Source organism: Sceloporus occidentalis, unplaced genomic scaffold (genome assembly GCF_023333645.1).
Source record: "Sceloporus occidentalis isolate IW3139 unplaced genomic scaffold, rSceOcc1.0.p SCAF_313, whole genome shotgun sequence".
Taxonomy (NCBI): Eukaryota; Metazoa; Chordata; class Lepidosauria; order Squamata; family Phrynosomatidae; genus Sceloporus; species Sceloporus occidentalis.
The window spans coordinates 380,340-441,584 of record NW_028317293.1 but is presented as its reverse complement, the minus strand read 5'-3'; the positions used below and the strand labels follow the sequence as shown (position 1 = coordinate 441,584).

Here is a 61,245-nt window from a genome sequence, read left to right as displayed (position 1 = left end):
AAACTGTTGGGGGGGAAATGCAGAAATAACACAAAATGAGATAAAACAATGAATTTGATCCGGTTGAGGCCATTGATCTATGCGAAGGGGCTTTTATCCACCGATACCCCAACCGCCATATTTTAGTAAAATATTTACCATTTCCCCCCTTTTTTAAGGGTCCTGAAACTTGGGGTGCGTATTAGACCCGGGTACAAGTTGTGAAGAGTTAACCCCATGTGCACCTGCTGCCGAAATCCAAGTGCAATGAGCACCGGCCACCAGCCCTGACTCCCCCTTCTGCACATTCATTAACCCATTTAGTGCCGTGAAAAATGGCAGAGAAAAAAATGGATATAATTTGTGATTAAAATAAATGCGAGACGGGGAAGATCCGGCTGAAAAAGATAAAACAGCTCAAAAAAGGTTCAGCCCCGATGGGTTAAAAGGATAAAACAGCCTTCACTCTAAGGGGTTAATAAGGAGAAAAGACTAAATGAACAAAAAAAACAACAGCACTCTAAGCCGCACACTACACAATCAGCCACGCACTCACCGCACTCATACATGGACCTCTATCACCCAACCTCCTACCCGGAGCTGGCATTCATGAGTTAAAATAGCAGATATGGCAGCGCCCCCTAGTGGCGATATGGGAAGTGCGCAGCCTCAGGAGTTTCCTGATACCAGATAGGGGGGCAAACAGATAATGCCCCCAGTGTGGCTGAACTCAATGTGTAATTATTTTTAACACCAGCTTCAGGAGGCGTGAGGCAGCAATCAGCTTCATGAGACGTTGGATTGTGCGCTTTAGGATGAGTGTGCAAGTATGTGTGTATGTGTGTATGTGTAAGTATGTGTGTATGTGCATGTATGTGTGTATGTGCAAGTATGTGTGTATGTGTATGTATGTGTGTATGTGTAAGTATGTGTATATGTGCATGTATGTGTGTATGTGTGTATGTGCAAGTATGTGTATGTGTGTATGTGCAAGTATGTGTATGTGTGTGTGCAAGTATGTGTGTATATGTGTATGTGTGTATGTGTAAGTGTGTGCAAGTATGTGTATGTGTGTATGTGTAAGTATGTGTGTATGTGCAAGTATGTGTGTATGTGTATGTGTGTATGTGCAAGTATATGTGTATGTGTGTATGTGCAAGTATGTGTGTATGTGTATGTATGTGTGTATGTGTAAGTATGTGTATATGTGCATGTATGTGTGTATGTGTAAGTATGTGTGTGTGTGCAAGTATGTGTGTATGTATGTGTATGTGTGTATGTGTAAGTGTGTGCAAGTATGTGTGTATGTGCAAGTATGTGTGTATGTGTAAGTATGTGTGTATGTGTAAGTGTGTGCAAGTATGTGTGTGTGTATGTGTAAGTATGTGTGTCTGTGCGTGTATGTGTGTATGTGTAAGTATGTGTGTATGTGCAAGTATGTGTGTATGTGTAAGTATGTGTGTATGTGTAAGTATGTGCAAGTATGTGTGTATGTGTATGTGTGTATGTGCAAGTATATGTGTATGTGTGTATGTGCAAGTATGTGTGTATGTGTATGTTTGTGTGTATGTGCAAGTATGTGTGTGTGTATGTGTAAGTATGTGTCAGTGGAAGAGTGAATGATTGTGTGTTGGTGTGTAACTGTGTGTTGAAATCATTATGTGTGAGTGTGGGGAAAACCAGATTTATATCCCGGGAAATACCCCGGTTATGTCGTACTGGAACACATGCGTGATGTCAAACACGCTGGATGGAATGTACACATGTAGGTCTCCCTCTCTAGTTTTCATATTATTCGCATCAATATTTTGTTACAGATTTAAAATAAGGGAAAATATTTTGCCCCCCCACCAAATCGTATTATTTATTATTTTAACCCATAATATCCCAACAGAATTTGCAACATAAATGAGCAAAAATATACAGAGTAACAGCGCCACCTAGTGGCAACCGACTGATCTAACAGCCTCACAAAAACTCTACTTATATATATATAAATATATATTTTTAATAAAAACATTTGAAATGAGGGACTGCGGGTACATTCTGGTCACCCACTCGATACTAATATTTTTCTATGGATTAAAACTGCAATAAAAATAATAAAAAACTGCATAAAAGTCCCAGGGGAGCCAGTTCTAAAAATCTCATCATCCCTGTAATCTCTTACAGAGGAGGGGCAGCTCACATACCACTAGGCAGGTAGATCTACTACAGGATGGGGGGCTCAGAGGCCCCTAGAGTAATTGCCCCTGTGCCCCTTGGCTAATCCAGACTCTTCATAACCGGGGCTGATTTTCTAAAACAATACATTCCAGGTCACCTGATGTTGGGCGTCACTCAGGATGAGGATTCCCACTCGCTTTACCAATGTCCCATCCACACTCAGGTCTGATCTCCATCTGGGCTTCCGGGAAAATCTGCCGATGTCCTTCAAATGCGACCCTTGCCAGGCTGGCCCCTCACTGTATTCGCCTCTACCACTTCTGCTGGGAGGCTGTTCCACTTATCCACCACCATCCCAGTAAAGTAAAACTTCCCTCCATTCCATCTCAGTCTCTGACCCTCTAGTGTCGGATTCCGGTCTCTACGCCTCCTTTGAAATAAACTTCCCTCCTGTCCTTTGTTAAATGTTTCTTTCCCATCCCCTCTCTCTCACTCTCTCTTGTCTACCCTGTCTCTCTCTCTCTCTCTCTCTCCCATCCCCTCTGTCTCTTCTTTCCCCTTTTTCCTTTCTCCCTGTCTCCCTCTTCCAACCACCCCCCTCTCTTCTCTCCCATCCGTCTCTCTCTCCCCCCCCCTCCTCTCCCCGAAGCCGGAGATATTGAATTATTTCTGTGCTCTGATACGAAGTAGATTTTGGATCACTACTGAGATATTTTTCTTCTCCGTCACTTTAAGGCCGCAGTGAGGGCCGTAAACGCGCGGAATTCACCGCAGGAGGAACACAGACAGGTCGCGGCCGGGTTTTGACGTATAGAAGATTTTATTTATATTCATTTATAACACAAACCATACGGCCGACGTTACGACAAAGCCCTGAGATTCACACACACCCGAACAGGCCTCCTGCCCCCCGAACGCAGCGCGCACGCTCGCCAAACATTCATTCCGCCTCCAGTAATAAGCGCTAAAAAATACACAGAACGTTACCCCGAAAGAGACCGCCTCACACGTACCACATACAGCAGAATTCTTACGCTCCAAAACAGCTGAGTATTTCCCCCCAAAAAGTTTTAACCCTTTTTGTGATGGAGCGCAGCTCGTTGATGAGCGGCGGGGGTGCATTAAGTGCTCCAGCACTGCAGGAGTTAACTGCCATTAAATAAGGTGACTACAGAGAGGCGAGCAGCGGTCTGGGGTTCGGTGAGAATATTACGCAGGGTGATTACAGGATATCACGCGGCGGGTATGAGGCCGGAAGCTTCTCTACGTAGTACACGGTTCTCGCGCATGCATTGTCTTTTTATAAGCTGAAGTCGAACGTCAGATCGCATTTCCCCATCCGCTGCTTGTAAATCAGGTCGAATTTGTCGTTCATCGACACGGTGAATATATCCTTCCAGAGTCCCACCCGGCCTGCGAAAAGAAAAATATCGCGCGTTGGTGAGAAGGACCACAGGGGACAAAGAGCGAAAGGTGTGGAGGTTACATGCGCGGCGGGGTCTGCGGGATACAAATAATCAGGAAAGATGGAGGGATCTCAATATGTCTGGCTTGGGGTAGAGAAGAGAGAGAGGGGATGGGAGAGAGAGAGAGAGAGAGAGAGATATGGGGAAAGAAAAGAGAGCGGGGAGAAATGAAAGAGAGGGGATTGGAGAGAGAGAGACAGAGTGGAGAAGATAAAGAGAGGGGATGGGGAGAGACATTTAACTACATAAATGGGTTTAACAAAGGACGGGAGGGAATTTATTTCAAAGGAGGAGAAAAATTACAACACTAGAGGGTCAGAGACTGAGATGGAATGCAAGAAAGTTTTACTTTACTGAGAGGCTGGTGGATAAGTGGAAGAGCCTCCCAGCAGAGGTGGTAGAGGGTAATACAGTGAGGGTATTAAACATGCATGGGATAGACATACGGATCCTGAATCTAAGACGAGACCAATGCCTGGTTAAGGTTTGAGTCGTTACAGCAGGAGAAACGGGCGACTAGACGGGGGCCGGATTGGGCCGATCTGCCGGGAGGGGGGGTTCTATGATTCTCCTGAAGCTTTTCCGTGATATATTTATATTTTTCTGCAGACGGGATAAACACGCTGCACTCCGCCGTCTGCACAGATATTATTGATCGGGTTACCATGCGCTTTTACTGGACGTTATAAACCTTCCCAGCACGGGAATCCTTCTCATTAATAATAAATACCCCCCCCCCGCTTATATTTTAGCCCCAAATTGATGAAAATGAAACACGAAACGCACGTCCGGATCAGTCCAAACACTCAATGAAAATTGTACTTTTATGGCGAGCCTTGGACAGCGACAAACCGGATTTTATGTCAAAAATTAGTGATCTTTAAAGGTTAAAGGGCAACTGGGGCGAAATCTTTTTTCTTCAGCCGTCTGGCAGTCAAAGAGTGAAAATATATATATATGCAGGACCCCTGGTTCCCCAAGGCGAGTCAGATAGTCAGGAGGTCACAGTATTTGCCCCTTACCCCGGCCCACCGGTAGCGCCTCCGCGTTGCAGCACTGGTCAATGAGCTGGTGGCAGTGCTCCACCGTCGACTCCAGCTGTGCTTTGTCATAGGAGACCCCCAGAAACCTCACCAGCTGCTCCACCATCGTCCCCAGATCCTGCAAAGACACCAAGACGAGCTCAACGTCGGAGGGCCGGACGCGGCGGGGGTAACATTACAACCAGCGTACTTATCTTACACACTCTAGAAATAAATGGGATTTGGACGCATAATACTTAGGGGAGAAAAGAGAGGGGATTGAAGAGAGAGAGAGACGGGGAGAGACAACAGAGAGGGGATGGGAGAGATAGAGAGATGGGGAGAGAAGGGATGGTAGAGAGAGAGAGAGGGGGGGGGTGGGAGAGATGGGGAGAGAAGAGAGAGAAGGGATGGCAAAGAGAGAGAAAAGAGGGGATGGCAGCGAGAGAGAAAGAGATAAGGAGAGAAGAGAGAATGGGGATGCGGGAGAGATGAGGGGAGAAGGGAGGGGATGGGAAGGAGAGAGACAGAGAGAGAAAAGAGAGAGGGGATGGGAGAAAGAAAGAGATGGGGAGAGAAAAGAGTGGATGGGGGAGAGAGTTATATGGGGAGAGACAAGAGAGAGAGGGGATGGGAGAGAGAGAGGGGTTGTGTGGGGTTAGGTTACACGCAGTCTACAGTTTTTTTATATTTATTTATATTAAAAATGTTTTTATTTATTAAAGAGTTTATTGCGCATAAACTGTTGTTTTTCGAAGTAGAGAAGTAAAGCTAAGAATTCCGTCCAGAGTTGGCTCGACTTGAGAAGACAAACGTTCTCCGCGTCTCTCGGAACCGCGTTTACGTTTCTATACGGTTCCCGAGCGTTCCGTTATAGAGACGGCAGGACCTGCCCCCCTCACCTTATGCATATCTTCATACTTCAGGAAAAGGACGTTGGAGTCCATGTGATGGTCCCAGAACTCCAGCACGTGTTCAAACCACGAACCGTAGCCTACTGCGGACAAAATTATTTCATTATTAGTATTTTGTTTTGCATTTTTTTTACATTTTAAGACACAGCAGGAAGACCAAAGTGGTTTTCTTACACTTGTCGTTCATGAACCTCCGGCAGAACTCCTGGAAAGTTCCTCTGTAACTCATAGTCCTCAAGGAGCGATGGAACTGATAGTAAGAAACAACTAAATCTTTGGGGTTCCGGGCCATATATATCACCTAAAAACATAAATAAAAAACAAACATAAATAAAAAAAACAGATTTACCACTTATAAGGGCTATTTCTGTCGAAACAATAAACAAAAGGTTACCTTGGACTTCCCGTTGTGCAAATCCGACGGCAGGAATCGGTACGGGAGGTGACTCTTTATAAGTCGGGGAGAGGTCAGCTCCTAAATAATAATAATAATCAGAAATATTGGTATAAATGTTCTGTAAATGATTTAGTTCTGCGCATGCTGAGAACATTAGTGATGATCGAGCCACCGGAACTATTTATATTAGGAAGTTATATCCATTTGTTGTGAAATACATGAGATTTTAAAGTATATCCAAAAGAAGCAGCAAGTAATAACCTCAGGAGGCATCTCCTCCTTCCAGAGACACTGGTGAACCACAACCTTCTCCAAAGGTATCAGAAATATTATTATATAATGCCCCCGAGAGCAGATCGGCTCCAGAAGATGGAGCTCTACCAGGAGCCACCAAGAGCAGATCTACTCCAGAAGATGGAGCTCTCCCAGGAGCCACCAAAGTGCACATGTGCTCCAGAAGATGGAGGTCTATTAGGAGCCCCAGCAAGCAGATGTCCTCCAGAAGATGGAGGTCTACAGGAGCCACCAAAGTGCATATGTGCTCCAGAAGATGGAGATCTACCAGGAGTCTCCACAGTGCAGATGCACTCTAGAATATGGAGGTCTACCAGGAGCCCCAGAGAGCAGATGTCATCAAGAAGATGAAGGTCTACCGAGAGCCCCAAAGGGCAGGTGTACTCTAGTACATGGAGGTCTACCAGGAGCCCCCAATGTGCAGATGTTCTCTAGAAGATGGAGATCTACCAGGAGCTTGCAAAGTGTGCATGTGATCCAGAAGATGGAAGCCCAACCAGAAGCCTCCAAAATGCAGATGTGCTCCAGAAGATGGAGGTCTACAAAGAGCTCCAGAGAGCAGATGTGCTCCAGAACAGGGATGTCTACCAGGAACCCAAAAAAGCAGATGTGCTAAAGTAGGTGGATGTTTACCAGGGGCCCTCAAAGAGCAGATGTCCTCCAGAAGATGGAAGTTTACCAGAAAGCCCCATCCTATGGCTGAATAGACAAGTCCATCCCTGCCATTCCATTAGCTATTCACTTACCTTAATAATATCCAGACCGGGCTGTGGATATTCTAGTACCGGGAGCTGCTCGTCAATGTTCATGAGACCAATTTCGTCTGGGTCTGCTCCCTGGCTGACTAGATACACCACTTCTTGCAGCAAACTCGTGCCTGTCGAGACATGGACCCGCATTACACTTCAGAACATGCCTGTTTCTAGCTACATATAAAGCTTTCTAAGGTGGTTTTGTAAATTGCATTTTTTATAAGAATGTTGCATTTTTTTGGGGGGGGGTACAGCGCTACGGAATATGATGGCACCATATAAAAGAATGATAAATAATAATAAGTCCCGGAAGCTTATGCAACGCTGCGTCTCTTTCTAGGCTAGTCAAGTAAAAGGCATCAACTCCGGTGAGATTGAGTTTACAAAACTTGAAATTGAGGGACCAAGAGACTGATTGGCAGGAAATGATTAGAGCATTAATCCAATAAACGGATGGAATTTCATGGACATTATTGATTTACTGAAAGGATTGCTGGGAACATCTAAAAAAAGCACAAACATTTTCTGTATTGTCCTAATATTGTTTTGGTTTTTTTTTATACTATTCTTTGTTGTACTTTTAGTTGTACTTTTAGTAGAAAATGTAAAACTGATTTACTTAAAAATACAATATGAAGCCAATTTCAGTGGCCAGGTGCATCCTGGGAAGCATTTTCCTTTTAGACATAAAGAAACTGAAACTAGCGGAAAAAAAAATAATAAAAAAAATGAAACAGAGTAACCACGGAACATGGACAGAATTTTAAGTTCTATTGTTTAATGCCAGGTCCAAACCATCATAACCCAACACCTAACCAATATCACCTAAATCCACATACTAAACCAGAATTTCAGTTACATTTTTGTTAACTTAAATCTAGAATTGCTTATTATTTTCCTTCACAAAACAATATAAAATGAATGCTATTTTTATCCACTAAAATAAAAAAATAATATAAAATAATAATAATAATGTAACAGTTTTATAGAAACTCAAAGATTCTAAACAAAGTAACTACATCACGTAAAAATTCATTTAATTATATACTATATTAAATTATATTATATAAAATGTAATTTAAAGTTGGCTTCCTGGTACATTATGGGGATTTATGCCAAAGCAATTAACTTTAACAGGGAAATCAGATTTTTTTTTAATTCTCAGAACTCCAAATTCTAATTCCATTAATGTGAGATTCTGGGGGACAATAATACCCCTGTTTGTTATAATTTAGGGTTAGCAAATATTTTTCTGGCCAAAAACATTTTTTTGCAAATTTTTAGCATTTTTTTAAAATTCAATTTAACACCTTGGCTTTGTGGTAACGATAATACTTTCAGAAAACATAAAAAATGTGAAATAATTGAAACGATTGTCATTATTTCTGTGTGCCCAGGTCTGCATTAATATTTACATACATTATTATTATTATTATTATTATTATTATTTTATTATTTTTATTGTTATTGTTTAGAATAATAATATACCATATGCTTGGATTCCATTCCAGCAGCACAGTGGTTAACACAAAATGCCCTGCTTGTTATTCACATGACGTCACTGTCTGGGGAGCCTGGTTGGTGGGTGATTACGTAATCCATATACCTCCACACCCAATTACCCCCCCTCCCATGTTTCCATTCTGCTACATTTCATCTCTTTCTAAATCCAGATCAAATCACAGCTAATTCCCCCCAAATAAAGGCCAGACAATTCTTAACAATCGGTGCATGATGCGCACATTCTAAATATCTACATACATCACATATGATGCTAATATACATGCACATGTATATGAAGGGCACATATGCTGCAGATATGTACAGCACAGACATATATACATCACACACACATGTATATACACAGACAGACACCTGCGCAGTCACTGAGTAATAAACAGGGGCAGATTTACCTGATTTGGGGTAGGTGACAATCCAGACATCACTGTTCCTGACTGAGAAATTAGAGATCTCCTCCATTTTGCCCCTGCAGAAGGGGGGCAGTCTGAGACCATTGAACTCAAAGTATTTGCTCTCAAACTCCCCCGGGGTGCTGGGGGTCTCTGCTTCACTCTCTGCCATACTCAGGGGGCGGGAGGCAGAAGGATAAGGCTACAGGGTAGGGCCAGTGTGTGTGCTGGGAGTAGGGGTGATTGGGGGCAGATAAGGAGGCTGAAGGTATTTTAGGAGTCCGGGTGCCGGTTAGGAGTCTCCGGGCAGGTTATGAGGCTGAGTGCAGGAGGTGAGGCAGCATGAGTCTGAGTGCGAGTGCAACGATCTGGCTGCTACTGATGCTGAGTGCAGGGATCTGGCTGCTACTGATGCTGAGTGCAGGGATCTGGCTGCTACTGATGCTGAGTGCAGGGATCTGGCTGTCACTGATGCTGAGTGCAGGGATCTGGCTGTCACTGATGCTGAGTGCAGGGATCTGGCTGTCACTGATGCTGAGTGCAGGGATCTGGCTGTCACTGATGCTGAGTGCAGGGATCTGGCTCGGTCCTCCGGCTGAGTATAAGGACCCGGCTGAGTCCTGATGCTGAGAGCAGGGAACTGGGTGATGTAATGTGGTCCTGAGGATGCAGCAGAGGCGTCATCGCGCACCTAGCATCAGGGATGCACCACGCATGCGCACTCCCTCCCTCGCTCCATATTGTCCATCATTAACAGAGTCTGCCCCGAAGGAGGCAAATCGCTATAGATCACACACAGCACTCCATGGCCACATCGACTGCTGGTTGGTGGGCTATATTATCAACAATGTTGTGGTTGTTTACATAACATATGGATTGTTTACCCAAAATTTTTACATTGTTATTTCACATTAAACATTTTTTTAAATTTTCAGTTCCATTAGCAGAAAACTTTGGAATGTTAGAAAAAATAAGCAGAGTTTGTGTTGAGGGGGGTTTGTAAAAAAAAACAACAAAAAACAGGGTCAGTCCCAGCCAAAAATCATCCCAAGACACCTCCATCTAACGCCCCTGTATGTAAATTAGGCAGCCCATATGAACACTGATGCCAAGCCAGCCCTGAATTCCCTCTGGTGCCCTCCTCAGGGCAAAAGGACAGAGGGCAAAAAGAGAGATGTGGCTTTCTGTCTCCCCACAATCACCCCTTTTTTATTTCACCTAATTATATCACTATTCATTTTACCCTCCACACAATTACCCCAGAATGATTCTTACATTGGCTGTCATTGGAAAAAATTACAGGGGGTATCACACTACCAAGTGCCCCCTGCTTGCCTAATGAGATGTTTTCTGTTACCCCAGGTCTGGCCCCTTTGTTTACTCAGTGAGCCCCACTTTGTTCCTAGGGACTTTTTAGGGACTGTGAAATGCAACTCCCATCATGCTTATTGATTTGCCTTACAAGGGAGGGCTGGGAGGGGGCAATTTCCCTAAAGGCTGCAGTGATTGAAAAATGTAAGTCCCACTATGTTTTATTCCTAGTTCATACTGCCTGTAGGGAGACAAAAGAATAGCTCAGTTTCAATCACCCAGCTGGACTCTCTGACTAATAAAAGTCTATGGAGGGACGGACTTCATTAGCATTGCCATAAAGCATCAGCTCAGTGTGGTGTTTGAGCCGGGAAAGTCACACAAAACCTCACATGACCGACAGCAACGGCGGCTCCAGGTTTGCAGATACAGGGAGTTTATTGGAACAAACAGTAAATTAAAGATTGGGGTCACGTCCTGAAGCTTGTTTGATTGTTTTCTCTGCAATTGTCTGTATAACCCCCAGTGGAACACGGGATTTACATGACAACTGAATCCTTTCTGTGCTCCCTTCCTTCTCTTTAAAACATGTAAGCTGCACATGAATGGATTTGCACTTTGACCCTGTTGTCGATTAATTAGAAATTAAGATGCTTTATTATTTGTGGCCGCTTGGCTGGATTTGCCCCCGGGCCTGAATTTTGCCAGCCCTCCAGCAACTGCTGTTACCCTCCATAATAACTAAAAGGGTTAACCTGCTGCGAAACACAACTCCTCCCACAACTCCCAAATCCTCCCATTGCCTGGCTCTGACTGCCCATCTGGCACTGAAAGAGTGGAATGCATAGATAGGCGTCCCCAAATATAATATATAATATGTTATATATAATATTACATATTATATATTACATATTATATATATTATATTATATATAATATGTAATATATAATAAGTTATATATTACATATTATATATATAATATACTATATAATATGTAATATATATTATATATATGTTACATATTATATATTATATTATATATATAATATGATATATATAACATTTATAATATAATGATTTATAAACCAAGAAACATAACACTTCTGATCTCATGTCCTTAATGAACAAGATTCATTAAGGAGGAACATGTGCCCCACTCCCCCATATTTTCTGAAGGTGCCCTTCGTATACCTCCCAAGTGTCCCGTTTCTCAGGACTGTCTTGATTTTCAGGCACTGTCTCCGGTAGCTGCCTCACTTTCCCGCTTTTGATAAAATAATTAAAATTTTATGACGCACAAATAGCCGATTTGGGTTCTAATAATTTTATTGAAGTCATTATGTAATAGAAGGAGTCCGGCCAAAGTTCAGAATTACCCGATACTAATCTTTCTTAGTAAGAGTAATCCAGAGTCAGGCCACATGACGGTCCGGATTCATGGGAGTGGGCATCCCAGATGCAGATTACCTGAACTGGGATGGGGCAAAAAAACTATTTTCTTAGCAGATCCAGGCCCGGGCCGGTGCCGGCTGATCTAGAATTGAAGAATGTTTCCTAAACAAAGGAACAAACACAATGTTACAAGAAATAGAATCACCGGCGCAGGAAGAACGCGACGCCATCGAACATTCTACTGAATCGGCCACACGTTATAAAGAGCCGGCCAACTCCAACCATAAAGATTCTCCTGCCAGAAGCACACGCCTGGCAGACCTGGTCAGGGTGAAGACCAAGTCAAGATACTCCTGCGCTGGAGACCACCTGTCCATCCCAGGTCATATGTCAGAGGTCCTGTTTTTTGGGCCGTAACCCTCCCACTGTCTAAGCAGGGACAGTTAGCAGGTATGTTGGTTTGTGTGTACAGCACATGTAGCGTGTGTAAGGTATGTGTGTACAGCATGTGTAGCGTGTGTATAGCACGTGTAGCGTGTGTAAGGTATGTGTAGATAGCATGTGTAGCGTGTGTAAGGTATGTGTGTGTAGCACATGTAGTGTGTGTAAGGTATGTGTGTATAGCGTGTGTAAGGTATGTGTGTATAGCATGTGTGGCGTGTGTAAGGTATGTGTGTGTAGCACATGTAGCGTGTGTAATGTATGTGTGCATCGTGTTACGCTGAGGGATGAGACAGCTGTTTCTGGATTTGGAACTTTGTCCCAGACCTCCCGATATTTCTTATAGTTAAAGATACGCAGCAGTTAAAAAAACAAGAGTAAAGTTCATCACGCCAGAAAACGCTGGTTATTACCCCATTCTGATAACATAAAATTATCGCGGTGATACCCGGCAGTAACACCCAACACGCAAAGAGACCGAGAAAAACACAAGTTACTGGGAGAGATAGCAGGAAGAACAGAGCCGAGACTTCTGTGACCTGTCAGCAACACACCAAGAAGCTGCAGACCTCATATGTGATGCAACATCCATCACAATTACCTCATCGGGGGCTTCAACGGAACTGAACCCCAAGATTGTTTAATGTGATGTACTGACTTAGTAATTATGGCTCTAATATCAGTCGTTATGGAAACTGACTGGTTAGTAGTCTACAGGTGGCTGATGGGTTCAGGGTATAGTCTATAGGTGGCTGATGGGTTCGGGGTATAGTCTATAGGTGGCTGATGGGTTCGGGGTATAGTCTATAGGTGGCTGATGGGTTCAGTGTATAGTCTATAGGTGGCTGATGGGTTCAGTGTATAGTCTATAGGTGGCTGATGTGTTCACTGTATAGTCTATAGGTGGCTGATGGGTTCACTGTATAGTCTATAGGTGGTTGATGGGTTCACTGTATAGTCTATAGGTGGATGATGGGTTCAGGGTATAGTCTATAGGTGGCTGATGGGTTCACTGTATAGTCTATAGGTGGTTGATGGGTTCACTGTATAGTCTATAGGTGGTTGATGGGTTCACTGTATAGTCTATAGGTGGCTGATGGGTTCAGGGTATATAATAAGGGCGGCTGATGGGTTCAGTGCTCTATCTATTATTTGCCCCAGCAGGGATGTGTCTGCCCCCCAGAGTGCAGTATGAATGATGCTTTGCACTGTTTTGGTGACAGGAGGCAGTGACGTCACTGCAGGATGCCCTAGCAGGCAGAGTTGGGAGCTGGTCTCTGCTCCCGCTCTGTGATTGGCTCACCGGAGTCACACGTTACATGCCGGTTGGGCGGGTCCTGACAGTCCAGTTGTCGGCCCTTTAAATCCCCGGAGAGCTCTGTCTGCCGGGACTCCGCAGTCTGACCGCCCGGGCTCTCCGTCTCTCCGCCGCCGGGATGTTTGATCTGGATCGGACCTGGAACCTGTCCTTCGCCGGCTGCGGCTTCCTGGGGGTTTATCATGTCGGGGTGTCCAGCTGCCTGCAGGAGAAGGCCCCTCACCTCATCACAGGGGCCACCAGGATCTATGGGGCATCAGCAGGGGCCCTCAACGCTGCTGCCCTGGTGTGTGGCTGCTGCCTGGGTAAGTTGCCTCCTATGCCGCAGCCTGGGCACGATTACCCCTCTGTGCAGGAGCCCCCGCCTCTACCCGTTAATGATTTATAGGGACCCCCATAATATGTATCTCAATGTGACCCCCACCCCAGGCAGGGATCATTTTATTGCCACAGGCTCAGTGACTCTGATCAGCACCCTTTCACTGCCATAGACTGATCAATACAAGTGCAGAGCCAGGAGATTCCTGGAAAGCCCTAACCCCCCCCCCCCCTAAAATAACTGATAGGGTTAGAGAAGGATTTAACCTAAATCCAAGGAAGAACCATTGTGCAGCGCTGCGGAATATGATGGCGCTATAGAAAGCGACAAGTAGTAATGCACAGATCTGGGGTTACACAGTCTGACTCCTTCAACCCCCTCCTGCTGTGATCATATATTAGACCCCCAGTCAGTGTTTTTGCTCCCAGTATGTTATGGTTGATATCCCTGCTTGAATGCAGGTGACTCAATTAAGTGTAACTTTAAATAATGTCAAGGTTTCCATGACAACCGGTATTAGAGCCATTTGGGTGACACATTTGGCGAGTCGCTACATAGAATCTTCTTAAAGGGTTATAATTTAAAGAGTCGGGGGCCGCACATTTAGAAACTCCCCGGTTATGGTGATTTTTGGCTTATTGTGTGAAAAATCTAAAAGTAAACATTTGCAACGTAATTCCTGTAATGCACTAAATGTGTAAAGCGGCACATTGCATAAATTAATATTTCATTAAAAAAAATGTATAAAATTTACCGCCGTGTCCGAAGCCACGGCAACGCATGCGCGACAGAAAATGTTGTTTTTTCCGTTTTTAGACACTTTAGGAATTTATTATGAATATTAATTAGATATTCTCTGCAAGTGCAGATAATAAATTGTATGAATCACTTGGATTTGATTATTATTATTATTATTATTATTTGTTTTTGTTTGAGACAAGGTGTTCCAAAAATAAATAAATAAATCTCAAAATGACTTAAAAATTTATAAAACAGCGTAAATGTCCCAGCTATGATTCCAGATCGCGTCCCCAAATTATTAGAAACGTATATTTTACCATTTAAATTTGGGATGTTTTAAGTTTTATAATATATTGTGGACGGAATCCTGCGGGATCCTTACTCGGGGATCAATATATATTTTTAAATTTTATATATTTTTATATTTTATTTTTATTTAAATGGAAGAGGCTGATAATTCTTCTGAAATCCTTTTTGAATGGCGGGTCTTAGGAATGTGGCAAACATCTGATTCAGCAGTGATCTGATTGGACGAGAGCCGTGAGCTGACTTGTGGGTGGAGATTCTACCCCCCCCAGGCTGGGGGTTATTGTCGGTTAATGCCCTAACCCCTGATGTCACCTTCCCTGAGCTCAAAACACTGTCCCCAGTTACAAAATAAGTGTGTGTCCTGCTTTAACCTTTTGGCGTCTGCAGGCGCTATATATTTACGCAAAATGTTTAACCCTCCTTTCCAAATTCTAACTCTTTTTTCAATGGGTTTTATTTCAGCGAAAAAAATAAATAAATAAATGACAGCCTCCAAGCAGAGGTGGTAGAGGGTAATACAGTGAGGGGATTAAACATGCATGGGATAGACACACGGCTCCTGAATCTAAGACGAGACCAACGGCTGATTAAGGTCTTTACAGCAGGAGAAACGGGCGACTAGACGGGGGCTGATCTGGGTCTTTAGAGTTCCAATAAAAGTGAAGTTTAGAGGGAGGTAGATATATGGTACGGCCTCCCGGCAGAAGTGGTAGAGGAGTATGACTGTAATAAGGATTCTTCTATGTTGTAGCTGAAATCTCTTTAAAGCTGCTGTTCCACCTGCTCTGCTGAATTGAGATAGGCCGTCGCCGTAAAAAGTAAAAAGGTGCTTTTAAAAGTTTGTTTTTTCTGTGATTGAACCTCCAGAGGAAGGAATGGGGAGACAGATCTGCCCCCGAGAGGGCAGTTCATGTTTGGTGGCTCCTTTAAGGATGTGTTTTGATGCTGATAACGTTTGGTTCCTTTAAGGACAGTAAACAGAGGCCATAAATCTAACCTTTATGTCGCGTTATCAGCTGCTGATTGTCTGCGCTGCTTATCCCAAGAGGTAAATAAGACCATAAAGATATCGGACCCGCCCGGGGTAAAGGTGGGATTCATACCCCCCCCCGTCTGGTCACACCGTCCGAATCCACCTCCTTCATGTTCTCTTCTGATTTAATGATATATTGGTGTCCCGATTGGTGCTTTTCTCCCTGCTTTACCACAGCAGGAATCCCTGCTTTACCACAGCAGGAATCCCTGCTTCAATACAGGTGCCTGCATTCAGAATATATTTACCATAGTTTCCATAACAACCGTTGTTAGAGCCATTTGGCTGCGGCCATTGGTGATCCAGGTGATGGGTTATTCCAGGGTAACCCTTATGGTAATACTGATGTGTGATTGGTTGCCTTTGACCTTTTTTTTTTTTTTGGCGCTGCGTGTAACGGAGACGGTACGGAGACCATATCCAGAACGCCGGGGATCTTCCAAGAAACGCCTCGCTATCTCTGCGTACAAAGATCATCCCGTTTCAGACGCGTCGGCCAATAATCTGCCGGAGTCTCGGCTCGTCCATGGAACGGAGTCGCTCTACAGGGAGCCGATCCCAGAAATATCTTTATAGACGTCCATTGAGTGTAAATCTATTTTTGGATCAAACGAAGAAACAAAATCCTCGGACAGGACGTCGGCGGTCTTTTTGGTCGATTTGCTTTTCCTAGTAATTGTAATTTATTTTTTCTTGGTAAACAGAATTCAGTAAAACCCAGAATTTCTGTTACGTTTTCTTTCTCTTTGTGTCCTTTTATCGCATAAATTCACATAACATTTAAAATTGAGTGATTTTTGTTACGTGATTAAAATGAGCAAGTCAGGTTTGGGTACGAGTCATTTGTCTTTTCCAGACCTGAAACCCAGAACCCGCCGGCAGATCGGCCCATTCGGCCCCCTGTCTAGTCCGCCTGTTTCTCCTGCTGTAAAGACTCAAACCTTAATCAGTCGTTGGTCTCGTCTTAGATTCAGGAGCCGTATGTCTATCCCATGCATGTTTAATCCCCTCACTGTATTACCCTCTACCACTTCTGCTGGGAGGCTGTTCCATCTATCTACCACCCTCTGTAAATAGAGCTTTGGTGCCTGGGGAAGTGTCAGAGGCCCTGTGGACATCACATCAGGTTCTGTAAGCAGAAGAGGGCAAAGGGGCATTACCAGCTGTCCCTCTTGTTGCCCCGTTGATGTTCGACCTGCCCTTTACCCAGAAAAGGGGTCTCCGGGTCCTTCTGCATCTCGCGGTCACGCATGTTGTCATCCGCACTAAACTCTCCAATCCATAGTCCGCATCTTACCTGGTCATTAATATACATTTAACCCTTTACACACCTCCTACCCCTTGGAGAATTGTTTTGGCGTTGGTTTGCGGGGCCGGACGTTGGAGTTGCCGTGGCGGCGGGATTGCGGATGTCGGTATGTTGGGGTTTGTATTCTACACCCGTTTTTAACCCCTGAATGTTCTCTGCAGCTCAGTGCTGTTCCGACGTGATGGAGGTGGCCAAGGAGGCCAGGAAGAGAAACCTCGGCCCCCTGCACCCCTCGTTCAACTTGGTCAAGATCCTAAAAAACGGGCTGTACCGGAACCTGCCGGACAACGCGCATGAGCTGGCGTCGGGCAAGCTGTGCATCTCCCTGACCCGGGTGTCCGACGGGGAGAACGTGCTGGTGTCCGACTTCAGCTCCAAAGAAGAGCTGATCCAGGTGAGTCCTCCCAGAGAAGCCTCGAGACGACTACTTTATTTTAATAGAACCGTCGTTCCTAGAACTTCCCAGAAACCACGTAATGTTTCCCATCGTTTAGCGTTTTTTCCGGGAACACTTAATTGCCATGTGACCCGGAAGTCAGCGGCTGATAGGCTGTTGCCAAACGCGCTGGAAAAACTTCTCCAATGTTCTCTGTGATTAAATATTTCGCTTTCCTAAAACTCAACAGGGTGATTGTGTTTTTTATATTTTTTTTCTAAATATATATATATATATATAATTTTTTTTTTTTTTTTTAACGAATTTGCCCAAAAGTTATTGCTCTGCAACCAAAACCTGTTGCATCCTATCGGCTGCGGCTACCGGAGAGTTAATGTCTGACTGTCTCCTTCCCCCCCCCCCCCGCAGGCTTTAATCTGCAGCGCCTTCGTCCCCATATACTGCGGAATCATCCCCCCTTCCTTCCGAGGAGTGGTGAGTGTCCTGCGTCTGGCGGAGGGGCAGATAAGGGATGTTTGCGCACCTTTCAGAGGGGCAATTATTGCTGTCCTCTCGGGCGGCCGGACTACAAACCATCGCTTTTTGGTTATTCTGCGTATTTGATAATAAACGTTGCGATCTTTTCAGCGTTATGTAGATGGCGGAATCAGCAACAACTTGCCGGAGTACGACCTGAAGAACACGATCACCGTCTCTCCCTTCTCCGGCGAGTCGGACATTTGCCCCCGAGACAATTCCACCAACTTCCACGAGCTGAGGGTGACCAACACCAGCATCCAGCTCAGCCTCCCCAACCTGTACCGCCTGACGCGGGCGCTCTTTCCACCGGAACCCAAAGTGAGCGCACCCTTCACTATTCTTAGAATTATTCCGATTTAAGGTTTTCACAATAGTGCCCCTCCCCCGACACCGGCCGCTGACCGTTGGCGCCACATACCCCCCCCCCCCCCGATCTGCCTGTCCGGTGGCAGATTGGGTCCTGAGGTATACGGTCGCCATCGTGATATCGGGGCCACATGCTCCAGTTTCTCCATCTTGACCCAGAGAATCCTCACTCCTACTGGGGGTTTCCAGGTACAGTCAGTTGGCCGCTGGCCTTAAAGAGCCAGGGCCCTTCAGCCAGGCTTTTAAGCCCTTAAAGCTGCAGCAATGCCCTTTTTTTTTTTTCCTGTTTTTGTCGGCGCATCCCGGATGCTTCCGTGTTCTGACTCTGATCGCGCATGGTTTCTGGCCGCCGCCGCCTTATGATTCATTTCACGGTCGCTGAATTGTTTCCGCAGGTTCTCGGAGAGATGTGTCAGCAGGGATACAACGATGCCCTTAGGTTCCTAAAAGACAACCGTATGTCCCGGTTCTCCTTACTTCTCTAAAATGTCTCAATTTTCATCGCTCTATCAAATCTCTGAAACCTGATTTCTGTATATATGTGTGTGTAATATAAATATAATGTGTGTGTGTGTGTGTGTATATATATATACCATGTGTGTAATACAAATATAATGTGTGTGTGTGTGTGTATATATACCGTGTGTGTGTGTGTATATATATATAATATTAATATTATTGGGGTGTGTGTGTGTATATATATATATATTATTGGGGTGTGTGTGTGTATGTATGTATATATATATATATGTGTGTGTGTATGGTGCACGGTGTAGGCTGCTAATTCTTTAACATCTAAAAATTGGCTGAAGTTTGGAATCCGTGGATTTTTTTTCCCCTTAAAATTCAATTATTATTTATTCAATTATTCAAATTGGCTGTGAACGGCCACGCATTTAACTTTAAAGCATTCCTTACGTTGAAACTAAATACGAGGTTTATTGTGGCCGTTTGGTCAAAGGATGAATAGAGGAGACCCAGAGCTTCCATGCCTATATTATTATTATTATTATTATTAATAAAAAAATCTCTCGAGTCTCCCTCTCCACATTTAAAGTGCCCTCGCTATGAAAAACGTCACACAGTGATGGATTAAAGGGAATTTTACTGATTTTGTGGCGTTTCTGGTAAATAAAATATTTTATTGCGCAAACTCCACATACGTAAAGCCCCGACGATGTGGACTGTATGCGAACCCGCGCATGGGCAGCCCGCGGCAGCCGCTGCTTCTGAGATACTTGGCTGCATCTGATCGAAAGGCTTTTGGAATTCAATTTCTTATTTTCTTGTGTTTTATATATTTATTTTTTTTTTGCCCCTTTATTGCAGACCTTCTAAGCGTTCCCGCTCCTTCCACGGATCCGCTCCTGAAACCCACGGAACCCTCGGCTGCTTCGCGCTGCGCAAGCGCGGAATGTCTGGTATCCGGCAGCCAAAAGGACAACAAAGCAGCGGAGTCCCAGCAGCCGCTGAAGTTTCCTCCCTGGCCCCTGGATAAGCGGATTATGGAGAAGCTGCCCCCTGGACTGGTCACTGGTAAGTCGTGCCGCCCATAGCCTCCATCATTCTTTCGCTGAGCATGATGGGTGTTGCCTTTCATTCTTGGTCACCCAGTGAGCGCTAATTCTTGTACTCTTCTACTGACTCCTGCACCTTCACGTATGTTCTATACACTATCCTCCACACGTTATTCAAATGCCTTTAAAGGGTTAATCCCCGCTGTGCCCCTTCTCCAGCTCTGAAGGACGCGTGTAAGGAAAAAGATGGCCTCTATAACCAGATATCCGGCCTCCTGCCGCTGCGGGTCGCGTCCTACATGGTAATGCCGTATACGCTGCCCGTGGAGTCCGCCTATTCGTTTGCTTTACGGTAGGACCTTGGTGTTTTGTGTGTTACCATGGCAACAGCTAGGGTTTAAATGTCAGTCTCTATTCCTCGTTTGGGTTATTGGGGGGGGGGGGGCGTCAGCCTTTTAAAGGGACGCTCCCTCCGTTTTATGCATCTTTGGTAATCCATGGGGGGGATTCTACTGAATCCCCCATTTACCGCGCCCCCCCCAGCTACACACATCTCCCGTGGGTCAGGCATTGGGGTCTCCCTTTTTTTTTAATAAACTTAACTCTTTGTCTCCCAGGTTAGTGGAATGGTTTCCCGACATTCCCGATGACGTGCGTTGGATGCAGGAACAGATGCGTTCGGTCGCCGGCGCGGTTTACTACCAGGCGAAAAAGCGCCTGCTCCCGGCGAGGTGCGTCTCCCACATTTTTTTTTTGTCCGCATTAATTAATGACTTGTGAGACTTCTAAGCAGCGGTGAGATCCTGCTGCTGCGGGGCTTTCCAATGGCTGCAGCGATGTATGACATCCCAGTGATGTCATCGATGTCAGCAGCCAATGGAAACTCTTAGTTCTTCAAAAACACAATAAGGGTCGGCCAACTGGAATTCCTTGTATTAACGGAACGAAATTATAAAACGAGTTACGGGAAGAGCTGCATGCTGGGATTTTTTTTTTCCTTTTTACGACACAAACAGCAGACAGATAATTAATTAAAATATTTGAATATTTTATTTTAATTTTATATATATATTTTTTTATTATTTTTGCAGCCCGCCCGTCCGCAGCACCCTTCGGAAATGCCTGAGCCTCCCGCCTCGGATCCATCAGGCGTCCGCGTTTTTGTCGGCCAATAACTGCTCGTCGATGGACCTGGAGGGTTGGGTTTTTGACTTTTCCAGCCCCTCCTCGGGCGATATTCACGGGCGAGCCGTTCGCGTGGAGTTCCCTCCCTGCGAGACGTCCTCGCTCGGCTTGGAAGAAGACGACGACTCGGGGGTACAGATGAGCTTCTCCTGCGATGACCTGGACACTTCCCCGGAAATAAACCTCTAGCCAAATAATAAAATAAATAGCCGAGTGCTGGGACTTCCTCTGTTTAAAGGACCGTGATCTAACGAAGCACTCGAAAAACGATATCCAATCTCCTAACTAAATCAGCCTTTTTTCCCCAAAAAATACATTTATATAATTGTCCTAAAATTGGAAACAATCCACGTGAACTGAAAACAAACAAACAAACAAAACATTTAAGAACTTTTCATTTTTAGTCCCCCCCCCCCCCCCCCCCCCCCCGTTTTATCACCAGTGTCCTGCTCTTTCCGATCTCCTATGCTGTTCGTCGAATAGTTACGGCTGGGGGGGGGGGCGCTCTTTTTTTTTTTTTTTTTTTTTTCCTGGTTCAGCTTTATAGGCGACCTCGGTGCTTTTCACTTTTGGATGTTTTTCATATCGACGACGGGCCCGTGTCTTGAATTTCACTTCTTGGGATCAGTCCTGACATAGATACCTCTTCACTTCTTCTTAAATTATATGTAAATAATGCAATAAATACAGATTGTGAATTTTATTACGGAATTTAACCAAAATAAGAGAGAATTGTTTTACATATTATTATATATTTTAATTACCAGCTGTGTGAATATTTCAGTCTAGCACTTCAATAATCTGACTCTTTGGTTTTTTTAGGCACTGCATATCCCTTAAGTGTTTGTTTTTTTTCTCCCCATCTGTCCTCACTTTCTACCCTTGCTAAATATTAAGATATTTGGGAGCGGATTAAATGAAAGTTTTTGTTTTATGCATCTGTGGGGTGAATAACTTGAAATTTAATTTAAAGTGGCCTTTTTTGTCTATTTTTAATACTTTTTTTGTGCAAACCTTAATCCCACTTTAGATTTTCTCTAAGGAGAGGATTTAATGTCTTTGCTTTTCCTTTCGTGTTTTGAAGATGTTTACATTTTTTTTCCCTTTTTTTTTTTTGTGAATTTAAATGTCTATTTTTTCCCCCTGTCTTATTCTGTAACTACCCTCCCCCTACGTGGTTAACCTGTAACTTATGGAGTTCTGTCTTAATGCTTCAAAACCCTTTTTTTCCATGCGGAATGTTGCGTCTCAGATCGAAACTAACATTATTTTTATATTTAAGTATTCTTGTTAAATTACCTTATTTGGAAAAAAGTGTATATATTTTTTTTTTCCCCCGCTACAGATGTTTGTAAATGTATTCACTCAATAATAACACATTTTGTTTTTTACCTGATTTATTCTTCCATCTCAAGACTTATGTTTGCAGTTTTTTTTTTTTCCCCTTAAAACATAGGAATTCTCAAAAACAGAATAACGGAACTTTACTGGACTAGCAGTGATTATAATTGTTGAATTGTCCAATGTGACTGAATAAAGAAGTATCATTTCATACCTGTGTTTGCGCCTGGGGGTCTTCTACAAATACTATGTTATTATTAATGTATATGATGTGCGCTCGCAATATTATTATTATTATTATTTATGTGGCACCAGCAGATTCCATAGCGCTGTTCTGGGTCTCTATATAACCCCCCCCCCCAGGCACCTTGTTTGCCCAGGGGCTGTGATGGGCTCCGCACTCAAATAAAATGCCCGTCCGCCGTACCACCCAATACCAAATCCCAGGAAAAATCTGTGCAAGCGCCGACCAAAAGCAGGAACTGATTAAACGTTCGCATTTCCCAAACACGCCGGAGACCCCGTCTTCCAGGACAGAGCGATCTGGAACCTACGCCTGGAATTAGTCAGAGAACCCAAGAAATGCCCCCGTGCGTGGCTGATTCCCCCCCGGGGATATTTCTGCTAGAAATGCACCGCCTGCTGTGTTATATATATATATATATATATATATATATATATATATATATATATATATAAAATTTTGCATTAACCCATTCCGAGCCCTATTAGTAAGAAATGAATTTGAGGGTCCGGGTAACCTGGTTGCCTCTCATTGGGAGGATTTCTGGTTGAGGTTATTCCTAACAGGAAGATAACAATTCCTAGCGGTCACAACATGCCGTGTGTTCATTGGCGCGCATGTGTTTGTGGACTACCATTCCTATAATCCTCTGACATTCTGAGAGTGTGCGTCGCTGGAGCCTCCGCGTCCCTGGGGAACCCCCGTGTCCCTCCTGCCAAGGCCTGTACAGTACATGTACAGGCAGCATTTAGAACGCAGGCTGTTGTGAACTATAAGTCCCATCATCCTCAGCCAGGCCCCTGATGGCCAGAAATGGGTTATCCCTAGGTGAAAAAGACATTATCCCTCCTACTATATCTATCAACACAACCAGGGAATGGGAGAGCCACAAGTAACCTCAAGCTGTCTGGCTGCTGCCGGCTCCAACTCCCATTCCCCTCGGCCACCTATCCCAATCCCTAACCCTTGCAGCTCTTAATAGACAGAAGCAAATCTCTTCCTCTTTGGTCTGTTTATTTGTTGTATATAAGTGAGGAGGTAAAGGACCTCTGGCAATTGCTGTAGACTACAACTCCTATCATCCTCAGCCAGACAGCTGGTGACTGAGATAACAGCCCACATGCTGTCCCTACACTACCCCTGTTAGCCCTGTGAGGGACACCCTGTCTCGCTGTGACTGACAGCTCAGCCAGCTCTGCGTCATCAGCAGGCGCGGCCGCTCAGCGTAGGTAGGCGGAGCTTTCCAGTGTGTCATGGCGGCGCCCATGTCTGTTTGACAGCGCCCTGTCAGGCCGGTCGGTAGAGGTGATTCCCGGGTGCGAGCGGCCTGTCCTCCCCGGACACAGACACACAGAAGATGGGGACCGTGCACGCCCGGGTACGGCAGGGAGAGCCGCCTGTGAGACGGGGAGGCCGGCAGGAGGCAGTGACCTTCCCTTGGGGCTGGGAGAGAGAGAACAGGCCGGCGCAGCTGGGGGACGGTTGGGGCAAATAGACGGGGCAGCTGGGAGAATGGGGGGCAGACAGTCGGGGCATGAGAAGAGGGCTGCAGGGGAACGGATGCGAGACACGTTTGGCAAAGTAACCAACAAAGTATGGAGGGGGTATTTTCGGGGTGTTTGTGGAGTCCCAGTGACATATTTCTGAGGTCATTTTTGAATAAGGTCAAAATATAGGATTTGGTTTTTACCTTAATATATACATGATGGAAGAATTGTACTAAACAATGTCACCATAACCACCGATAGAATGACCCTTCTGATTGGTTGCAAGTCCAATGGTTGCTATGGTGATGGGCCACATTGAAAACATCACAGTCTTTATAAACAAGCCCCGTTAACTTCAGAATTGGTCTCATTATTGTATTGTCCACCAAAAGTGCATCTGCTGACTATAATGCTTTGACTAAATATCAAACTAACCTTTTTTTTTTTTTTTTAAAGAGTTTGGACCCGCTGCCTATGAGTGGCCCCGACTTTGGACCATCAGGAGATGATGCAGACCTGGTCGAAGTGGAACCGCAGAAAAAGCAAGAAATTCTAGAAAACAGAGATGTGAGTGTAGTATGTAAATGGAACAGTCTCCCAGCAGAAGTGGTAGAGGGTAATACAGCGAGGGTATTAAACATGCATGGGATAGACATACGGCTCCTGAATCTAAGACGAGACCAACGACTGATTAAGGTTTGAGTCGTTACAGCAGGAAGAACGGGCGACTGGGTTTCTAGTGCTGTTTTATCCCATAAAATGTATTTTTGTTTTCTTTTATTTTTTTAAATATTGTTTTTAATTGTTTTTGTTTTAAAGCTAACATTCTTACCCTGAAAGTGTTTTTTTTTTTCTCCTTTAGGTGGTGGTTCAACACGTGCACTTTGATGGTCTTGGAAGGACAAAAGATGACCTCGTTATCTATGAAATTGCTGACGTCTTTAAGGCTAAAAATCTCATCGACGTGAGTCAATCTACGATGTGCGACGCTCACCTCTTCTTCATGGCATTGTTTTCTCTTTCCTTCTATCCTCGGACATCATGGCCCTTTTTAATATTGCTTGGACCCTGGGCATGCGTTTCTTGGCCCGCACTGACGCGGCAGATTAGGAGGAGGCTGTCAGAGTCGGCGCGGTCTTCCCTCCTTATGAAAAGAGACTGCAAGATGTAGGCAGGAAACAGAGAGTTCAGCAAGAGGAAGAAGGAGGATAGATAAAGGGGAAAGAGAGAGACTTAGAAAAAGGCAGAAAAAAAGAGGAAGAGAACTTAATAGAAATTTACAAACTGAAATTTAAAAACAAAAGTCAAAGAGACAGAAAAGGTACTGAATGAAGTGTCTTCCCTCTGATCTGTCTTTTTCTGTCTCTTGGATTCCTGTATGAGAACAAAGCAGAACAAAGAGGATGGCAAGAGAGAAAAGGATAACACAGAAAAAAAGTCATTAAAAGACATGCAAAGAGAGACCTAGCAAAACAAATGCTTTGCTCCTCTTTTTAATGGTTTTTTTCTGCTTTCTAAGTCCCTCTCATTTTTCTCTTTTGTCTGCCTTTCTTCTCTTCTCTACATTCTACTCTGATTCAATCTTAACAATTTCCTTTTAACAATTTCCTGCTCCCCAGAAAAAGCAACCGCCTCCACTTACTGCCTCTAAGGTCCTCCCGCACGCTACTTGCGGCTTAGCGGTTGGCCCCACATTAAAGACGGCTGACAGATATCGGTTTTTTGGGTTTTTTTTGTTTTTTTTTTTTATCTGCTTATTCTGTTTTATCACGGAACTTTATATGTGCAGGTGATGAGGAAATCCCATGAAGCCAGGGAGCGACTACTCCGTATGGGAATATTCAGACAGGTGGAAGTCTTGATCGATACTTCTCAAGGTAACCAACAATATATATAACGGAGTATAATGTATATATTTATATTATATATATATATAATGTATATATATATTTATGTGCTAGGCACCTGGGGATAACAGAGGGGGTTAGTTTTCCTCCTCTTCAGTTTGCTCCCCGATTTCTCTCTCTTCAGGCGAGGAAGCCCTTCCCAATGGCTTGGATGTCACCTTTGAGGTCACAGAGTTGCGGAGGTTGACAGGGAGTTATAATACAATGGTTGGCAATAATGAAGGCAGCATGGTACGCACATAGGCTTCATAATGTTATTAGATTTGTTAGATCTCTGGTTGTTGTTTTTATCTTTAATTCAGTCTTTTGTCTAAACTGTTGTACGGTTCAGTGTAAAGCCTTATCTCCTGTACCTATTCCTCTGTGTTCTAGGTTCTTGGGCTGAAATTTCCTAATCTCTTTGGACGCGCCGAGAAAACGACTTTCCAGTTCTCCTACGGGACAAAGGAAACCTCGTATGGCTTGTCCTTCTTCAAACCACAAGTTGGGAACTTTGACAGAAAGTAAGAATGTGGCGTAAATGCAATATATAGTATAGTATAACAAGCAGAAAAAAAGTGAATGTACCCCTCGGTGGCTAGTTCAAAGCAAGTGGGTGGCTTTCATAGATTACAGGGGTCTTTAGGTTTCTGAAGAACTACAGTATCAAACAGAGGAGACATCTTAACCTCAAGTAATACAGAAAATGGGTAATGGGGAGGATAGATCTTGGTGTACACCGTCTGATATATATATATATATATATTATATATAATTAATAATATAATATACAGCTGCCAATATAATATATATATAAATATTGGCAGCTGCATGGGGGGGGGGCTGTTATTTGCCTGCATAGCTTTAAACCTAGAAAAGAACATCTATTCTACTTTGTGGAGAAACTGCTCTTTTCAGTATTTCAGTCTATTGTAATGTTCATTTGTGTGTGGGTTTTTTTTTTTTTGTTTTGTTATAGTTTTTCTGTCAACCTGTACAAAGTGACCGGTCAGTTCCCGTGGAGCTCGTTACGAGAGACGGATCGCGGAGTGTCCACCGAAGTCAACGTAATTATCCAATACCAGGCTTTCTTAAATCAGTAAACCATTTATATGCTAAAAAAAGAGATCAGTCATTGAAAAGACTCACTTGCTGTGTGTTTGTTCTTTACAGTTCCCTATCTGGAAAACCAACCATACGTTGAAGTGGGAGGGTGTCTGGCGTGAGCTCGGGTGCCTGGCGAGGACGGCGTCTTTTGCCATTCGGGAGGAGAGCGGACATTCCCTCAAGTCTTCTTTATCCGTAAGCTAGTGTGGAGTTCACAAATGCCACATCCACAGGTGTCGGAATGTGTATCACCGACTAGTAATGTTGTGCTGTGTATCATTGTGTTATTTCTTATTGCGCTGACGATGTGCGCCTTCTCAATAATGTTTCTGTTTGACCTTAGCACTCGATGGTTATTGATTCTCGGAATTCTTCAATCCTGCCGAAAAGAGGTGCCTTGCTGAAAGTCAATCAGGTATAAGCCGCAGAGCCGTTCCGTATGTATTCGGGTTACCGGATACTGAAAAATTCAACGCTCTTTGAAAACTTTGGTGAAAGTTTGCAAATAGTAGGGGGAAAAAAATTCCTTCGCAAATGAACCGCTTGTGAAATTTGACATTTGGCTGCCTGGCGAAGCCGTGCCCGCTGGCCCGGGGCAGTAACGTGGGGGTTCTTTGTTGCAGGAACTGGCTGGATATACCGGCGGAGATGTCAGCTTCCTGAAAGAGGACTTTGAGCTGCAATTGAACAAACAACTTTCATGGGACTCTGTGAGTTTGCTATGCATGTGACAGCGCCTCGGATTATGTTGGCGCTATAAATCTAGGATAGGCTCGTCCGTAGCGTGTGTTGGAATTTGACCCATACACTCAGATCTTTTCATTTATACATATAATAATTATAATAATAATTAGTGTCTAAATGTTTTTTATTCTTCATATACTGTTCAGAAATTAATTGATTACCTGAGGACTCCCAATTTTTTGTGATAGGTGCTCTCGGCCTCTTTGTGGGGGGGGATGCTGGTGCCCATCGGAGATAAACCCTCCAGTATTGCTGACCGGTGAGTATCGCCAATTCGCCTCCAAATAATATCTGTCCTGGAAGAAAGTTCCGGTAAATCAAACTGACTGCCCCGTGGATGACTGCTTTAGTCTTTTGCTGAGATTCTGCGGCTGAGAGTGCTGGGGATGCGGCTCCGGTTTCACTTATTTACACAGCGTACTGGTTGTTGTGCCTCGTGCCCTCTGTTTCTTTATGTCTTGTATATACATCGCAGTTTTCACGCGCTGCTCATTTTTAATTCCAGGTTTTATCTGGGTGGCCCGACGAGCGTGCGCGGCTTCAGCATGTACAGCATCGGCCCGCAGAGCGAGGGTTTGTATGTCCTCACTGCTTTCATATTAGCATCTTTGTATGAACACCTCTGTTATTGGGGGCACAGCATGCTTGTTACCTTTAATTTAAAGTGATGCACTGCGCATGTACAGCTTTTCTTCATGGACAGTGTACACCGCTACGGAATATGATGCCGCTCTATAAATATAGGGTGTTATGCTTGAGCCAAAGACCTATTCCTCTGACCGTTAAATAATCTCTCTGGGTTTTTACAGGGGTTTGCGGTGAAACGCTTTGCTTGTAGTATTTTGTCCAGACTGGGAAACTAACCGGATCTGGTGCTTTTAACCCCTTCTTACAGGTGATTATCTGGGAGGAGAGGCATATTGGGCGGGAGGCCTGCACCTCTACACCCCTCTGCCATTCCGTCCAGGACGGGGAGGTTTTGGGGACCTCTTCCGAACCCACTTCTTTCTGAATGCCGGCAATCTCTGCAATTTAAATTACGGTGAGTTGGATGCGCGTTGTCACCGACGGATCCGTTTTTCAATCTGTGGCCTGGCTTGCTGTTTGCGGCCTGGCAGGGGCTGTGAGAGTGGGAGTCCACCTTCATTTTTAGTTCATGTAGTGCCCAAAGATGTAGCATGTATTGGTTAAAATGTTCAAATAATCAAGATCCTTGTTGACTTCTTGGGGGTTTGTTTGAAGCCTCTCAACGCAAATTCTTATTGTGCAGGAACAGCCAGTTTACATTAATCTATAGTGTGCTAAATTTGTGGAAAGTGGTAAATAAATGGAACAACCTCCCAGCAGAGGTGGTAGATGTTAATATACACAGACCATACACCATACATTTGGAATTGACTGTTTTTCTTTCAATAACCATTCTTATAACCGCAGGGGAAGGACCCAAAGCTCACCTGCGCAAGCTGGCCGAGTGTATCCGCTGGTCGTACGGAGCCGGGATCGTCCTCCGTCTGGGAAACATCGCAAGACTGGAGCTCAACTACTGCATACCCATGGGGGTCCAAAGCGGAGACAGGTGGGCCGGCTTTGTATGTTGTATTAGGAGGGTGGCGCATGCACCCTCTTCTATCGCGTTTATTTCGTATTTAAAGGTCATTTTAATTGGGGGTGCTTAAAAAAAAAAAAAAGATATCTGGTTATAAAGCCTAAATTTTGTATATTTTTTAATAGAATTTGTAAGCGTATTAACCCAATCACACATGTGAAAAGTTGGGCAATATCACCTTAATGCCTGTGCAGCGATGAGATCATTTGATAACCGCATTTTTTTTTCATTTATATTTTAGGATATGCGACGGGGTGCAGTTCGGAGCTGGAATAAAATTCCTCTAAATTCCGGATAAAAGCAGCGATTCCCAAATAACTCTCAGCACGCGGGGATTTGCCCCTTTTTGGTATAATTTCCACGTTTATTCTGCCCCACTGCATTGTCAAAAAACGGCAGTATTGCACTTTGGGTCATTTTGCAAAAAAAAAAAAATACATTTGCCTTTTACCCTTCTGACCTTTTATTATTGTGTTTATTTACATCAAAAAGTGTTTAACAATAAACCCGTTCGCTTTCCTCTGACGCCACAGCGTGAATCACAAGAATGCATTTAAATAATAATAATAATTACAAAAAAGTAACTTTAAACGTTTAAATAACTTTGTACAGCGCTGTGGAATATGAGGGCGCTATATAAAAACAATAAGTAGTAATAATAAACCGGTGAGTCCCGTCTCTGACCGGTGCTGTGTTTTATTAGCGGAAGAGTTCGTTCTTTAACGAGAAGTCTGGGTGCAAGAATATTGTGGGTGTGGTTATATGACTAACTCCTCCCCTTATCAAACTAACCACACCCATTTTCAATGGCAACCGCTTCACCTCTTTGCGCCCCCTAGCTTTACCAAGTAACATGTCACCCGCTTCCCACAATGCCAGTTTTACCCCCAAACAGCTTACCAGTGCCATCTTTGTACCTAGAGGTTGGAGAAAAAAAAGTGGAACAGCCTCCCAGCAGAAGTGGTAGAGGGTAATACAGTGAGGGGATTAAACATGCATGGGATAGACATACGGCTCCTGAACCTAAGACGAAACCAACGACTGATTAAGGTTTGAGTCTTTACAGTGGGGGCCGGATGGGGCCGATCTGCCGGCAGGTTCTGGGTTTCTGTTTAAATACCTGATGATAATAAAAACTACCTTCTTGGGGCTTTTTTTGGGGCGAGCTGCCGTGTTGAGCTGGACTCGCGGGGTTCCGAGTGCGGCGGGATTCTTCCCAAATTTAGCTGAAAACTCAAAGGTTCTTCTGAACCGGAGCCCCTCGCTTTCCAGGACCTACCAGCGCTGCCCAGACCTCCGCGGAGGGAGCGTCTCTACTACTGCATAAAATTATAATTTCTAATAAAAACTTGAAATCACTTCTCACTTAAAGAGTAAATTCTGAACCTTCCATAAAGATTCTAACGATTAACCCTTTAAGAGCCAGAGGAGGGGCAGAGCAGACATTAAAGGCTGCCAGTGACAGTGTGCCGGGGAATTTGTGTGAATGTTCAGGAAGAGAGACAGCGATCCGACACCCGGCGCACGCTCACAGGGGCAGTGATTACCCGGCATTCACCCCCCAGCCTCCCCTCCCCTCTCGCAGCCTCTCCTCCCTCCCTCCCCTCCTATCCTGCGCTCTCCAGCCTCTCCCTGCGCCGGTAGCCGGACTCGCTTGCTCTGCTCTCCCGGGAGATGATGTCGTCCACCCCGGGCAGATCCCCGACTCTACAGCGGCCGAAGATGCGGAAGGACGAGACTTTCCTGGGGAAGTTGGGGGGCACCCTGGTCAGGAAGAAGAAAGCCAAGGAGGGTGAGTGGGAGAGAGGGGGCTGGGAGAGCACCGGGCATGGGTGTGACCCCCCCCCCGTGTACAGAGACCCCCACGGTGTGACCCCCCCCGTGTACAGAGACCCCCAGGGTGTGACCCGCCCCCCCGTGTACAGAGACTCCCACGGTGTGACCCCTCCCCCCGTGTACAGAGACCCCCACGGTGTGACCCCCCCGTGTACAGAGACCCCCACGGTGTGACCCCCCCGTGTACAGAGACCCCCACGGTGTGACCCCCCCGTGTACAGAGACCCCCACGGTGTGACCCCCCGTGTACAGAGACCCCCACGGTGTGACCCCCCCGTGTACAGAGACCCCCACGGTGTGACCCCCCGTGTACAGAGACCCCCACGGTGTGACCCCCCATCTCACCCTTACACGTGAGGGGCAGCTTTGGGTTTAAGGACCCCTTGAAAAAAATGTGGACCCTCGGGACAACAAATGGCTTAAAGCAGCAGCAGTGACCACGCCCATCTGGTTGAGGGTCTTGTGAGTTATAGCAGCCCTGCCTGCTGCATAATATCAGATTATTAGTAGTAATCAGAAGTCTCTGCTTGTGCACAGGTGTGTGTCCCCCCTGGCATTACATGACGACTGTAGGGCTGAGAGTAGTGGGAGTAGAGGTCTCAAACGGCATTATTTCAGCTGTCACACTACAACTCCCATCATCCCAGCTGTTACAGAGGAACATTAGGCCTTCGTACCCACCAGAGGTTGTCCTGCCCCTGAGCTGGGGGGTAATCCTTTACTGAGAGTTACAGGGATGGGGGCAGGAGGATGTCATGTGACCCCTGCCCCCCCCTGCTTGGATAGAGGGACATTCCTGAGATTTCTCTGCCTGCTGGGAGTTGCAAGGTCAGCTGAGTGAGAACCTGCTGCGTTTAACCATCTGAGTGCCGGGGCGTGCGGTCTGCTGCCGGCACCTAAAGGGTTAAAGCGGACTCGCCTCCTACAGAGAATGAAATTTAAAAAAACTATTTAATTACGGATTGAATGAAAGGATCATTTATATGGTTTGAGTCCCGAATTAGCGCCGTTAAAGCTTTTGTTGTGGGACGTCGCTTATTAAAGTGTCAGCTCTTGGGCCAAGCAGTGTTTTTAGTTAATTACTCGTGCGTTGGGATACCCAGTCACTCGCAACAGGCAGGCTGCAGCTTCCCAGCACCAGAAGTACAACCCCCATCATCCTCAGTCCTGTTGGTCACGCCTCGATATTCCTGCGATTTATTTGTATAGAATCCTCTGATTTTCTTGCTGACAGAGCTTACAATCTAATGTGCGCGTGGATTCTGGAGCTCCCAGGGCAGGAATCCCAGCGTCTTCGCATCCCGCAGGCTCCTTTGTTCTGGGTTTTCCTGTTTTAATTGGTCGTTTTCCCAGATGCCTCTGACAATGGAGCAGGAAAAGCGTCCGGCGTTATATACCCCGGCCAATGAAAACAGCCGCTCCCCGCGCTTCACGGGAGACGATTAAAGCAGATCTCACATTATTTTTATTTTATCCCAAAATATATCATTCAAAATAAGTTTCAGAATATACCGCTTTTTCTTTTTGCCCCAGTTGTAGTTTTTGCCCCATAATATAATGTTTTCAGGCAGCTGCATATCAGCCATTTCTACTAAACAAAAGAATGGCTCAGTCTTAATCACACAGTTGGACTCTCTGACTAATGAACGTCTATGGAGGAACGGACTTCACTAGCATCGCCATAAAGCATCAGCTCGGTGTGGGGTTTGAGCCGGAAAAGTCACCCAAAATATCACATGACTGACAGCGATGGCGGCTCCAGGTCTGCATACAGCGCTGGGGGGTTATATTACTGTATACAGCGCTGGGGGTTATATTACTGTATACAGCGCTGGGGGTTATATTACTGTATACAGCGCTGGGGGGTTATATTACTGTATACAGCGCTGGGGTTATATTACTGTATACAGCGCTGGGGGGTTATATTACTGTATACAGCGCTGGGGGGTTATATTACTGTATACAGCGCTGGGGGGTTAGATTACTGTATACAGCGCTGGGGGGTTAGATTACTGTATACAGCGCTGGGGGTTATATTACTGTATACAGCGCTGGGGGGTTAGATTACTGTATACAGCGCTGGGGGGTTAGATTACTGTATACAGCGCTGGGGGGTTATATTACTGTATACAGCGCTGGGGGGTTATATTACTGTATACAGCGCTGGGGGTTATATTACTGTATACAGCGCTGGGGGTTATATTACTGTATACAGCGCTGGGGGGGTATATTACTGTATACAGCGCTGGGGGGGTATATTACTGTATACAGCGCTGGGGGGGTATATTACTGTATACAGCGCTGGGGGTTATATCACTGTATACAGCGCCGGGGGGTTATATCACTGTATACAGCGCTGGGGGTTATATTACTGTATACAGCACTGGGGGTTATATTACTGTATACAGTGCTGGGGGGTTATATTACTGTATACAGTGCTGGGGGTTATATTACTGTATACAGCGCTGGGGGTTATATTACTGTATACAGCGCTGGGGGTTATATTACTGTATACAGCGCTGGGGGTTATATTACTGTATACAGCGCTGGGGGTTATATTACTGTATACAGCGCTGGGGGGTTATATTACTGTATACAGTGCTGGGGGGGTTATATTACTGTATACAGCGCTGGGGGGTTATATTACTGTATACAGCGCTGGGGGTTATATTACTGTATACAGCGCTGGGTGGTTATATTACTGTATACAGCGCTGGGGGTTTATATTACTGTATACAGCGCTGGGGGGTTATATTACTGTATACAGCGCTGGGGGGTTATATTACTGTATACAGCGCTGGGGGTTATAAATGTCTGCTCTTCTTGCTCGCTGGTTGATTCCTGATGGGATTTTATTAATTATTTTGCATTCCCTTTTAGTTTAGACTGAAGGGCCGGAAAGGGCCGCGGATGCGTTGTATCTGCTTTGTGACAGCTGTAGAATGTGACACTTTGTGGTTACGCGAGCGGATCTGTTGTGACCATTACTGGGATAAAGCGGGAGGACGGAGACTCGTGCTTTAAAGCTGCAGTTCCACCTACTCTGCTGAATTTAACCCATTTATAACCAAATCCCACATTAGACGCATCACTCCCAGTATATTCCATACTTTGTAAGCAGCATTACATGGGTTAATTTACTGGAAAATGCAGGGATCCAGTGGATCCTAATGTATAGATTCTCAGGGATCAAGACCCACCAGGTAGGTTCTAGGAAACCAGGGCTGAAGGATTTGGGCCGTAACAAGGTCTCAAAAGGGCTAATCGTGCTATACGCATGCTTTAACCCCTAAACCACCAGGTGCGTGCACTTTGTGTAGCACTTTATTCTGGCCCTCAAAGTGTTAACGTCTTCTCGCAGGGATCCGGCGGACGGATCGTTTCTCTCTCTGCTCTTTTTTGGAGAGTTTTTGACTATCTGCAGGAAACAGAATGCGCTGCTCCTCGCTGCTCCTCGCTGCTCCCTATATATATATCCCTGTGTGCCGTATACATGCGCGTTATTGGTTTAAGTCCCCGACGCACGACACGGACCTTCTGGCGTCTTCACCATCCGCAGGTGACAAGTGAGTTTTTCTTCTAACTTTCTGGAGATGTTCAGGCCAGCGCTGGAGGTGTATTACCGATGATGTCATTTCGTTACGTGCTGGTATTACTGGTGATGTCATTGAGGAATATACAGGGATATATACCGGGTTATAAGGACGGGATTAGTTATATGGCCGGAGAGTATATAATATATAATATGAGGAATATACAGGATACAACGGGTTATAAGGACGGGATTAGTTATACGGCCAGAGAGTATATAATATATAATATGAGGAATATACAGGATATAACGGGTTATAAGGACGGGATTAGTTATACGGCCGGAGAGTGTATAATATATAATATGAGGAATATACAGGGATATAACGGGTCATAAGGACGGGATTAGTTATACGGGAGGAGAGTATATAATATATAATATGAGGAATATACAGGGATATAACAGGTTATAAGGACGGGATTAGTTATACGGCCGGAGAGTATATAATATATAATATGAGGAATATACAGGGATATAACAGGTTATAAGGACGGGATTAGTTATACGGCCGGAGAGTATATAATATGAGGAATATACAGGATATAACGGGTTATAAGGACGGGATTAGTTATACGGCCGGAGAGTATATAATATGAGGAATATACAGGATATAACGGGTTATAAGGACGGGATTAGTTATACGGGGGAGAGTATATAATATATAATATGAGGAATATACAGGATATAACGGGTTATAAGGATGGGATTAGTTATACGGGCCGGAGAGTATATAATATGAGGAATATACAGGATATAACGGGTTATAAGGACGGGATTAGTTATACGGGGGAGAGTATATAATATATAATATGAGGAATAAACTTTTATTAGTCAGAGTCCAGCTGGGTGATTAAGACTGAGTGATTCTATTGTCCCCCACAGGCAGTATGATAAGGAGTCGGGGGGTTTAGTAGATCGGGGGTCAGATAACAGAGCGAGAATCATACAAACGGCTGATATGCAGCTGCCTGAAAACTTTATATTATGGGGAAAAAACTACAACTGGGGGAAAAAAAAAACAGAGCGATATTTAATAAAAGGTATTTTCTGATGGTGGGGGTGTAATAGATGCGGGGAATAACTGGACGCACCTCCCTGATCTTCTGGGCTGTTGGCTGGCGTTTAATTAATTACACAGAAAAAAGCTTTTCGTGGGGAAAAAAATGAAAATTTATAAAAAGATGCAAATCCAAAATTGTTAAAATCCCCCCCGGCTTAGTGTTGGTAGCCGGTAGGAAGTTAAGGTGCCCGGAGGGGATAGGGTAAATAGATTAACCCTTTGGATGCTAGCCGGGTGGGGTCCGGTTTTCACCGGCAGCTAACGTGTTAATTTGAAGTGAGAGGCTTTCAGCTGTCCGCCCCGTCTGCCGGTGTCGTCACTCTGTCAGAAATAGCCGGGCTGCCATTACCAGCCCCCTGTAATAATCACCAGGCGAGGGGGCAGCCATGTCGGGGCTCCTGTGCAGGAAACGCCGAAAGGAAGGGACGGGTAAGCGGGGAGCCGCGCCAAAATCCTGGGGGTACATTCCAACGACGGGATCCGCGCTACACGGGACACGTTCCGTCACGCCGATTCTGCAACTTCTCTCAGATATAAACCCAGAACCCGCCAGCAGATCGGCCCCATCCGGCCCCCGTCTCGTCGCCCGTTTCTCCTGCTGTAACGACTCAAACCTTAATCAGTCGTTGGTCTCGTCTTAGATTCAGGAGCCGTATGTCTGTCCCATGCATGTTTAATACCCTCACTGTATTACCCTCTACCACCTCTGCTGGGAGGCTGTGCCTTTTATCTACCACTCTTTTGTCCCGGATTCTCCGTCGTGTTACGTTCTCCTCCGCCTTTTCTCCCATGTGATAATTTAGAGGATGAATGTGCTTTTTTTTTTTTATTGTTCGAATGGGATGCTGGTTTTGTGTTCGGGGGCAGATTCGCTAAGGTGGGACTTGTGGGACTTCCAATAAGATAAAATGCTTGGAATATTATTTTATTTGATTAAATCCAGATGCTGAAGTTGAGCGACTTTCCAGCCTCAGGGTCAGAAGTAGATTTCAGCCGATGATGAAATGAATGATCTCACCGCAGCGCATATTATAAGGGATGTGCGTTTATTACATGTTGTGAACTCTTAAACAGCCCCCCCAGCAGTAACTTATAGTTTCTATAAATTAAATTCCTATTTTAGGATTAAATCTCTTCTGTTCTCTCCCCGACGCAGTGAACGATCTTCAGGAAGAGGGTAAAAATGCCATCAACGCTCCCATGTCACCCACCCCGAACGACCTGCACCCGGAGGACACGCTGCTCGGTATGTAACACGCCAGGGCTGACAGCCCCCAAATAACTCATAACATAACTCATTACTGTATACAGCGCTGGGGGTTATATTACTGTATACAGCGCTGGGGGTTATATTACTGTATACAGCGCTGGGGGTTATATTACTGTATACAGCGCTGGGAGTTGTATTACTGTATACAGCGCTGGGGGTTATATTACTGTATACAGCGCTGGGGGTTATATTACTGTATACAGCGCTGGGGGTTATATTACTGTATACAGCGCTGGGGGTTATATTACTGTATACAGTGCTGGGGGTTATATTATTGTATACAGCACTGGGGGTTATATTACTGTATACAGCGCTGGGGGTTATATTACTGTATACAGCGCTGGGGGTTATATTATTGTATACAGCGCTGGGGGTTATATTATTGTATACAGCGCTGGGGGTTATATTACTGTATACAGCGCTGGGGGTTATATTACTGTATACAGCGCTGGGGGTTATATTACTGTATACAGCGCTGGGGGTTATATTATTGTATACAGCACTGGGGGTTATATTACTGTATACAGCGCTGGGGGTTATATTACTGTATACAGCGCTGGGGGTTATATTACTGTATACAGCGCTGGGGGTTATATTATTGTATACAGCACTGGGGGTTATATTACTGTATACAGCGCTGGGGGTTATATTACTGTATACAGTGCTGGGGGTTATATTACTGTATACAGCGCTGGGGGGTTATATTACTGTATACAGCGCTGGGGGTTATATTACTGTATACAGCGCTGGGGTTATATTACTGTATACAGCGCTGGGGGGGTTATATTACTGTATACAGCGCTGGGGGGGTTATATTACTGTATACAGCGCTGGGGGGGTTATATTACTGTATACAGCGCTGGGGGGTTATATTACTGTATACAGCGCTGGGGTTATATTACTGTATACAGTGCTGGGGGTTATATTACTGTATACAGCGCTGGGGTTATATTACTGTATACAGTGCTGGGGGTTATATTACTGTATACAGCGCTGGGGGGTTATATTACTGTATACAGTGCTGGGGGGTTATATTACTGTATACAGCACTGGGGGTTATATTACTGTATACAGCGCTGGGGGGTTATATTACTGTATACAGTGCTGGGGGGTTATATTACTGTATACAGCGCTGGGGGGGGTTATATTACTGTATACAGCGCTGGGGGGTTATATTACTGTATACAGCACTGGGGGTTATATTACTGTATACAGCACTGGGGGTTATATTACTGTATACAGTGCTGGGGGGTTATATTACTGTATACAGCGCTGGGGGGGGTTATATTACTGTATACAGCGCTGGGGGGTATTCCCGTTATGTTTGGGTCAGTGTCGTCCTCCATTCTTCCCAAATATTAATATCTCACTGATGGTTTCCAGCGGGGGGAATGTTTTTTTTGGGGGGGGGATATATTTCTTCTTTCCAGCTGTAATTTTGTTCAGCTCTCGGTCTGAGATCTGATCCCAGCGATGGCCGTAACCGGGGGTCTCTCTTATTATCTTGCAGAGGAAAACGAGGAGAGAACCATGATTGATCCGGCGTCTAAAGAAGACCCAAAATTTAAGGAACTGTTAAAGGTGAGAGAAGAGAGATAGAGAGACTTTATGGATGTATAGTGCAGAGCGGGGGTGGGGGGGGGAGATAAAATATGTATATAAACATCTTCACAAGAGTGTAGAGTTTATCAGATTAGAGGCGTTTTGCCTTCCGTTTCTCTTTTCCTTTCTCCTTTTTTTCGTTTTTTCCTTTTTTTCGTGTGTTTCTTTACTTTATTTTTCCAAATAATAAAAAAATAACCCAAAACTTTTTGGAAACGCGAAACGTTTTCTGTCTGAATGTAGCGGATTCGGATGATCTGATGATTCTTCTCCTTTATAATTTTTCCTCCTCTGATTTCTTGCCGTTTCTCCTTTTTTTTTTTTTTCTTTCTTTCTCCAGGTTCTCATTGATTGGATAAACGAGGTTCTGGTGGAGGAGAGAATCATCGTAAAGGACTTAGAAGAAGACCTCTACGACGGACAGGTTCTGCAGAAGCTTATAGGTGAGGAGCGACCTGGATCTTTCCGGATCTTTCCGATAGGCTCGGCAGCGGAACCTCCTGCTGTACAGCTCTGCAGACTATGATGGCGCTATAAAAATCCATGAGTAATAACTCAGGAGGAAGCCACTATGGATTCCCGGTTCACAGACGTTGGGTTACGTCAATCTGGACACCACTAAAGATAACATTTTTATATAAGAAAATGATATTTTTAACACAAAAACAAAGGTTTTAGATTTATTTTTACTAAAATCGATCATTTTTACGTCCTGCTCTTTGATTTTTCTAATTTTATGGATTAGAGACGTTGGCCAGTTGTAAGATGAACGTGGCCGAGGTGACGCAGTCCGAAATCGGACAGAAGCAGAAGCTGCAGACGGTCCTGGAAGCTGTGCATGATCTCCTGAGACCTCAAGGGTGGCCCATTCGATGGAATGTGGATTGTAAGTTCACTAAGTACCTTCTGGCGCTTTAATAACTGGGCCCAGAAAATGTAAAAAATTGGGGTTTCCTGCCTCGTCTGCATTATTATTATTATTATTTATTATTATTTAACTATTATTATTATTTATTTACATTTTTTTTAACTATTATTGTTTTTAATTATTTATTATTAAACTATTATTATTTATTTACATTTTTTTTAACTATTTATTTTTTTTTTATTTTTATTTTTTAACTATTATTGTTATTATTATTATTTAATTTCCATGCCTGAAAGAACCAGAATTTCCACCTTTTTCTCAAATCTTCTCCGTATTTTGTCTTTTTCTCCTCTGAAGCGATTCACGGAAAGAACTTGGTGGCCATTCTGCATCTGCTGGTGTCCCTGGCTATGCATTTCCGGGCCCCGATCCGGCTCCCCGAACAGGTGTGCGTGCAGGTCGTGGTGGTTAAGGTAATAACCGCTCGCTGGCTGAAATTTTGGGTGAAAAACTGTTTAGTTAAGAATTTTTCTTTAGCATCGAAACATTTTTTTTCTCCCTATTGTATCGAAGCCTGAATGGCGGCCTCGTTTTTCCATGGATTAGTCTATTACAAAAAAAAGCTATAAATAGAAGTAAAATGAAAACTTTGCCAAAAATCAGAAAGTTACCGGTTATCATAGTAAGACCTCCTTTTTTTATTTATTTATTTATTTTTTGTTCCTTGTCCTTAACTCAGTCCGCTAACTTCTGTCCTCCGCTAATTGCTGAAGCCGTTATCCACGGAAATTATCCCCCCTGCTATATCCTAATATTCCACGAGGTGGCAGCAGAGAACCAATGAAAGTCACTGGGGCAACAACAAGCGCCTCCTGCGTCACAAAATCAGCTGGTTTCATAGTTTATTACAAGAATAAAATACTTTCAGCACAAAGGAGAACCAAATAATAATAAAATTAAAACCCTCTTTTTAAGCTTTATCGATAAAATATAGGGTTTTCTTACATACGGAAGAGAAGCTATACGTGCGGATCTGTGTATATGTGTATATATATAATATAATGTTTTTTTTTCTGTTTTCATCAGAGGCTGCCTTTGTGTCGCATGCCGGTTAAGCCTTCCCTGAAATAATAAACATTTTACATAATTAAAGAATATATGTATATTTTTTTAAGGCTTGAACCATTTATCAGATTCCAAAATGTTGGTTTAATCCTGCGTTTAGTTACAAAAAGTGTTACGTTTCAGTGGCACTGCACCTTTAACGTGGCTACCGTCGGCTATTTTCCCCTAAATAATAATTATATAAATAATAAATATATATTTACTAATAGGGCTCCAATTATTATACTTTCTTTTCCAGAAACGGGAAGGACTTCTTCAGACGACTCATGTGACCGAAGAGCTTACAACCACTACCGAGTAAGAACTAAACGAAAATCCCTTTGTTACCTAAAACAGATTTTTAAGCAATTCCGTGTTCTCTAGAGCGGGTTTAGTCCTTTGACTCCGGAATGCCGACGGTAATTCCTCCCACATTCCCAAACAAACCAAAAAAATATATATATTGTTTTTTTTCTTACAAAAATAATTCAAAATAAAATAAAAAAATGAGTGCAGGTGAAATGCATGCCTTTCCTCTGTAATTCTGTAATTTTTAGGCATAACCCCCAAAGTTTCATTCATTTTATTTATTTTATTTTTTTTTAAGAAGGGAGAGTTTTGTATATATATTTAGTTTAGAAGCTAACTTTTCATTAATTCTTAGAATAGCTCTGTACGGTTCCAGGTTCCTATCTTTTTTTTTTTTTTTTATGGCACATTATTCCAAAAACCACACTTTGCGAAACCGCCATTTAACGGAAAATAACTAAAAATATTTTATTTTTATTTTGTAGGCTAATGATGGGGAAATTTGGTGAGTAAACCTTTCTTGAATAAGGCAAAGAATCGCCACGCTTCTAGTGTTATCCTCAGATACAGTTAGATGTTTTACTTTACTGAGAGGGTGGTGGATAAGTGGAACAGCCGCCTAGCAGAGATGGTAGAGGGTAATACAGCGAGATAGACATACGGCTCCTGAATCTAAGACAAGACCAACGACTGATTAAGGTTTGAGTCGTTACAACAGGAGAAACGGGCGACTAGACGGGGGGCCAACGGGGGCCGATCTGCCGGGGGGTTCTGGGTTTCCGTATTTTGTTATAATCTACTCGATGTTTGTGGAGATTTCGTCGTTTCCGTAACTTTTCTGTTTCCGCCCCAGAGCGGGATGCGTTTGACACTCTGTTCGATCACGCTCCGGATAAGCTGAGTGTGGTGAAGAAGGTGAGACTTTTCTTTCTTTATCGTCGGAACCCAAAATAATTTTACTTTTCAAGATTTTAAATATATGACAGATTAAAAAAAAAGAAAGAAAAAGACACATTGATGACCAGCTACAGTTTTCCACCTACTGATGTAGATTGCAAGCTCAGTGGGTCACCTGCTTATTCTGCACCTAATGATTTGCGCGCTCTTTCTTCCCTTTCCAGTCTCTGATCACCTTTGTGAATAAGCATCTGAACAAGTTGAACCTGGAAGTGACGGAGCTGGAGGCTCAGGTGGGTGGAAGGAACCATCCTGCAAAACTCGGGTCCCGCTGTGCTTGCTGAATGGTTTGCTCCATCTCTAAGAATGCCCCGAGTGGTTGGAGGATGGGAGAAAAACCACCAGAAATAAGGATAAGAGAAACACTACCAGACTCGATGATTACCTGCAGATACAGGTTTAGATTGCAAGCTTAGCGGGTCACTAGCTGTATCTAATGACGTCCGTCCCTCTTTTTGCCCTCAGTTTGCGGACGGAGTTTACTTGGTGCTTCTGATGGGGCTGCTGGAAAATTACTTTATCCCTCTGCACCATTTCTTCCTGACGCCCGAGGACTTCGATCAGAAGGTAAGTTCTATGTTTTCTCTGTAAACCGACTGCAGGAGCGTCTGTCGCGTCTTTTCCCAAAACTGCCCCAAAACCGGATTCCAAGTTCTTTGTCAACTTCTGCCTTAGACTGGTGGTTATTATACGGAACCGGCCAGGCTGTATCACCATCAATATCTGGCTCCGTGTATAATGATGGGAGTTGTGCTGTATCACCATCAATATCTGGCTCCGTGTATAATGATGGGAGTTGCGCTGTATCACCATCAATGTCTGGCTCAGTGTATAGTGATGGGAGTTGCGCTGTATCATCATCAATATCTGTCTCGGTGTATAGTGATGGGAGTTGCGCTGTATCACCATCAATGTCTGCCTCAGTATACAGTGAGAGGAGTTATGCTGTACCACATCTGTTTAGTAAAAATTGTGAGATAAATATTCTTGCCGCCATTCATTTTTTTTGTGTGTGGGTGGGGGGGTGCTGCATACAGGATCCGTTCCGGGTGCCAAATATCTAGGTACGCCCCTGGATAAAAATGTATCGAATTCCAACATTTTCAAAACAAGACCTTTTCATACCATAACTTAAAGCCAGACACAAAATATAATTTTTTAACGCGCAGAACTTCTAGAATCCAATAAATGTCGTCTCCCGGAATGCGCTGGGGGCCGAGGCTCCGCCTTCCGATAATTAAGGTCGCTGATACGTTATCGCTGAGAGGGCGAAACGAGACGCAGATAACGTTTGTTCTCCGCTATCGATGAGTCGTTATTTACCGTGTCGAGACTGAAAGTGCTACATTTGGAGCAGTTACCATAGAAACTGTCTTTTCTTCATAGTTTTAAATAACATTTTATCTAAAATGACAGAATCTGATTAATTTCCCGTTTGACGCAGGTTCATAATATCTCATTTGCCTTCGAGCTGATGCAGGACGGGGGACTCAAGAAACCCAAAGCCCGACCCGAAGGTAAAAAAAAAAAAAATATTTCGATAGTGAATCTAACCTTTCGTGTTTTTAGATTTATTTGTATTTTTATATTTAGAGGTTTTTTGGCATTCCGATCTCCCAATTCCCACAGGTCGTATTTAGTAAACTTGCGCGTACGGATTTGTACAAAATGTAATTAATTTTGTGAAAATTTCTACTAATATCCCAAAACAAAGAGGGAGCCTCTTCTCTTCCTTCTCCGATCACCCCCCAAAAAAAAAATTTGTCCGAATCTTAAAGACTTGGTGGGTTTATCTAGCGGGATACGGCAGCCAAAAATATTTGTCTCAGAAAAATCAGCTCTTGATAAATAAATTATTATAAATTGTATCTTTTTATTTATTTATCTTTTTATTTGTTTTATTTTTTTGCAGATATTGTTAACCTGGATCTAAAGTCCACCCTGAGGGTCTTATACAACCTGTTTACAAAATACAAGAATATTGACTAAGGGGCGCTCTCCGCGGACCCCGACGCATCGCCCCAATTGGCCTTATACCGTTTATTCGAGCCCCCCGCCCCGAGGCCGGAATGTTCCAAACGTTCACTTAATGCCAAGAACCTCTAGGGTTCTTTCCTACAGAACAAGGACCGTTTTGTAAAATCGAGAGCGTTTGGATTTTTATTCTTTCCCCATCAAAATAGACAGTCGGAGATTGATTAAAAAAAATCATACGAAATGTGACTTCCTGCGGCATGGGTGACAGTTGGCGCGTACTCTTTGATTTCGGAATGCGTCCTTGAAATCTCTGGTTCCGTGACGCCTCGACCGATTGGTGGTTTCTGATGATGTCATTGCGATTCTGTATCCCCCCCCAATCCTCGGACTTGATCATTTATAAAACACCCGCATTTATATTTGCCCCGAATTCTTGATTCTGTTGATGAATCCTTATTAAAAAAAATAAATAAAAAAACAGAGAATTTTGTGCAAACCGACCCAACATGCTGCATTTTAAAATATCTTTTTTTATTTTTTAATTGGTAGCGTGGCTAGTCCCGCCCTCTGTGCAGCCCCGCCTCTGTGCTATTAGCCACGCCCCCTGCGCTGTTACATTGTTACAACTACTGATAGAATCGATTCTCAAACTTTACTGAAAACCAAATAAGTGTTTTGTGTGATATTTAGCAATTTTTTTTTTTTTTTTTTTTTTTTAAACTTGAATTTCTATTATCTGACGGCAATATTTTGTATGTAACGTGTTCGGTTTTCGATTGATGCGCACACGCGTGTGATAACGTCCCTCTCACGTGTTTTTGGGGGGAAAGTTCGAAAATTCCCTGAGTGTTTATAATAAAAAGTAAATGCATTTTCATAGATTTAAAAAATAGATATTATACCAAAGAAAATCTGCGAATTACGGAAAAGTGACTGAATCGTGTTTCGAACCCCGCGTTTTGTTTCATTTTTCTTGTAACTTCATGTTTTTGAACTTTGTTTAAAAAAAAAAAATGTCAATTTATTAAAAATGCAATATATCTATATTTTTTTCATTTTTGAAGATCTGCGAGTGTTTCTTAAATAAATATCGGGGATCCTGCTCTGGGCGGGGGTGGAAAAATGATATATATATATACAGCTGGCCTACAACCCACATCATCCTCAGCCGGCGTTAATTCCATTATTTTGTTTTATTTATTTTTTTTATCTAGAAGGAAAATCAGCCGATGATTAAATGCTGGGTTAAAAATTTCTTAATTAGTGTTTATAGAATTTTCGACCAAAAATTCACTTAAAAGCTGAAATTAGTGACAATAATTTGTACAAATGCACAAAAAGATATTTTTCTCATGAAATGGTTTTAGGGCTCTCTTAGAGAAATAAGTCAGTTACATCATTAAGTGCACGTCGACTAAATGGGGAAGTTTTTCTATTATTTCAACCACAACTTGAGTCACTCGCCCGCCGACAGGATGCGGATGTGACGGGGCGCGCGTTTTTGTGCGTTTTACGTGAATTCAGTAATTCTAGAATTGTTACAAAAAATAGAAGACTTTTTTACGCTGCAGATTTTTTTTCCGGATTTTCATCGATTTGTAAGTTAATCATCGGTTTTTTGGGGGATTGTTTCTCGCTGGGTTTGGGAGGGGAGAAACGGGGAAAATCATTACATTCGGCTCTTTCACTTATCTCACGTATTTACAGCGATGTTGGATTTATTGACAAAGCCGCCAGAAAAGTTATTTTTTCATTAATCAGCAGAGCGTAAAAACTGTTTAAATGTCAGAATTTTTAAAAATTTAATAGAAACCCAGACCCTGCCTGCAGATCGGCCCCATTCGGCCCCCGTCTAGTCGCCCGTTTCTCCTGCTGTAACGACTCAAACCTTAATCAGTCGTTGGTCTCGTCTTAGATTCAGGAGCCGGATGTCTACCCCATGCATGTTTAATCCCCTCGCTGTATTACCCTCTACCACTTCTGCTGGGAGGCTGTTCCGCTAATCTACCACCATCTACGGGGTCCTACAGTCCTAATGCAGGAAGTGATCGTGGATGTTCAGTGTGGCCCTACATGGGTCTTTGGGGCAGTTTTTCTGGTTTCGTACATTTGCTGACTGTGCTATCGCTGACAGGAGGCGATGGAGATAACGCAGCTCAGAGACGTTCCTCTTATCGGAGGAGAAGCCGCCGGTCCTCCAGGTATAAAGATTCTTCCGAGGTCGATGAGGTTTGGTTGGGAAGTTAAATGATCTTGGGAAGGATGATGGGAGTTGCAGTCCGTTACAGCTTGGCGCTAACGGTAGGGAAGAGGAGACTGGCAGGCCTTTAGTTTGTGGCCGGTGACTCTGTAAGGATGATGGGAATGGTAGTCTGACAGCCACAAGCTCTCCTCGAGGTATCACTGCGGGTCTCCGGAAGATCATTTGAGTCGTAGATTTTGGGGCTTTAGTGAGAAGAGCGACCCGAGGAGGCCCCGCGGGATGCGTTTTTCCGCCGTGTTGGTTTCGGACGCGATGAACGTTAACTGGAAACGTCTGAATTTTGTCTTTTTTTTTTTTTTAAAGGGGAAACGAGAAAGATTTTGCCGCCGAGCGCTGAGAACGACCCCAAGTTCCAGGATCTGAAGAAGGTGAGCCGGGAAACGTTTTATCCAGTAAATCCTCGTTGGCCCCTGGAGACTACGGGGCCCCTGACTGTGGCTAATCCCCCCCCCCCAAGGATATCTGCTCATAACGGCTGGGAGTAATGCCTCTCGGATTTCAAAACTTCCTGGAGAGACGGGGAACAAAAATCCTTAATCAGTCGTTGGTCTCGTCTTAGATTCAGGAGCCGTATGTCTGTCCCATGCATGTTTAATACCCTCACTGTATCACCCTCTACCACTTCTGCTGGGAGGCTGTTCCTCTTATCTACCACCCTCTCAGTAAAATAAAACCTCCGTACTTTACCTCTAAATGTAATTCTATCCCTGATTTTCCATTAACCTGTTTTTGTTTTTTTCTTTGGCCCCCATTGTATCCATTACTGTGAACTTGATTGAAAATTTGATGCCTACGACTCCGAGTGTGAAAATAGGATTTCTTTCCCCCCCCTTTTTAATTTTTTTTTTTAGTTCTTAATTGAATGGATCAACGACGAGTTAAAACATGAACACATCGTGGTGAAGAGCTTGGAGGACGATCTGTACGATGGCCTCGTCCTTCACCATCTCTTCGGTACGAACCGGATCGCTGCCAGGGAGCAGCTTATCGCGCGCCGTAAAGTCGATCAGCGCCTCGAAACGGCTCAGGTCCTATCATTCCGCTATTTCCACCTGATAGACGTTCCGAGATCACCCACTGTACAGCGCCACGGAATATGAAGGTGCTGTATGAAACAATTAATAAGAATAAAGCTCATATAATGGATGGCGGCATTTAGTGAATATATCCCCAAATTACCGTTAAGAGGCACGTCAATCAAAATGATACAAAGTTACCGTTTGTCCAAAGTTTGACCCCGATACGGGTTCTTCAGATTCTCCGGACCCCCAACGAAGGTTTATTCTTTCTAGATAAACCTGGTTTGTTTGTTTTTTCGTCCGCAGAGAAGATCAGCGGAAATAAGGTAGACGTGGAGGAAATGACGCTGTCGGCCGTCAAGCAGCGGGCGAAGCTGGGAGTCCTACTGGACGCCGTATCCCAACATCTAGGAGCGGCGGAGGAGCAGGAGAAGTGGGCCGCGAATCGTACGTATCATTCCATGTATCAGTCTACCAGGGAGGGGGTTTTTACCCCAGATTCAAGATCTATGGGCGAATTGGCAGATTTTGAGGGTTTTACCCCAATCTCAGGGTCTTGGGGTGACTGGGCAGGTTCTCAGGGTACCCCAGTCTCGAGGTGAATGGGCAGATTGTAAAAGTTTTTACCCCAGTTGGAATCCCTGCTTGAATACAGGTGACTCCATTCAGAACATCTTTACCTCCAGACCAGTCACGGTTTCCATAACGACCTTTATTAGAACCATTTGGTTGCCGTAATGAGCGAGTCCCTCCAATAGGATCTGTGTGATGGGCTATTAAAGGGTTAATATTTGGGGGGTCTCGGGTTCAGCTCATTGAGAAAGCTCGCAGGTATGAGAACCACTGGGGGGCTTTTGTTTGACTCCCCCTTTGGCTGTCGTATGGCTATCTGCCCCTGTCTCGGGGCTTTACTTGCCTGCCGGGGGGGTGAGACGGGGAGCGCGGCCGCCACGACGCGACGCGAGATTCAGATCAACGGACGTCTCGCTGCTACTAGCGGCAAAAACACCGCGCCGAGAAAAGAGCAACCGCGTGTCGTACAACGGAGCCGGAGAATTAGGGTTTCCCTGACAACCGTTCCATCTTTACGTCGCCCCCGAGCAAAACACAAAAATATCAGCAAACTAAAATAATAACGCAGCCCGGTGCGCGGATAGAAGTATAATAATGTATATTTATCTAATGTATATTTCCGTATAATGTATATTTCCGTATATTTCTATATTTCTGTATATTTCCGTATAATGTATATTTCTGTATAATGTATATTTCTATATAATGTATATTTATCTATAATGTATATTTCTATATAATGTATATTTATCTATAATGTATATTTCTATATAATGTATATTTATCTATAATGTATATTTCTGTATAATGTATATTTCTATATAATGTATATTTATCTATAATGTATATTTCCGTATAATGTATATTTATCTATAATGTATATTTCTGTATATTTCCGTATAATGTATATTTATCTATAATGTATGTTTCTGTATATTTCCGTATAATGTATATTTATCTATAATGTATATTTCTGTATATTTCCGTATAATGTATATTTATCTATAATGTATGTTTCTGTATATTTCCGTATAATGTATATTTATCTATAATGTATATTTCTGTATATTTCCGTATAATGTATATTTATCTATAATGTATGTTTCTGTATATTTCCGTATATTTCCGTATAAAGTATATTTCTGTATAATGTATATTTCCGTATAATGTATATTTCTGTATAATGTATGTTTCTGTATATTTCCGTATGTTTCCGTATAATGTATAATTTATACCCGTCTTTCCCCCCCCCAGTGATCTTCGCCAAGGATTTGCTGGCCACCTTACACCTTCTCGTCTCCTTGGCCCAACACTTCAGGTCCGATCTCGCTCTTCCCGCTGATGTTCGCGTCGACGTCGTCATCGTCGAGGTAATAATTATCAATAATCAATAAATTAATTCCAAACAAGGCGAGAAAAAATCAGAACTCCCAACTATCTTCTCCTGGTCAACGGAACCCAGAGACGGTCAAAGTTCCGTGCAAACGTTTATCGACAGACAGCTTAAAACATAGAAACCCAGAAAAAATATCTGGATTCAACAGAAAAAAAAATTCTCTGGGTGATTTCCTGATCACGGCAGAGCTCTCGCTAGGTTTCCTGATCACGCAGCAGCTGGATTAATAAAGATTAAATAATGTGAGAATCTGGTTGGGTTGTTTGAAAACTTTTAGTGGTTTTTGAGTAGAGAAAATGTATTTATTTATTTATTTATTTTTTAGGAAATAAATGTAGCATTTTGATTTAAATGATTTTTTTTCTAAATTGTGTTATTTTGTTATATATTTTAAGTAAAAGGAAGATATTTAAAGATCCTTCTTTCTTGGTTGCTGCGCATGTCCTTGATAATACGCATTAAAGTAACATAAAAAAAAGAGAAAAATCCACTAAATTGGAATAATTGAAATAAAATGTAGCATTTTGACCATAAAAATGTGAAACTTTGTGACATTTTGAAGATGTGCTGAGAATGATAATTAGGTGATAGGGGGGCCTTTTGTTCTTTCTAAAGTATATAAAAAAAAAATCTGACTTTGTTTAAGGAGAAGAAAGTGACATTTTCTTATTTCCTATTAAATGTGATATTTAATGCTTAATGGCAGTTTTTTTTATTTTAAAAAATCCCTTTGATGTCATAAAGATGTCCTGCTGAATCTGTTTGGGGTTGTAAAATGGGAAATGCCCAGAAAGGACGGGATTTGTTAGGTTTTTGTTAGCGGCGGCTTAAAGAATCTGGTGCCGGGGGGGCATTAAGGAAATGTCACCTGTCGGCCTTGAGAGGGTTAAATAATCAATAAATATCAGATTAAAAATATATATTTTTTACCCCAGTTGTAGTTTTTTACCCCATAATATAAAGTTTTCAGGCAGCTGCATATCAGCCGTTTGTATGATTCTCGCTCTGTTATCTGATCCCCGATCTACTAAACCCCCCGACTCCTTATCACACTGCCTGTGGGGAACAATAGAATGTCTCAGTCTTAATAACCAGACAGACTCTCTGACTAATGAAAGTCTATGGAGGAACGGACTTCATTAGCATTGCCATAAAGAATCAACTTTAATGCAAATGAAGTCCGTCCCTCCGTAGATTTTTATTAGTCAGAGAGTCTATCTGGTTATTAAGACTGAGCCATTCTATTGTTTCCCACAGGCAGTATGATAAGGAGTCGGGGTGTATTAATATAAATATTTACTCATCCCTTTTTCTCATTTTCTGAGCTCATTATGTGTGGCATTTGTTTGGCCTTTTTTTTTTCTAATTAACATTTTTGGTGTTTTCTGCTGAATATTACAGCCGACCAAAACTGGGATGAAAACCAAGAAAGCTACCGAATTTATCACTGGCAGCAGGTGAGAGAAAATCCTAGATTCACAGCAAGAATAAGCAAATCCTGGCCCTCCCCCTGCTTTGGACTACAACTCCCATGGACCCAAGGGGCTGTCTGATCATCATGGGACTTGTAGTCCAAAGCAGCCGTTCCCTGCTGTTTCTATACACATTATCGGGGCTTTTAGGGCCGTAGAACCCTGCGATCCCCTCATACCCAGCAAACATTCTGACCTCCTAGAAAAGAGGGGCATCAGGGGAGGAGAGGGGAGCATCAGGGGGGGAAAGAGGGGTACAAGTTTCTGGTGCCTAAAGTGGGAATGGGCAAACTGAACACGGACACTTGGCAGGTATGACATTGTGTCAGAATTCCAAAAGGCAGCTTCCTATAGCTTCTTCTCAAACTATCAGCAAAGATGCCTCCTACAAATATTATAGAACGACGACCATTGTACGGCGCTGCGGAATAGGTTGGCACTATATATATTGTTCCATAAGGTGTTTCTTTCTTTATAATAATGTGGTGGGCAGCGTCGGTGAGCGTCCGTGTTGATAACGTGTCCTGTTTACTGACCGCTCTCCGTGTGTTTTTCCCTCCCCGCGGTTCTCGGCAGAGACGGAGACGCTTCAGCCAGTAAGTGACCTCGTGTTTTATTCATTTCGGGGGAATAGTTTCCGTTAGTGGTAGTTTTTCCTTTTTTTGGCAGAACTAAATGTACTGACCCTCGGAAAGAAACCAGGTATGACTGGGAGATACTGGTCCAGCGACGGTTGCCCTGGCAACGGAGAATATGTCAGGGTGGGGGGGGGCAGAATTCTCCGAGGCCGGATAGAGAGAATGTGGATTCCAGGAGGAGATGTTCTTCCGTTAACCGACACATTGTGTATTCCTAAACTTGCAAATCATCTCTCACCTCGCCACAAATATTTGTCATTCTCCTGTCACCACGGTTACTACCCCTTCAGTGATAAAAATATAGTTTACCAGCAGATCGGCCCCATCCGGCCCCCGTCTAGTCGCCCGTTTCTCCTGCTGTAACGACTCAAACCTTAATCAGTCGTTGGTCTCGTCTTAGATTCAGGAGCCGTATGTCTATCCCATGCATGTTTAACACCCTCACTGTATTACCCTCTACCACCTCTGCTGGGAGACTGTTCCACTTATCTACCCCTCTCAGTGAAGTAAAACTCCCTTCCGTTCCATCTCAGTCTCTGAGCCTCTAGTGTTAGATTCGGGGCTCTCGTTGTAACGTTTCTCCTCCAAGAGCTGAGATGTGAACTCACTGTGATCCCATTAACATACCTGCCAACTATCCCGATTGCCCCTCTGTCCTGCTGTCATTGGGCTAGTTGGGGTATCCTCTGATCTCCCCTGATTGGCCCAGAAATGGGAATAAACCTGTGTTGTTGCCGGAAAGTCCTCCATTGCAGGTCTTAGCATAGCGACGCAGTTATTTGGATAAAGCGGGTAGGTGGCCACACCCCCAACCCCACCCAATAATGGGTCCCGCCTCCACAATCTCCGCCTTTTGTCCCACCTCTGTGCACAGGTGCCCTGATTTGATCCCCCTGGGCTAGAACCATATTGTCTGCGGAATGTTTTTGTTTTTCGCGGAATGTTTTTGTTTTTCGCGGAATGTTTTTGTTTTTGTGGAATGTTTGTTTTTCTGAATGTTTTTGTTTCCGTAGAATCTGATGCGTTCGACCAACTTTTTGACCTGAACCCGGACAAAGTGAAAGACGTAAAACAGGTAAATTAATAAAATGTGGCAATGATGTCATCAACCAAGTGCTATTTAAAGAAAGAAACTTCGTAAAAGGTTAACGTCAGAAAATTACCGACCCGGAAACCCAGCGAGAATTCATGTTTTTTTTGCTCTTCTGATCGAATTCTTTGTAATTTTGTAATAAGAAATATCTTTTTTTTTTTAGTTCATTTTATTTATTTATTTCTTACCCCCCAGGCAATTGTGAATTTTGTAAATAAGCACCTGGCGGACCTGTGTCTGACCGTGACAGATCTGGACTCCCAGGTAGAGAATGAGCCCCCCCCCCCCGCATGCGATAATTACAGGTGAACAACAAAAAAAGCCGTAATTTCCTTTAAATCCTTTAAAATCATTTCGTGAAATTCTAGGAGAGGCAAAGAAAACGAACGCGAAGCTCTTTATGCAGCGCTCTGATTTCTCTTCAGATAAGCCAGGTGTGCGGTTAGGAAAATAAACATCAAAGGAGCGGGGAGGAATAATTGCCCCACAGCTGGGTACTTCAAGGGGAAATCGCTGCAACCGCTAAAGAGACCCCTAAAGTATAACGAGAATAGAGACAAAAGGGAGGAGGAGACGAGGGCCCCGCTCCTAGGAGCTCACATAGAAACCCAGAACCCCTCTGGCACATCGGCCCCATCCGGCCCCCATCTAGTCGCCCGCTTCTCCTGCTGTAACGACTCAAACCTTAATCAGTCGTTGGTCTCGTCTTAGATTCAGGAGCCGTATGTCTATCCCGCGCATGTTTAATACCCTCACTGTATTACCCTCTACCACCTCTGCTTGGAGGCTGTTCCACTTATCTACCACCCTTACAACCTAGAGGAGACATTGAGCAGTTTGTGTGCCCGGCTCTCATAAAACTGTTTACTGGTCTAGAACCTTCTTTGATACATTAAGAACACCGCCATATATAATACTCTGCATTAACCCTTCTTTATCTGCATGGACCCGTCGGCTGTTGTCTAACCTGATTTCTGTAGTTTGCAGACGGGGTAATATTACTGCTCCTGATTGGACAGCTCGAGGGCTACTTCATCAATTTAAGCAGCTTCTTCCTGACCCCAACAACACGCGAGGAGAAGGTACGAAACCGAGCGCGCTACATACCCGAGACGTAAACCTTCAAGCAGGACTGTCACTGAAACCATCGATCCGGGAACTCTCAGGGTTTTTGCCCCAGTCTCAGGGTGAAGGGGCAGATTCTGGGGGTCACACAGTCTGACTCCTTCCTATTCTCCCCCCGCTGTAATCATACAAAAGACTCCCAGTCAGTGCTTTTGCTCCCAGTATGTTATGGTTGATATCCCTGCTTGAATGCAGGTGACTCAATTAAGCGTATCATTAAATAATGGTGGGGCTCATTTTCTCATTGGATGTCGTGTTTTTTGGCGTATTTTTCCCCCCGCGTTCTGTACCTTTAAGCGCCGAGCCATTTGTATCCCATCACAGCTTCATCCTGTAACTAAATATTTGCTCGGTGCCGAGGGCTCGTTGGGGGAGAATTTACATAAATTACAGATATTCACCTGTTTTATAAAAGATTCATGAGTCTCCGGCGGGAGTAATGATTCTCCTGCCGCCTCATCCGCCAGTAAATATTTTATTTATATTGTTGTTCAAATCAAAACATTCGCTGGGATTTGCATCCCCCCCCCCATCCCTCCTGTCTATTAGCAAATGGGAAAAACACTAAATCCTCGAAGCGGATCTGCCACTTTTCCTAAATCCTACATTTAACAATTAATAATAATCCCAGATTACCGTAATATATATATATATATATATATATATAATTAGTCCCCCCCCCGCATGTGTGTGCACAATGGTAGCAGCCGTCTCAACTTCCTGTTCTCAGGATCAGCACATTAGGTTATCTCTGTCCTGTTGCCAAGTTGCTGATCGTTGCTGATTGGTTCAGACATCCTTTGTAAGGGTGGAGGAGAGAACTTCAGGATAGGAAAATCATTGGATAATGGGTGGGGCTAAATCTAAGCCACTCCCTTTTAGTGTAAAGAAGAATCGGATTATTGCGTTTCAGTTCTATTCAACATTCTTTATTACCTACGTTTTTTATTGACAGATTCACAACGTCTCCTTCGCTTTGGAGCTTCTTGTGGATGGGGGAGTTTTGCAGATTCCTATCAACCCTGCAGGTCAGCCTTACGGTACCGCCGTGGGGGGGGGGTGATTGCAAAAGGGGGGGTAATTGCAAACGAGGCCAGGGGTAGTTTGCTTTACCCTGCCCTCTGGGCCAGAAGATACAGTAACATAGTGAGGTTGAAAAATATATAAATCCATAAAGTTCAATTTCCCTCAATATCTTTAATTGCATCGACCAAAGGGAAAACAAAATAATAAAAAAACTAAATTATTTAAAAAAATGTAATTAAAAAACTAAATGATTATTATTATTATTACTGTTATAATAATAATTATTACAGGAATAGTATTATTATTATCAGGGCCGGCCCGAGGCAAAATGCCGCCTGGGGCGAATTTAAAAATTCCGCCTCCCCCCTTATCTACCCTTCCTCTCCCTCCGTCCCTGCCGCCCCCCCCCCCCATTATCTACCCTTCCTCTTCCTCCGCCCCCCCCTTTGTACTTACCTTTCAGCAGTCCTGCGGCGAGTCTCCCTGTTTGGTCTCGGTGCCGGCTTGTAATGCTGAGCGCCGGAAATGAGGTCATCTTCCGGCAGTCAGCATTACAAGCCGGCACCGAGACCGAACAGGGAGACTCGCCGCAGAGGAGAGAGAGAGAGGCGCCGAGCGGGTACTGACAGCTTGGTAAGCGAAAACCACTCGGCGCCCCTTTCTCTCTCTTTCGCTTTAAAAAAAAAAAAAAAGGGCATGGGGCGGCAAAGTGCCCCCCTTCAAAAGTGCCGCCTGGAGCGGTTGCCCCACTCGGCTCCATTGTCGGGCCGGCCCTGATTATTATTTTCAGGAATAGTATCATTATTATTATTATAATGATTATTATTATTATTACTACCCGTATTATTATTATTTGCAGGAATATTATTATTATTTATGTTTATGACTCCTCGGAAGGGCGGAATAATCTATGGGTGAATAATAATAATAATAATAATAATAATAATAATAATTTCTAAATGACTACACGTGACCCCTGAATTCCGTTTCTTAACACAGCTCATTCAGAGAAGCCGGTGTAGAACCTGCGGTCACCACCTCCATGCGGCGCGGAATCTTAAGCTTCGCATCCCTTATTGTGTAGAACGCCCTTCTTTGTTTAAGGGGGAAGCGCAGCTCCTCCAGTCCTAATAATTGCCCCTCGATGATCTGTCATGACCACATTTCCTCTGAATGGGTCTCATGAGAGGTCTCATAAATTGGGCTTAACCGGTGTTTGGTCCGAGACCGCATCAAGCCAAAGCCGGTTTAACTTTGTAAGCCTGACTTAATAAAGAGGGAGATGACTGGATAGCTGCTCAGCCAATGAGATTTTAGTATTGTAGACGAGGGCTTTATTTAATCTCTCCTCCGTATCGCTTCTTGTTTTTATATCTCCAGACATTGTGAACAGAGATATTAAGACGACTCTCCGGGTTTTGTACAGCCTGTTCCTCAAACACAAACGCAGCTGAGAAAAGAAAAGGAGCCGCCGCCGCCGAGTGATCCAACGCCGAAGGAGCCGCCGCCGCCGCCGCGCGTGAAAATGCATTTCTGGGATGAAAATACAAATCCTGGAAGCAATTCAAATATCTATTTTTGTAAAACCCCAAATAAACATATTGTATGCATCGGCGGGGCTCGTTTCATTTATACAGCAGGAAAAGGCTTTTTTTGGAAATGCCGAGGATAGAATGATGGAAAAGATCTCGCCGGCGGCATGGTGTGCAGAAAAGATCAATGGGAGGTCGACCTTCAGGCCGCCATCAGGGGGGTACAGCCAATAGACAGAGACCCCAACCAGACGCTGAGGGGTGCGAAGAGGGGATTTAAACATGCATGGGATAAAGAAGGGTTAATGCTGAGTATTATATATGGTGGCGTTCTTAATGTATCAAAGAAGCACCCGGAACAAGAGGTTCTAGACCAGTAAACAGTTTTATAAGAGCCGGGCGCACAAACTGCTCAATGCCTCCTCTAGGTTGTAAGGGTGATAGATAAGTGGAACAGTCTCCCAGCAGAGGTGGTAGAGGGTTATACAGTGAGGATATTAAACATGCATGGGATAGACATACGGCTCCTGAATCTAAGACGAGATCAACGACTGATGAAGGTTTGAGTCGTTACAGCAGGAGAAATTAATATTTTATAATTATATTAGCTCCGGAATTCACTGAGTAGATTTACTTTACTATTGTAAGAAAAACAAAAACAATATGTAGCAAAACGTAACAAAAGCTACTGCCACAAAGTATCCCCGCCGTGTGGTAAACACCGGATCAGTGCATTAATGCACAGCGAGGAAGTAAAAACGAGTAGATTGTCATTAGATAAAAAATTGCATCAAATTACAATTTTAGAATTTCTAAGGGCAGTAGCTTCTGATGGAAGTGGTGTTTTATAATCTGGGAGAAAAACATCTTTTTAATGATTTCCAAGTGGGCTTCATGCTTCCAGAACACGTCGGTGCCAAGTAAAACCCCCGGTAACAGAATCCGGCTTTGTTTTTCATGGAGCGGGATCCTCCGTAGCCTCCGACCGTGCGTCTGTTCGTTTTTCAGGAATGCCGTCCAAGTTTGTGTTACGCGGTAGATCCAGAATCAACATTTGGATGCTGTGTATGGGGTTTTTGGATGCTGTGTATGGGGTTTTTGAATGCTGTGTATGGGGTTTTTGGATGCTGTGTATGGGGTTTTTGGATGCTGTGTATGGGGTTTTTGGACGCTCTGTAAAAGGTCTTTTTTTTTTTTTGGCAATTCCATTAATAAAACCCAGAGCTCCTGGCGCTCGCGTCAAATATCGCTCTTGGAACCCGAAAGCCGATACATCTACAGCTGAGATAAATGATAATCGTATAACGTGTTCTCTGGATCTTTTGAAACTTTTTGAAATTGTATTTAAAGGGACCGCCAAAGCCAGGGTGTAGCCCAACTTTCTAAGGGCGTTTGATGGCTGGAAGGGCTCCTTAAAGTGGAAATTAAATATTAAAGTTATGGACTTGAAAATAGATACAACATTTCAAAAAATATTATTATTATTATTATTGTTATTATTGTTGTTGTTATTATTATTATTGTTAGTATTATCATTGTTATTATTATTGTTATTGTTATTATTGTTTGTTGTTGTTGTTGTTATCATTGTTATTATTCAGGGGTATTAGATGAGAGCGAAGAGCAAAGTTCTGTTTTTCTATCACAGATACAAAGAATATAATTTTCATCTTTCTAATAGAAAAAAGGATTCATCGGTTGTGATTTACACTTTCTATCCAGCTGCGGCTTTGCCGCTCCGACCTTCTGTTGTTATTTTGCGGTTAATGTGTATTTTGGGAGATTCTCACAAACTTCAGAGTTTATAATCCAAGGAGATTTTACACAGACACCAAAATACAGTCATTTGTATCTTATCCACCTGAAGCCCTTCTTTCCTCTGCCTGAAATGCTTCTTTCTTCCCTGATGCCCCAGAATGTTTGAAAAACAGTGATGTCATGAAATGACTTAATTTTAATTCTAGACTCTGCTGGATTTTGTCTTTTTCACATATTTCACACCAATTTACACTTAGATACGAAGGCTGCAGAGACTTGTTTACTGAGCGGGAAAGAGCGGGGAAAGGATTGGGGGAGAAAACATATTTCCAAAACATCACTTTTTTCTTAAACGCAATTCTGATCATGAAAAAAAATCACCCTCGGGGGTTTGACATCATCAACCCCATCCATCCTAGCCTTAAAATAAGAGAGAGAAAACTGATTAAGGTTTGAGTCTTTTGCAGCAGGAGAAACGGGTGACGAGACGGGGCCGACGAGGGCCGAGCTGCTGGCGGGTTCTGGGATTGAGTAAAGATGTTAAATGAGACGCTCACAGACAGAGCACTTAGCCTTGTAACTCCTTGGAACAGAAAACGTCTCTTAATCCCATAAAAATAACTCTCACACCCCGAGTGGCTGCTCTGCCTCCTCCTGCCAAGAAAGTCCGAGCAGACGCTGCCTTATTTTTAAAACGTCCTTAAAATAATTTTATGATCTCTCTAAGTGACCGTTTTAAATTCCCTTTCAGGCTTTATGTTCTGTGTCGGAATTTTGCTCACTAAAGTAAATCTAAAACTGCATGGAATGTTCTTTACTCTTGTCGTCTTTAACAAAGTATCAAAAAGTAGCAAATTTGGTAAATATGATAAAATAATAAAATTCTGAGGTCATCAGCTAAAACTAAAGTCTGAGAGGCTTAGATGTTAATTTACTTTACTGAGAGGGTAGTAGATACGTGAATCAGCCCCCCAGCAGAAGTGGTAGAGGGTAATACAGCGAGGGTATTAAACACGCATGGGATAGACATACGGCTCCTGAATCTAAGAGGAGACCAACGACTGATTAAGGTTTGAGTCTTTACAGCAGGAGAGATGGGCGATTAGACGGGGGCCGGATGGGGCCGGCAGGTTCTATATACATTAATAATATATTAAGCAACAATGTTTATTCCTATCTTCCTAGACTTTCCCAATAAATCTCTCTGCAGCTGAGCTTTGCTGCACTGCTCTGCTAAATATATTGAGATCTACGCACCTGCAGTAAAAAAAAGTATAATATAGTATTTTTGGAGATTTTTACTATAATTGTAATAATTCCCGTAAACACCCATTTTTCTCCCTAAATATCATTTTCTGGATCTTCAGGCTAAAGCGAAGCTTGTTCTGCGCCATCGAGGTGACGGACACCTTCCTAATAGAGAGGGATCAGACAGAGAACTTGCATAATAATGATTGCTGGAGATTAAGGCTTTAGAGGGGATGAGTGGATTAAAGACGGATTTATGAGCGAAAAAGGTACGTCTCTCGCTAATTCCTCCGATTCTCCGACAGGACAAAGGAGGCGAAGATCTAAACGGCTCGAGAAGGAAAGAAAATGACCGGAGATTATCCGAGTTTAATGTTCATGGTGGAGGCTGAGAGCTGGAAGCTTCTAGATTAAAAGGATTATAATACATTTAAAAGATACGGGGGGGGGGGGGCTTTAATATTTAAAGGCACAGAAACATCTAAAATGCATTATTAGAAAACAAAATCATCTGTGATGCCTACAAGATGTGCCAAGAAAGTGCGACAGATCTGCGTGATTTTTCCTCCCCGTGAAGTTATCGCCTCCTATTGTAAAGTTGCTGATTGTTGTTGATTGGTAGCCTTTGCGAGGGTATAGGAGAGAGAGAGCGTCAGGACAAAAAAATCGATCAGATAGATGCTGCCTCTGCCACAGGCTGCCATCGATCTCAGCTTCCTTGTGGGCCTTTAGTTTTCAATTAAATATCTCAGAAACAATTATACTGAGAGACAAACGGAGCGCAGGGTACAGGGGGGGGGAATCCAATAAATACATTCACTAAAAGCTGTGACGGTTTCCCTGTAAGAGGCGACGCGACGGACCGAATTGTTGAAACTTGAATGGATCAAAATGGGCAGTTCTCTGGTTGGCCTGTAGATGGCAGCAGCGTTCTCAATAACCTCACCGCTCTGTCCTGGTTAGTTACTTGTTGGTCCTAGAAGGAGACCAACAGATTTCCATGGAAATAACATAATCATTGCCCTTCCAGCTGTGTTAAAATAAATTTTTCTAAAAAAAAAAAAAAAACCCCATTAAATTAATGCTTATTTAATTATTTTTAGACCCCCCCCCCAATCTACTGAAAACCCTGGACACCATTCCCACCCATCAGTGCCGCTGAGTGCTGTCAGCTTTGAGTATTTTTAATGTTTCCACTAAGTTTTTTCGCACCGCGAAAAATTTGGTAGAACGAATGGAAAATTTGTCTCTGACCCCAATTTTGTGTGGGTTTTTTTCTTATTTTTTTAGTCATCTACATTCATTGGGGAAATTTGACACGTGGACCTCCCAGATGCCTGCCGCTCTCCTCTGCAGCTGTTGGGAGATTTATTAACTCAGACAGAAATATTCAGATGTTAATTGACTCCGTTATTGCACCGGGTGTAGTTTTAGTTCCCGGTGATGTATTAGCGCCTCTAGGACCCCTGCTGTCCGTGGCTTCGCTTCACAGTGACATCATCACAAATACGTCCAGATCTCGGATGGTTGTATGAAGCCTCGGATAGCCCAGCCGCATAAATGGGTACCATCGGGCCTCCCGGTGCCTTATTAATCTTGGGTCGATAAAAATTGTCTCTCTGACGAGCCAGAAGATGTGGGAATTATTTTAGAGTCGGAATCACTTGCCGGGCATTTATAACAAGAAGCACAGTTTCAGAGCTTTGTTTTTCAACAGGCACCGCAAAGCAATACAACTTTACAATTGTTCGTAAGAGAATTGCATGCCGTGATTCTGAGCAGGAACCTCGTAAAATACAACAGGAAGTGAAGCGTGCAGCAGAAAATGGCTTCCCCCCGGCATTTGCTCAAATATTTTAGCTTCTGCAAAGGTCGCAAAGTCATTGTACCCGATGGTTAGAATTGATCTGGGGGGAGAGATAAATCATCTGACATATCTGTTATATAATAAAAATGTTGTTAGTAAAAATTGAGATATTTGATACTTTTTTGAGTGTGATATTCCATGGAACCCACAGTCCGATCCCTGATTCAAACTCACATGTTTTTAATGG

At 43.6% G+C, this 61,245-nt stretch overlaps 5 protein-coding genes across 7 annotated transcripts; 4 read left to right on the top strand and 1 right to left on the bottom strand.

The window, feature by feature from the left end:
• Positions 1 to 3,445: 3,445 nt before the first annotated feature.
• LOC149274887 (sulfotransferase 4A1-like) lies at positions 3,446 to 9,072 on the bottom strand. Of its 2 annotated transcripts, none has more exons than XM_089505148.1 (7): positions 8,904 to 9,072; positions 6,985 to 7,115; positions 5,942 to 6,022; positions 5,722 to 5,848; positions 5,536 to 5,630; positions 4,634 to 4,772; positions 3,446 to 3,645 (listed from the first exon to the last, which is right to left on the bottom strand). In XM_089505148.1, exons 1-7 carry the CDS (start codon positions 9,070 to 9,072, stop codon positions 3,446 to 3,448), a joined length of 942 nt encoding a protein of 313 aa, XP_089361274.1. The 2 variants fall into 2 exon arrangements, with proteins under 2 accessions (XP_089361274.1, XP_089361276.1); XM_089505150.1 differs by having other exon boundaries at positions 3,446 to 3,558.
• A 4,409-nt stretch (positions 9,073 to 13,481) lies between these two features.
• LOC149274886 (patatin-like phospholipase domain-containing protein 2) lies at positions 13,482 to 21,247 on the top strand. Its single transcript, XM_089505167.1, has 9 exons — positions 13,482 to 13,668; positions 17,236 to 17,468; positions 17,880 to 17,945; positions 18,099 to 18,308; positions 18,752 to 18,812; positions 19,686 to 19,892; positions 20,093 to 20,225; positions 20,491 to 20,604; positions 20,965 to 21,247. The coding sequence occupies exons 1-9, from the start codon at positions 13,482 to 13,484 to the stop codon at positions 21,245 to 21,247; spliced, it is 1,494 nt and encodes a 497-aa protein (XP_089361293.1).
• A 2,753-nt stretch (positions 21,248 to 24,000) lies between these two features.
• On the top strand, positions 24,001 to 29,760 carry LOC149274885 (sorting and assembly machinery component 50 homolog). Its single transcript, XM_089505146.1, has 15 exons — positions 24,001 to 24,021; positions 24,587 to 24,697; positions 24,993 to 25,094; positions 25,920 to 26,007; positions 26,162 to 26,268; positions 26,410 to 26,540; positions 26,996 to 27,083; positions 27,190 to 27,318; positions 27,467 to 27,538; positions 27,747 to 27,833; positions 28,056 to 28,126; positions 28,373 to 28,440; positions 28,763 to 28,909; positions 29,302 to 29,443; positions 29,715 to 29,760. The coding sequence occupies exons 1-15, from the start codon at positions 24,001 to 24,003 to the stop codon at positions 29,758 to 29,760; spliced, it is 1,410 nt and encodes a 469-aa protein (XP_089361272.1).
• Positions 29,761 to 31,150: 1,390 nt separating this feature from the next.
• On the top strand, positions 31,151 to 44,060 carry LOC149274884 (beta-parvin-like). 2 transcript variants are annotated; one of them, XM_089505140.1, is made up of 13 exons: positions 31,151 to 31,265; positions 37,118 to 37,207; positions 38,742 to 38,812; positions 39,174 to 39,276; positions 39,579 to 39,719; positions 40,059 to 40,174; positions 41,065 to 41,123; positions 41,600 to 41,619; positions 41,968 to 42,029; positions 42,236 to 42,304; positions 42,537 to 42,638; positions 43,516 to 43,588; positions 43,984 to 44,060. In XM_089505140.1, the coding sequence occupies exons 1-13, from the start codon at positions 31,151 to 31,153 to the stop codon at positions 44,058 to 44,060; spliced, it is 1,098 nt and encodes a 365-aa protein (XP_089361266.1). The 2 variants fall into 2 exon arrangements, with proteins under 2 accessions (XP_089361266.1, XP_089361267.1); XM_089505141.1 differs by lacking the exons at positions 31,151 to 31,265; positions 42,236 to 42,304 and having other exon boundaries at positions 37,162 to 37,207.
• Positions 44,061 to 46,188: 2,128 nt separating this feature from the next.
• LOC149274883 (gamma-parvin-like) lies at positions 46,189 to 56,107 on the top strand. Its single transcript, XM_089505166.1, has 12 exons — positions 46,189 to 46,249; positions 46,615 to 46,679; positions 47,163 to 47,265; positions 47,637 to 47,777; positions 49,158 to 49,273; positions 50,701 to 50,756; positions 51,348 to 51,367; positions 52,423 to 52,484; positions 52,698 to 52,766; positions 53,483 to 53,584; positions 54,583 to 54,655; positions 56,034 to 56,107. The coding sequence occupies exons 1-12, from the start codon at positions 46,189 to 46,191 to the stop codon at positions 56,105 to 56,107; spliced, it is 942 nt and encodes a 313-aa protein (XP_089361292.1).
• The last annotated feature ends 5,138 nt before the right edge of the window (positions 56,108 to 61,245 follow it).

Bases quoted from the DNA above. Each gene is read 5' to 3' on its own strand.
- LOC149274885 (XM_089505146.1), top strand. From the start codon at position 24,001: ATGGGGACCGTGCACGCCCGG. The intron at 26,269-26,409 runs GTACGCACATAG...TCTGTGTTCTAG, and splicing joins GCAATAATGAAGGCAGCATG to GTTCTTGGGCTGAAATTTCC. The intron at 27,084-27,189 runs GTAATTATCCAA...TGTTCTTTACAG, and splicing joins GAGTGTCCACCGAAGTCAAC to TTCCCTATCTGGAAAACCAA.
- LOC149274886 (XM_089505167.1), top strand. From the start codon at position 13,482: ATGTTTGATCTGGATCGGACCTGGAACCTGTCCTTCGCCGGCTGCGGC. The intron at 19,893-20,092 runs GTAAGTCGTGCC...CCCCTTCTCCAG, and splicing joins GCCCCCTGGACTGGTCACTG to CTCTGAAGGACGCGTGTAAG. The intron at 20,226-20,490 runs GTAGGACCTTGG...TTTGTCTCCCAG, and splicing joins GCCTATTCGTTTGCTTTACG to GTTAGTGGAATGGTTTCCCG.
- LOC149274883 (XM_089505166.1), top strand. From the start codon at position 46,189: ATGGAGATAACGCAGCTCAGAGACGTTCCTCTTATCGGAGGAGAAGCC. The intron at 46,250-46,614 runs GTATAAAGATTC...TTTTTTTTAAAG, and splicing joins AGAAGCCGCCGGTCCTCCAG to GGGAAACGAGAAAGATTTTG. The intron at 47,778-49,157 runs GTACGTATCATT...TCCCCCCCCCAG, and splicing joins GGAGAAGTGGGCCGCGAATC to TGATCTTCGCCAAGGATTTG.
- LOC149274887 (XM_089505148.1), bottom strand. From the start codon at position 9,072: ATGGCAGAGAGTGAAGCAGAGACCCCCAGCACCCCGGGGGAGTTTGAG. The intron at 7,116-8,903 runs GTAAATCTGCCC...ATGTCTCGACAG, and splicing joins TGTCACCTACCCCAAATCAG to GCACGAGTTTGCTGCAAGAA. The intron at 4,773-5,535 runs GTGAGGGGGGCA...GTGTCTTTGCAG, and splicing joins AGTATGAAGATATGCATAAG to GATCTGGGGACGATGGTGGA.
- LOC149274884 (XM_089505140.1), top strand. From the start codon at position 31,151: ATGTCGTCCACCCCGGGCAGATCCCCGACTCTACAGCGGCCGAAGATG. The intron at 31,266-37,117 runs GTGAGTGGGAGA...TCCCCGACGCAG, and splicing joins GAAGAAGAAAGCCAAGGAGG to TGAACGATCTTCAGGAAGAG. The intron at 41,620-41,967 runs GTGAGTAAACCT...TTTCCGCCCCAG, and splicing joins GCTAATGATGGGGAAATTTG to AGCGGGATGCGTTTGACACT.